The sequence below is a fragment of the Sturnus vulgaris genome, chromosome 2, assembly GCF_052056855.1.
Source record: "Sturnus vulgaris isolate bStuVul1 chromosome 2, bStuVul1.hap1, whole genome shotgun sequence".
Taxonomy (NCBI): Eukaryota; Metazoa; Chordata; class Aves; order Passeriformes; family Sturnidae; genus Sturnus; species Sturnus vulgaris.
The window spans coordinates 69,855,409-69,927,497 of record NC_142244.1 but is presented as its reverse complement, the minus strand read 5'-3'; the positions used below and the strand labels follow the sequence as shown (position 1 = coordinate 69,927,497).

Below are 72,089 nucleotides of genomic sequence, written 5' to 3'. Positions count from 1 at the left end.
GGAATTAAACAGATGCTTAAAATGACAAAGAAAAGAGCTTCTGAAACGGAATTTCTAAAGGAGTATTGGGAGTTAAGTTTAATTGATTTTTAAAAGAACTTAGTTCATTTTAAAAAAAAAGATTATACTACATAATGCTTAGGATTGCTTAGGCTTGGGTTCCCTTTGATAACCAAGCCTTGCAGTATCAGAAGCTCCCCCCGCTCTATGACTCCCTTCCCACATTGTGATTCTGCCATATCAATACTTCTGGGAGAGGGGAGGGAAGGAAGGGAAATAGTGATCACCAGCACAAGTTTCTATTTCTACCTGCCTCCAAAACTGAGTATCAATAAGTAGTAACAGTTTCTGGTTTGGGGGAAAATCTTGAAATATGCCTTTGCCAGCACGTCCCAGAACTCTAACTTTGGTGATTGACCCACAGCATTAGCATTTTCTAACATTGTTCAGTTATCTTGAATCCCAATCAAAATAATATAAAACCTCAAGTAGCTGACAAGGTTACAAAAGTTTCTGTACATCTGCTTTACAGCAGAACTATCAAATACCTGGCTCCAAATTTTTTATGCTTTTTACAGTGAGAACTATCCAGCTGACACAACTTTAGAAATTCTGGGTCAAAGTTCCAGCACACTAGATAGGTGATGAGTGCAAATTCTCTCTTGCACTCTATCTTTCTAGTGACATTTTTTTAGGGTCTTCAGCCAAAGCAAACTTTTCCTTTGGCATCACTGAAAATGTCATGTTCATGGTCTTTACCCCTTTAGTTCTGAAAAAAACCAAATGCCCTTTATAACAGCAAAGTACAGTTTTCTACCTGCTTGGGACGCCCCAGCTAAGTTGGAGATTGCCACGTTAAAAATGAATTATTAATGTGTACTAGGTTGAAAAGGTGTTGAAAAGGAAATTATATTCATGCTTTGGCCCCAAAACACACAGAACTCCATTTTTCACATAAATATCTTCACTGCCAAACTTTTCTTGAATATGCAACTGAATGAGATTTGAACACTGCTGTCTTGATCAAGATTGTACAGTGGAGACAACACCTTTTGAGCTAACAATGTATTTGGGGGGACTCCTGCCCCTGAGAGTTTTAATGAAAAATAGAGTGTTATACCCTTTTTGCATGTTTTTTAAGTTATATTAATATGTTAAAGATGTATTTGAATATTACAGTCTCTATCACATAGATATGAATGGATATATGTTATTTGTTTAAGGAAAACTGTAATAACTCTCAGGTCTGTAGACACAGAGAAAACAATTTCAATTTCACTGTAGAAACGTAAACCTCCTTCGGATTGAGTAATGGTTTAATGGTTACCTATTCAAAACTGTAAAGAACTGTAGCTCTATCAGCTACAAATGCTACTGAAAATATCAGCTTCCATAAAGCAGTAATTTCAGGGTACAAAAACCTAGAAAATTAAGGAGGGAGTTTGATTTTGTGCTATTTGATGTCTACCTTATGCTCTGAAAAATCCAACTGGAGTTACCTTGTGTATTCATCTGTCCATCAGGTACTTTCAAACTGTTTTGCCCCAGAGAAGCTTGGCTTCATTTGGCATTTGTTTTGCTTTCAAATTTGACTTATTTGATGGTTGATAAAGCACCAGGAATGCACTGATTTACAGTTTTTATAAGCCTTTTAGAATAAGTACAGCTACAGACTTTATAAATCATGGGCGTATGTATGGATTTCTTGTACACTGCTTGACAAACATCTGAATTCATTATACACCTTATTGCTGAGAGAAGAGTGTGGCTTCTCCTGCTTCCCAGGCCCTCTGCCACACTTCTCAATGGCCAGGACTGTACAAATTATGGCATAGCTACAGACAAATTCTGCCACTACCACCTGCTCCCACATATTTTGTGAAAAATAAGGATTCAAAATTTCACTATAGCACAGCCCTATCTTACCAGCAAAAGGTGTTTCTGGTATTGAAACTAGGGCAGATGAGGCAGACTCTTCCTGAGGGGCTGTCCCCTGCTCCAATTTTCTCAAGGACTCAGGGCAAGGTCTTGTAAAATCACTCTCTACACATGCTATCTGGAAGTCTTAAGTATGGTATATGCTAAGATAAGTGATATTAAATCACTGGGCAAGAAGTATCTCTGTAGTGTCTGGGGTTAGCATGATTACTTTACAATTCATAGTCCCCTTTGTGGTTTGTGTTCCTGGTGAATCAGACTTGGTATTTCCCTTAGCTATTTCTTCCTCCTCATGAAACACATTCTTCTGATCTCTTTGGGATCATTAATAATGTAGATTGATGCAGACAGCTATACTGCAAATGGAAAAGGCTTGATTAAGTTATCATGCCATGCTTCTGTTAAGCAAGGATTATCCTCTTGAGCTATTCTAGAGCATTTTGTAATAATATAATTTTAAACAGACATAGGAACAAGTGATAAAATTCACAGGAGGATCCAAAGCTTTTCTTTATGAAGGTTGTAGCATTCAGATCCAGGTTTTCTTCAGGGTCACATTACTGCAACCAAGGACACTCATGACACCAGAGTATGAGGGCTTCATTAGGAGTCTTTTTATATAACTGTGCCCTTGCCTGACAAGAATCCTTCCTCTGCTACTAGGGAGAAAAATGTAGGAGCATGGTGATGGAAGGGAAAAAAGAGCCAGCAGCAGTGCCCATAGCAATTTCCACGATTTAATTTGGAAAGATAAATGCTATTTTTGAACTATATATGAATTTTCATTATTAGACATTATTGACTGGGCATGGCACTTACTGCTATGGTTTAGTTGATATAGTAGTGTTTGGTGAAAAGTTTGACTCAATCTTGCAATTCTTTTTTAACTTTAATGATTCTGCGTTTTTATATTCCTTATGATTTTTTTTCTGTATGTACTCTGTTTTATTTGGGACACTTTTCAGGCTATTCTCATGCATTAATTCTAACCCCTCCCAGGCTGAACTTCTCAATCTAGTCTAAAACACTGTAAAGGTACTTAATGTAAGCATGTTTTCATAACAAAAACTCTTATTAGTATAAGAAAAATATATTCCTTCCATAAATAAAATTGTTGTGGAAGAAACCAATTGTAGAGTATTAACACAATAAAGGACATGATAAGCAGCATTTTTAATTAGTTCACTTAGTCATACTTGTATATGTTTGGTAACAGTTAATCACATTACATTACTATAAAACCATAACAGTGGTTGTAATGTCATTACAGATTTTTTAGATGGGAGCTTCATGTCTTCCAACTGCCTAATGCAAAATAATTTCTAATTAATAATTCCTTTGGAGTAATTATAACTTGCAATGTAAATGTGAAGAAATTAATGAATTAGGAAGAAAGCTTACATTTTGCATTTGGATCTGTATGCTAAAATGATTTACACTTTTTCTGCTTATTCTGGTAATGATTATAGTTTAATTATGAAAACTTCAAGAAATGTCCCCTTTCCACCTCGATGATTCTACTTTTCCTGCAGCTGTCATTGCATTTACTCTCAGAAATGGAATTTAAAAGAATAGCTACAAGAGGTTATGAAAGAAAGGCAGTTCGTTGTTTCACCTTTTGTAGTGGAGCCTACACTGAAGTGGCCTGGCCTTTGCAAGATAAACTATGAGTGGCCACTAATGGAAGCTCTCTTTGCCACTTCATACTATTTTGGTCTGGTGACCTGCACAGTCCAGTAATTCATTCATTGAACGTTTCCCAAAAGGACAGATTGAGGAGCTCATTGTCATCACTTCAAGGGTCCAGTTCTCAGCACTGGGATATGGAAGACAAGGTCTTTTCCAAATCCATCATCCTCAGATAACTCTGCCTCTCTCTGGCATTATTTTTAATGCCCACAGGTGCATCTTAAAAATACCTTCACTGGCATAGAATAACATGAGCCTGAATTCTTCTAATTTTTCTTTAAACACATGTAAACATTTGTTTCCAATCTTACTGAAATGCTATTGTAGGATGATGGCCATACCTATTCAGTGGCCTGGCTACAAATTGGATGTGTCTTAATTCAAGTACATTTGCATCTTAATTATAAACCTGAATATCAACTATTTAGTCAGTGGCAGAGATCTATCTCAGGGAACATACAGTCACTGCTTAAAAGTTGTACTCTTCAAACAAAACCAGAAAGAATAGTCAGGATGGGAATCCTGGTGTAGATCAACTTAAATTGTTTATGTGAAAGGCAGACAGAATGGTAGCTGCCACCATGCTGCTTTGGAGCCTGTTCTCAAACACAGCAAAATGCCATATTACCTCAATGCATGTTCTGCTAAATAATTATTTTTTTATGTTCTCTGACTTTTTAAAGTGTACGTGTGTCATATCTCCTACTTTGCAAAGTCTCTGGTTTATAGTGAGGATGGCAAAACTAATGAAAATGGCTGTTGGCAATATAATATCTCCTGTCATCTGGAAAGACAAAATACTGAATAAGATGCAAGATTTGGATGCCAGTTTTGCTGTGCTAGGTCCTAAAGTTAATATGCAACTGCTGAAAGGCAGAAATAGCTAATGATGTCAGCCAGGTGATGTGACCTGAATTAGACATACAAAAAAGCATCTGAACACATTATGGTCTTCAACACCAACTATGAAGTACATTATACTACAGAGGCCAGCAAACTAGTAACTCCATCACGTTAAAGAACTCAATCACTCCTATGTCACAATGACCACTCTCAGCTACCACATCAGCTGGTCCTTAGTGACATTTTTAGTTTCAGCCAAGATGCTGTCTGAGTGGTGCTCGGTGCAGGATGGCAGGAGATGTAGGGCAGGGCAAGGTGAAGCCAAGAGCACTCAGTGTGATTATATTTGTCATCTTGTTCCTGGGGCTGCAAACTGATTCAGCCCCTTAGGCTGCCTCAGAGTTGCTCTGTGTGGCACCTACATGCCCAAGTCTGCAAGGACTCTTTCAGCACACTGCTAGTTGCCAGAATCCCTGAATCTAAAGTGAGTTTAAAAATCACTAGTATTTTTTGTATAAGCTATATGCTGTATATTTGAGAATGCTAATGCATTTTATTTTCTAACTGCTGAAATATCCTATGTTGGCATCAATGGATTTTTAAAAAATTCTCTTGTGTTCATTTCACTGTTTTTAAAATTGCATTTCCTTTCAGCATGGCTATTGTCATATGTAAGTATGTTATTTCTGCTGAGACATCAGTTTTGATTAGAGTTGGCTTTCTAGCTGAAGGCTCTTGAAAAAGCTGTCTGGACTTCTATCGAGGCTGTGATCAGATGTTGTTCTGTCCTACTAGCTACCTTATAGCGTGTCTTTTTGTATTCATCAGAAGATTCTAAATCCCAAAAAACACAGTTTTCACATATATATCTCTTCTATAAATGCAGAAATAACATAAGCCTAAAGTGCATTCTCTTTGGTCATCCTATTATGTTTCCAAACCAAAATTAGAACAGAAAACAGCAGTAATATTGACAGAGTATTATTCAATTGCATTTTCTCCCCCATGACCCTTATCTATCTACCCTGACTCTGAGACAAGATGGACAATTAAACATTTTTTAATCCCTGGAGACTCCACATTCCCCCTCCTTTTTAAAAACCAGAGTAATGTTTCCTACTTTCTTGCAAGTGTCAGAGGTTTCTTCTCCAGTCCTTACTGTAGGACTGGAGATCTTCACTTGAGAACAGCAGGCAGAACCTGCAAAGTGTCCTATTTGGCAGAAGTTAGGAGATATGCTGTGATGGTTACAGACAGGTCCTAGCAGCTTCCACACCAAAAGTGAAGACTTCCTCAAGACAGCAGGTGGAAAATCTCACACAACCCCAACTTACAGCACCTCCCATCACCTCACGAAAGGATTTGGGAAGGATGAGTGTATTAGACAACAAAAGCAAGGGAAATTGAGGCTAGGAGGTGGGAAGAAGTATTTTGTTGAAATAGAGTAGTTTTCTTTTGACAGAAGTGAGACTTTTCACCAGTCTTACTGGGAACACAAAAAATTATTCCCTTCTCTTAGCACTATTCTTATTTTTGTTTGTTCCTCAGTAGGCATCCTTCAAAAAACTAAAAGAATCCCAAGGAATCCCTCAGAAATATTGGCAAAGCTGACACATTTTGGTTAAGCAATCAAGCTCATGGAACAGAAGACATCCACAAGGCACAAAAATCCTGTATATTTTGGGAAAAGTGTTATTTCATTGAAAAACTCGTGTGGATTTTCTTCTATACTGTGAAAACCTGATAAGTAATTTCAATGGAAAATTAAGTTTTCACAATTTATTATTTTTCAACTGGGAAATAGTTGATCAGTCTTGGAATCTCACTCCAGTTCTTTTCATGTAACATATTAATTAGAGACTTTTGCCAAAGGTAGCTCTATGGGAAACCCAAGAGAGTCCTGTAAGAAATAAAGAAAGAAGAACTAAGAGAGAAGCTAAGAAAGAAATCTAAGATAGATACCCCCTCTCCTCTCCAGATAGAAGGATGGAAAGCATAGAGGGAAGAGGAATCCACTTTCATAGATGGTCTAAGTCTGTGTTTACACTTGGAACAAGAGAAGAGACTGAGCAAAAGACTAAGATATTGGATCTCAATGGATACAGTATTTGATATCAATTTTGACAAAATAAAATCAGTCTTTCTTAAGCAAGTGAAATCACTTCAGATTCTGCCTGGGTTTCTTGTATGGGCTTCATTCTGTGTAGTTTAGGTAGGATACCTTTAAAGATAATGTTTTGAAAAAACTAAAAATTAATTTACCACATATTACACATGCAAGAATAGTTTCCCACTACAGTGGCTTAATTTCTATCATTTGACTCAGAACCCTGAACGTATAGGCACAGTACTAACAAAACACATTTAAACTCAAGTCTAGGTTCTCATAAAGACTTGCAGAAACATAGTTGTCAAGACAGACACAACTGACACTATCATCATTCTCTTATTATCTTAAAAACTTCTCATGCCTTATTTTTGTGGATTTCTCACAGGCGACTCCACAAAACACTGAATCCTTCTCTCTGCAAGTTTCCTTATGCATGACTGGCTAACCCCAAGCTGTCCCTTACAAGGCCACCTAACCCTGTCTGTCCATCACACAGCATCTTCTTACCTTGTCTGCCCCTTACACAACTCCATGTCCCGTTCTCCACACATCACAGCCAGCAGACTCCAACTCCTACTACCTGAGAGCCAGCTCACCCACTCTTTTATAACACCCATCTCACCGGGCAGGCAAGGCTTTTTCCACTCCTCAGTAATCAGTACAGCTGTAATTCATTGAGGAAGATTGCCTTCTGCACCATCACTACAAACCATCCTCCCACACAGAAAGACTTGTCTTTCAGGAAGGTGTCCAGATCTTGAAAATACTTGACATCCAGTAGTATGTGTCAATATGCACTGGAACATCTCGAAGCTGAGTGTTTTCCACTTCAAAATTTACCTCTGTAGGAGCTTTAGAAAATGTAGTTGCTGTTTAAGGGAACAAACAGGGAAATGTGGTTGTTACACTTCTGAGAACCTGGCTTATATGCTGTAACTTGTCCTTCTCTCTAACTCCAAGAGTTTTGGTAGTGGTGTAGTCTGAAAACTAAATAGAATGTCTAAGTAGGCATTTCTTGAGACTCTTAACAATATATTATACCTCAAATACATTATAATGCGGTGTGCCATATCCCATAATGTTTCACAGTCATTCAATAACTCCAAAATTAACTTCATGACTAAAGTACTGAAAACCCCTCTGTTCTCATTCTAATGTACATGATTTTCAGAAGCTAAAATACTGTCACAAGTGAAGTTTACATTGTAGTTTGGGGTCTTCTTACTGAAATCTGTCTGTTACAAATAAATCTGTAATTGGAATTGTTTTTTCTTCCCCCAGAAGATTTGGTAATAGATCCAGGTATTTTTAGAAGCAAAGCATACTCAAATATATTTTAGTCTCCTGTTCCAAAGCACAAGTACTCCTCACATGGTAATGCAGCTTCTGCAATGTCGACTTTCCTTTACTTGGCAGCTTCAATATATTGCCATGAAATATAAATTTATAAATAGTGTTTAAAAGCCTCTCTTCACCCTCTCTGATTTCTAGGGTTTTCTCTCTCATTTCTTCTTGAAAAGACGAATTTAAACTTAGATTTCAAGAGACCATTGGGACTAGATTTGTGCTGACCAGATAGAATTTTAAGTATTTTGATAAGAAAGGGAACTTTATGAAGTATATAAATGACAATTTAAAAGTAGCTGGTATCCAGTGCTGTGTTTTCCTAATGTCCTCAAGAGACAACATACAAATTTTAGTGAAGTAGAATGCATTTCAAAATTATGCTTAACTAAGCACAGAAGCTTATTGCAGTTGCATGCTATTAAAGTGAAAAAAACAACAAAACATTCAACAGTTCAGGCTGACAAGAAGTCAGTATTTTGTTCTACCTGAACTCTTTCAGAAGAAAGGCTCAAAGTTTTGAAAGGGTACACAGTAGCTCAGGTTGGCTTTCCAGCTGCTATAGAAGCTTAGTGGTTTAGAATATGAGTCCAAGTTCAGCAAGCATGGGGAGATGATGATGCCAACTTGGCCCATTAAAATTCTCTTTCAAAGGTTTTGGCATAATTTTAAAATGGTAATAAGCCTAATGATCTAATACAACAGCCTCCGATAAAAGTGCTGGAAGACTGTCTTAGGGATACAGGAAAATTTTACTTCAACATTTGCAATATTTACTGTTCTTCTGTAACACGTATTTCCAATGAAGTGGTGAGTAATATCACTTAATCTAAGTCAATTAGCCAAATGGTCTGTATTCCATAGTTTTAAAATTTATTTCCCATCAGGGATGCAATTTGCTTGTCATCATTATTTTTCATTCCGTACTTTTGATTTCTACAAAATTTTAATTTTCTATTACCTTAGGGAGTGAGCTGAAGTCTGCATTGGGGGAAACTTACACAGAAGCAATTTTGCTTTTAGCAAGACCTGGAAAATTAACCTTCCACGCAAAAAAAAAACCACGTGGAAAATATGAGTTCTGCATTTGCAGTCTTTATGAAAGAAATTTACTAAGCTGTTCCTCCAGATAGAGCCTATAAATGGAGCTAAAGAGAGGAAAGGAATACACTAAGGAACATAATGAGATCTCAAATTTTAATCCAGTTCAAGGACTGTAGCTAAATCTCTCATGCATCTGACTTCTGTGGGATTTAGGCTTAAATTAAGAATATTCTTAATTGCTTATGTTAACATTTTCTTTAATCAAAGCCTAAGGAACAGGGCAGAAAAGTAAGACAGTGTCAGGGTGAGCTGGCATCTGTGTGTTTGCTACATGAAGGGTGGATTATCAATTCAAAAGCTAGTTTGGAGAGTGAAGGGCCAAAATGAATGATGAAAGAGGAGCAGGCAAAGATCTGAGCAGAAACTCCTTATGGAAAAGCAAGACAAATGACAACAAGGACTGACAGTGGCAAGGGGACGTGGCTTCTGTCTGCACACCAGCTAGTCCAGGTGTTTAAGAAAAGACTGATCACAACACTTGATGCCATGGTGTAGTTGAAAAGGTGATGTTAGGTGGTGGGTTGGACTTTTGATGATCTCAAAGATCTTTTCCAACCCAATTGATTCGGTGACTGTCTTGCTGGAAGACCTCTTGAAAACTTACCGAGACTTATCATTTGCTTGGTGCTTTGTCAATTAATCCTAATCCTAATCCTAAACTCGTACTGCACACAGAACTGGCTGCAGGCAGGCATTTTGTATTGGCGCATTGTTGCACATGTTGTTTCAGCATGCTATTTCGCCAGTTACTATCTGTGAAACTCACTCCAGTATTAAAAGAAAAGCAGGAATAAGAGGTGGACCTGTGCCTTTACTCTGATACCTAATTTTATAATGTCTCTTCACTTCAGCAGGTATCTTATATTATTTAGAAAAGTCACATATTAATATAGTTTCTTAAATAACAAGTGTTTATTAGCAATTTACAGGCACAAAACATGACCTTTTCTAAAATGTAAAGAATTTGTTTAAATAAGCACTTGACACTGTATTTCCTGAACCTTGACAAATGGACATGGTTTGAACAAGAAATAGAAGAAAGGGGGGAAAAATCTTTTTCCTCCAATATTTGCTCTAAATAATATGTTTTTCACAGGAAATGAATGTAGAATGCTCTCACCAGGTCTCAGCTATGGTGATACAGGATCCAAACCTCCTTGGCAGAAGAGGGAACTAAAACTGGAGTGGGATTTGTCTTAGTCTAGCTTCTGTGTGTCTGTTTGCAGGCAGTGTCCACACAGCCTTTATGGTGAGTAGATATCAAGATCTTGACATGGCAGCCTACTCCTTGGCATCATTTGTGTATGAATTGAGTTTCTATAGGTATTTCCTCTGCTTTTCAGATGCCCCCTCATAAGAACAAGATTGTCTATAGGTCCTGTGTCATATCTGCTAGGCTTTAGGTGCCAGCTTCCTTATGTCATCTTAAACGGCATTAAGGTGCCTGTGTGTAGAAAACAAAATTGAAGTCCTACTCCATAGAGTCTACATATTCATAAAAATGTCTACTTCAAGACAGCAGAGATAACTTTTCACTACACTAACTATAATGGGAACTTAGCAATTATTTAATATATATATCTGCAATATAACTAGCTAAAGTCAGAGGAGCTGAATCCCAACCTGGGCATCTAGTGTATTACTGGGGGATTTCATCAGCTCTGACAACCACTTGAAGACAAGCCTTTAATACTCTATCATATGTTGAGGCTGACTGATAGTGCTCCTCAACTATACTTCCAGGATTCAGCTGTCACATGCAAAGGAAAGAAAAATGCTTTACTTCAAAGCTTTGTGAGTGGCCTATGGCTGTCTCTGCTCAGTTGTGACTGCAGTGCTTTTGGAATTCCAGGGAAAAATTTAAATTCTTGCAGAGATTGTTATAAAAAACTTGAGTATTTGCAAATTTTGTGTCACCAGACTTAAAACATAATTTTTCAATTAATTATTTGCACTCACTTGCCAAAATGATATTTGCATTAAGCTTCAAGTGAACATTGAACATTGTCTCTTGTGAATCTATAACTTATGTAGAGAAGATTTAGTGTCCCTGTTGCAGAGTGGTAAGAGCCCTCATTGTTCAGGAGGGCAGAACAGGCTGTTCAGGAGGGATGGGTAGAGCAGGCAAGGTGGAAAAGTTGCACTGTATGTATGGGAGAAGTTCAGCTTTACAGCCCTTACAGGTAATATTGATGTGGTTGAGAGCCCATGGGCAAGGGTTGGGGGATGGAAAACAAAGAAGATGTCATTGTGGGTGTCTGTTCTTAATTACCTAGCCAGGATGATAGCATGATGAGTTATTCTACAGGCAATTAAGAGAAGTCTCTGGATTGGTAGCTTTTGCCCTTATGGGAGACTTCAATTTTCCACACATCATCTGGGAATACCATGCTGTCACTGTTGGGATGAGTAAAGCTGGGAAATTCCTTAAGTTTCTTGAAGACAATTACTTTACAAAAAGATTCCATGAGCTAGGAAAGGTTCCCTCCTCGACTTGCTATTTGTGAATAAAGAAGGATTCGTGGGGGATGTGATAGTAGAAGGCTGTCTTGGCCACAGTGATAACAAAGAGTTTGAGTTTCAAATGTTTAGTGCAAAAAGAAAAAAAGGCCCACGTCTGCCTGCAGGCTGGGGAGCACATTTTATTCTATAGTGTAATAGGACTGCTGTGGGATCTTCAGAAGATTTTGAGGATTTGGATCATCAGAGTGATTTTGATTGTAATAGACAGACATTGTGCTGTCAGTTGGAGAGTGAACAGAAGCTGCATCTCTCCAAGATGTTTTGCTTTTCATTTTAAACAATATGTAAATACACAGTCTGTAGGAAGCCTAGATACTTTTCCCCAAAAGCTTGGAATCAATTTAATGTTAACAAGTTACTGTACTGACAAGTATTGGTTGAGATGATCGAAGATACATTGTGTAAATATTTTCAAAGACGGTCGTTGTATATGCTGGCTATCGTTGAATACTCCTGCTTCATTGGACATGAAAAATACTTTAGAGCACATATCACTTTTGAGCTGCAGATCAAGGGACTTGTGATCCAGATGGAAGAAGGGATGCTGCTCTACTTACATTCACTATCACTGGCAAGAATTATGCCAACTGCTTTATGTGACACTCTGCAAAAACACCTTTTCCCAAGCTGTCATCCAGTGGCAACTGCTTTATTCCAAACCCCGGTGTGTTGTAGGTACCAAGAGTATAACATTCATTAAAAAGGCTTCTGTCACTGCATTTTTAGTATTGCCCAGTAACACAGTATTTATTTGCAAGAATTTCCTGTAAGAATGTGGGTAGTAAAATGGAGTGCATTCACTTGAAGCAATTTTCTCCAGGTTGGAGAAAACTGGTAGCAAACACTAAAACAATTTCCATACTGCACTAAACACAAAAACATATGAGTGGGGGCATATACCACTATTGAAATGCTAGTCCTTTGTGTCTCTCCAACTGTATTAGAAAGAATGTGTCTGTTACTTATATCACGCAGGCAAGCTGTGTGTTTTTCCCTGTTTGACTGGACAAATATTCTGGAATGACGCCTATTAGGGGTATTAAGTATATTATGGTATCACTCTGTATCCTGGCAGTGCTCAAAAGCAGTTTGCTTTGAGCCCTATAAAAACCAAAACCAATAACACAATAAAAATCATAAAAGCTGAAGTTCTGAAGAGCCTCCAAGGTAAACTTACACAGGTTTTAGTGGAAGATAAGAATAAGTGAAATGGAGGCAGTGAACGGGCTGTAATACAGTTTACATAAATGTGACAGTTACATAGAAAAGCCTTGTATTACATTGGCAGGTTTTCTGTAAAATATGTATGTAAACCAGAGATAGATGTTTCATTATAGAATGAATATATGTAATATAAAAGATTGTTTATGTACAAGAGTGAGATTCTTCATATTAAACTGTTGGTTGCTATTTTCAATGTATCAGAATAACTGGAGGAAATTTGTGGTTTGCCTTTTAATAACCTGGAGCACAGCAGTGCAGCCTTCTATGGGGAAAGTTATGGAATATATAGTCGGGCCATCTGATACAAAATAAGGCAGCAGAGGACCACAAAGCATTGTTTTCTTATTAGAGGTGCTGTCAGGAGTTTGTTATAGACAACATTAAAGTTCTGAATGGAGACTTAGGTATCAGTGATACTCCATTGCTGCCTGAGTTACTTGATCAAAGGAAAGTAAGTCTTTCTTGTCTGTCTGTCTGTCTGTCTCTCTCTCTCTCTCTTTGAAAATAATTGTGTATGTACTAACAGAGGTAATACTCTATAAGGAAGGCTAAGCTTGTAGCTGATAAGTAATGCAACTAATTGTCCACATGGTTCCCAGCATGAGACAATCCAGTCCAGTTCCCTCCTGCATCACAGAATGGAGTTCATATCACCTGGCTTACACTACCAAAATATGAATTGTTCCCCTCTCAGCCTGTCATCCAGACCCTTTATGATCAGTAGGGAGAGACAGTCACACTTAGGGCAGTCCAGCTATCCTACACTGCTATTCTAGGATGAGATGAAACATCGTTTGAAGCCACTGGTCTGTCTTCAGTGTCTGAACAGAGAGAATATTTATGCCTCTGTATCCAAGCTAGATTTACAACCATTAAAGATAAGTGATACAAAATTATAATCTTAGTCATTCTATTACAGATCACACAAGTGAATAATACTTCACAAGAGTGTTTCTGTGAACTATTTTTATTACAACATTTTAAGCAAAGCCATCTGATATTAATTAAACAATCCCACCATTAGAACAACACAAATGCCTTTCATTTAGTGTATAAAGTCTTTCTCCTAGGATTGAATTTTTTAAAAGTGAAGCATTTATTTTTATTTTCAACTGGAATGGAGAAGAGCATAATCTAAAATGTCAGAAGAGTAAAATTAATATTTGGAGGGAGATATACTCTGCATTACACTCTTGGTATATATTTCTCAAGACATCCCGCTGCCAAGTATAGCGAAGCAGTGATGGATGTTGTGGGAGATTTGGAGTACATTTATTCTTTTATGCTTTTATGATATATATATAAATGATATTATATCACTTTGTTATATCACTTTGTGGTTCTTTACTGCATTTTCATCACTTTATGTCTAAGAAAGGGCAATATTAGTATAAAGAAATTAAGTGGGCAGGCTACTAACTGGGCCTCCCAGCTGAGCTGGGCTCTCAGCCTGCCTTGTCCCTCTAACCCGCTGCTCTTAGGAGGTCTGGAGGACACAACTCTTATTCATGGGAGCCACAGAGATCCCATGTGAGTACTTTGAAAAAACTGACTGCTTCTTCAGACAGTTGATTCCTGCTTTGACTAACCTTCTGGAGGAACAAAAGGCTTTAAGTGACTACAGAGACAGCCCAGTGCCCCTAAACTCAGTTTATCTCCTATTGATGTCTTTTCCTGGTCTTAAAAAATTGAGAACCAGACATGGTTAGGGGATAGGGGGTTTTTACCTGGGTATTTTAATAAGAATCCTTATTAAGAATTTAATTTTGTCAATTTTCTAAGACCAGGAAAAGGCTATGAGATATCACTATGAGATGACTTTATATGCTCTTGCATGATGCAAGGAAAATCCTTAACCAGAGGAAGCTGTGTTAGAGCAGATGTGTGCCACAAGACGAAACAAACTGAAGTAATTAAAGTTTAAATTCAGCATCTTATGGCCAGTGCTATGGAGTAATTCCATTTCTGGCAGTCAAATGCTTTAATCTGTGTTAGTGTTTGTCTTCAGAATAATGTATACAGTATGGACTGGGAAGCATGAATGTCAAAACTATGACTGACATAGACCAGTTTTAAATTACCAAGCATCTATTTTTATATTGAAGTGTCAAATGCACAAAAAATCAGAGTGAACCCCAAAGGAATGCAGGGAAAAGGCAAACATTTTTGTCTCAAACTGGGAATGTATTTGTTGATATAAGCATTTCTATTTTAAGCATTTCCTTCTACTAGTCAATGATGCAACCTGTTCAGAGGTAGCCAGTGAAAAGCAGGAGTGTGTAAAGGACAGAATGGCCTTTGCACTATTTGTCCCAAGCAATTTGCACATCTGCTGAGTAACTCAAAGGAGGCCGTTCACAGAGACTGTCATTTAGCCCTTTAGTATCCTGAGTACATTATCCCATGAGTCCTTCAGTCCATGAAAGAAAAGTGGAGAAGAACAAAAAGGATCAGAGGAAGGGCTCACTGAGGTCTTGCTGAAGATCAGGATCAATAAATCTTTAGTACAAGCCTCAAGAACCCTGTGGAAACTTCGAAGTGCAGAGGAGCCTTGCTTTATTTATGTTCACAAACAGCCTTTTGCCAGTGTGATTCAGTCAATACACCAATTACTAACATAAACCTGGGTGGCCCTCACTTAGCACTAGCTATTTTTGTGTTGCATTGAGTACCTTATGCCCTTATAAAATAGCAGGTCTTCCTCCACTCTTCCTGGAGTGGATCTGCCATTAGTTCGTTCCAAGGGGCTGTCCATGTGCTTCTGAGAACATGAACATGTTATGGGCAGTGTTACAAATCAAAGCTGGTCTTTAACTGGCACACTTAGTTATTATTTCACCAAAAGCAGCTGGTAGTTACTTGCTTTGCTCTCTACCTAGTGTTGTGGTAAGGTGTGAATCTTATTTCCTTGATTTTTGAGCATTTCAATATATTACATCAGTGGAGGGTTTGGATTTCCTCACAAAGGCTTATGCATTCTAATTAGCAAGTTGCAACTGATCACATTTCATGATTCCTATTTCCCTTTTCTTTCTCATTTTTTGTTTGTCGGAAAAGCAATGAAGTGGGAAGCAAGTTCAGAGGAATCAGAGAAAGAGGATACGGAGCAGAAATCATATTCTCCTTCAATCTCATCTAGGCAGAGAGTAAAATCAAGCTACTTGAAGAGTCCAAGTCCTTTCATGACTCAAGTATAATTAAAAACCAAAAAAACACCAACAACTCCTCCTTGTTCTTGCTTAACATTCCCAGCATTCAAATTCTGCTTCCCTTACTAGCTTGTGTGGTGGAAGCACATACTGGCAAGGGTGCCATTCATTACTGTAGCCTTCTGACAGTAGACACAGGGTACCCATGGTCTTCAGACTCTGAGTTTCTTCACAGGTCAGCAGCTGCAGGGAGGACTGGGATGTGGGAGGATCAGTGCAATGGCTGTAAAGTTCAGCAGTGCACAGCAAAGGAGGTGGAGTGGACAATGGAAAGAGGAGTAAAAACGAGTGCAGGAGAAGGATGCAGGGCACACATGCTGCTTCCTCAGTTTGACTGGAACACAGGCTAAATTCTTGGCTCTGGGAGATTCAGGAATACATCCAAATCTCACTCTGGTTTGTAAAAAAATCCCATTGCAGCCACTGGGAATGCTTTGAAAATGGGACTCAAGATTGTTCAGTGCTAAGAATGGTCAACCAAAATCACAACTATGATAGCTAAAATTGCCTCTGTTCATTTTAATTCTGCTTAATGTTCAACTAGGGAAGCTCAGGATTGCCACCTCAGGCTGCAGTCTGGTCCGTAGCTCCCACGTCATTAAAGCTTCACTGAAGTTGTAGTGTTAAACAGATGCTGCTCCTTTAATTTCTGGCCAGGTTTCTGAAGAGATTTTCCTTTTCTTACAAATTCCCACACAGAGACAAGGAAAGTATATTTTCTTGAGAGAGGTAGAAACATTTCTTCCATAAGAAAAAAAGAGATCTTACAGTCAGTGTAGCAGAAAGCAGATACATATAATGCATGCTCCTGTCACCTCAAGGATGGAGAGACCCATGGTTTGCTGAGTGCCACAGATATAATAATCCAAATATGATGCTCTTTTTTTTTTTGCCATTTGTTGAGATGCTTTGCTGTGGTAAGGTTTGTGAAGCTTTGACTCATATCCCCAACCATAAGCGCTGCACTTAGACCTTTCAAAAATGCAGTGGCAATACCTATGAGTATTATTGTATCCATTTAATGGGCACCAAAAGCATCACTTGTTGTTAATAGGACTTTATGAGTAGCACATTGACCTCAGTCCTTCTTGGTGGACCATTGAGCTTAATAGCACTTCTCAAGCTGACCTAATTTGAAGATGAGCCCCCAGGAGTACGACCTATCGGACTTAATTTTAGAAGTCTGCTAACTCAGTTTCAAAGCCCAAACTAGTCACCCTAAGCTTCCTAGCAGAGAAATAAGTCATTCCAGAGGACGACTTATCTGGCCTGTTTCAGGATTAAATGAATCACTGTCTAGAGTTGCCTGATTTTCTTTATTTTAGTATAAAGGGAGCTTGCAATGACAGGTTTTAGACATAAATGTTAGACTTCTAAATGCCTAAAAATAGAAACTGAAACTCTGTCTTGAATATCAGCATGATCATTTAAATATAGAAGCTTAGAGAAAATGGAAGTAATCAGGTAGGACAGCATAAATTCATTTTAATTAACAAATAGTGGAAACACTTTATGTTTAAAAACCGTTTAAGGCAAACTTGATCCCTTTTTTAAAAAAGGCAGATTTTCAGTGGCCTTTCCTTCTTAATGAGTCACCAATCTATGCTCCAACAGGGCCATTACCAAATCACTTTTTACCAGTCATTTTTTGCAGAAAGGTGATTAAGTTTCTTAAAAACTTTATATAATTTCTAGTGCTTACCTAAATTGTCCAGCCATAAATTTCTGCTCAGGGAATCTAAGTACTGATAGACATTCTGTACAACTGAGGTGGCAGAAACCTCCAGATATGAGTAATGATTTTGTGGGAGATGATATTAGAGGGAATAGATCTGTTACTATTTAAAATAATCTGTCACTCACTAAATTAAAATAGTTTGAGGTATCTCAATTGTTTCCTTCTAATACCCCATTTATATTTGGTGAGAAAGAGGTACAGCTAACAGTTAGCAACTTTTTGCCCACAAACAGCAAATGCTAATGAATCACACACGAGGGTTTAGGAAATTCTCCTTTATGCAAACACAGTTCCTAAAGTTTTAGTTGAGGTAGTAAGGATTTGTATTTTGCTGAAGAATGCCAGATTTTTTGTGCTATTCCCTCTTACCCCTTTTACTTCTTACTCTAAATAAGATCATTAAGAAACACAGAAAAACAGTAGCAAAAATTTTGTTATGGTGTTATAGGCAGTCTTATTATTCTTTTAGTGACTTACAGTACATTATCAAAGCACCTTTGGTGTTCTACAGTACAATTATAAAAAGAAGGAATAAAGGAATAAAATATTTTTAATGTCTTCTGTATGCGTAGCCATTTTCTAGCTCTTTAGGAGAGAACTAACTTATCAAAAAGCTGAGTAATTAATGCTTGTGCAGCATTTTGAAGAGTCAAAATACCTTACAAGATACAAGTTCTGTTAATAAGAGATTTGAAGACTTGCAATAATATGAGGATCCTCTGAGTTAAATACAGCACTGAAAATTACATGACCTGATAGAAAAAAACCAAAACCGGAATATGAAAACATTGGAATGTCCACAGGTGGTGCAGTTTTTTGCAATGCTTAGTGTTGCAGGCTGAGCTCACATTCTGCTTAAATTTTTCACAAGATGTAATTACAAACAGTTCAGCTTTTCCTCTAGACTCAGGGCAATCCATGATGGATAAACACAAATAATTTAATTTTTTTTTATCCCCTCACTCCCTAGAGAAATGTTCATCATTGGGCTGCTTGATTACCTCTTAACTTTTTTGCACTTACATGGCTCTGTATCTTGCCTGCATTGTTGAACCTCAGCTTATAAGGAGTTACAAACACACCAGCTTGACACAACCATTAAGTAAGCACACTTTCATGCTCTCAGGAAAGCAGAAATAGAGCTTAGTCATAGAATAAACCCTGCCAATGGATTACGTTTTCTATAAGACATCCAAGCCTGAAGAATGGGCTTGTTGCCCTTTCTCAGCACTGTTTTGGGGACATCTGTTTATGAATCTTCAGAACTCATCCTAGCCATCATGAAACAATTGATTGTCTTTGTCCAAAGGTGGTTAGAATTCCTTTTTGTAATAAACCAAACAGGATTTTAACAAAACTTCTTCAATTTACTTGTGAGTGAAAAGAATTTTAAAATTTTGTTTGTTTGTTTATTGAGATTCTTTCAGTGGAAATCCAGGCATATCTGCATTCCTAGAATAGTTGTTTACTGTGTGACGTAAAATAAGAAAAATAATTCCGTGGAAATTGAAGTATGAAGTATTCATCCACTACTCCCTTCCTTGACCAAAGTTTCCCATAGAATATAATAGATTATATCTTCCTAGTGATTGCATTTTATTTGATAGTTTTTACCATCAAACTTTGAGACTTCAAGAGAATAAATGGGAATAAAACACTCCATTGCATTTATAGGTCTTTCCTGCACACCTTCACTGGGCGTTTCTAGTTCCCCACGATATCACCTCTCCAATGCACAGCTGGATGAACTGCTCCGTGGGGGATGACTCATCAGTCCCAAAGATGACAGAAAAAGGAAGGAGAAACAGTTTTTCAAGACAAGCCACAGGGATGACAAATTTACTGCAGAGTTCCCAAGGGACATAACCATTCTCCAACATATCTTACAGCTTTTCTAAACTCTTTCCTATCTTACTAGTATGTTGAGAGTATCTGAAATGCATTTACATCTTTCCCACACAAAGAGCCTTCAGTGCCTACCAGCAGTCAGGTGGTTAACAATATATATTGCTTTGTGCTAGGTGTGCTGTAAATGAATCCATAAAAAAAGCTTCCTTAAGAAAGCTTCCTAAAGCAGCTGTGCTTCCCTTTGTCTAGGTCTGGCTATCCATAGAGCATATCTGCTTTTTCTCCCCTCCTTAGAGAGCAAAGGTGGTGGTAGGGTGACCATGGGGATGTGGCACATGTTGATGGTTTCCTTGAGCAGCTTTGTAACTCTGGTGACTGTGGGGTGCTCCTTCAGCCAAGTAGAGGAGGCAAAGGCCTGGTTGCATTGTCAGATTGTCAGATTTCTAAGCAATGGTGGTGATGACAGAGGGTATAAGTAGCTATTTTTGTCTTAGGACTGATTCAGCTGCAGTAGCTGTGCTGTGACACACTGACTCTGCATCCAGCCGTCCCACCCCTCTTCTCCTTTAGGCACTGAAGGGTTAGTTACAGTTGTCAGCCCTATCTCTCTCTTTTCCCCTTTCCTTTGCCACCTCCCTTTAAGTCTGTAGGCAGCTCAGCCGAGCTTCATCCTCCGTAGTGTCACCTGCCACACGCAGATAGCGACAGGAGCAGATACCACTGCAGGCAGTGACATCCCTCTGTGTCAGGCAGAATCTCCTAATCAGAGCACACAGCCCTGTGCAGTGCAGCCGTCTAATTGTTTACCTTCCAATTTTTTTTCTGCCCTAGGAAGACAGTGCTCCAAAGAACAGACCATCAATTGAAGCCCTCAAGACCTGGAAACTTGCCATTTATATCCAACCTGACTACTGGTCCAGGGACTGAGGCACAGCTGCTCAGAGAAGCAGGTTCTACACGTCTGAGCTCTTAATCTCCCTTCCCTTTGTTCTCTAGTTTGTGGTTATTCTCTGACATAGTCCTAAAGTGCAGCGCTTAGTCTGAAAGGCTGACATTAGGAACAGCAACAACAATACTTAGCAATAATCCATTTCTAGAATGTTTTCTGCCTACAGACTTAAAATGCCTTGAGAAAAACTTGTATTGTCAGTATCCTTATTGTAGAGGTCAGATCACTGCAGAAGAGATTAGATAATAGTTTCTCATCTCCTTTCTGTTCCTTTAAACTATTTTAAAAGCAAGAAAAGAGTATGTGTAACAGAGGAAGGAAGGGAGGAAGGAAGGAAGGGAGGAAGGAAGGAAGGGAGGAAGGGAGGAAGGAAAGAAGGGAGGAAGGAAGGAAGGAAGGAAGGAAGGAAGGAAGGAAGGAAGGAAGGAAGGAAGGAAGGAAGGAAGGAAGGAAGGAAGGAAGGAAGGAAGGAAGGAAGGAAGGAAGGAAGGAAGGAAGGAAGGAAGGAAGGAAGGAAGGAAGGAAGGAAGGAAGGAAGGAAGGAAGGAAGGAAGGAAGGAAGGAAGGAAGGAAGGAAGGAAGGAAGGAAGGAAGAAAGGAAGAAAGGAAGAAAGGAAGGAAGGAAGGAAGGAAATATGGATGAAGTTCAACCTTGTCTTTAGGATTTGAGTCACAGGCAGAAGAAATGGAATTATATTGAGCCAAGTAAATAAAGATTTAAGTTAAAGTAATGCAGTTAATGTTGATTCACATAGACTGATGGTGAGGAATTCTTGTCAAACTAACCCAATACATACTTTTTTTGTGATGCTAGAACTTTGTCTGCTGGAGGTAATTATATTTGCATTGGCTTCTCTGATGCATTTGATTTGATGGTATACAACCTTATAAAAATGAAAACAAGAGAAAATCAGCACAATGGATGCTAAATGGAGTAAATGCTGGTTAATTATCATTTAAATATGTGAGTGAGAAGTCATCACTAAGCAAGTGACATACACAGGATCCTGAGCGGATCTTTTCTCAGGCCTTAAAGTGTTTTTTATCAGTGCAACATTTTAACTCTTGTGAAATGAACATTACTTCCTACTAATTACACCTATAGCTGATCTCAAGATTAGGGAGCAGCTAATAATGACGGAGATGGATAGGAGAGATTGCGCTGTTTTAACTTACTGACAAATTAGGTGGAAGAAAAACATTCTGGTTTTGATATATGTGATTGTGATAACTCATATGTAAGAAAACAGAAAGCAGACCACAATTATCAGATGGCACAAGGGCAGTATGTAGCTGGCAGTTGGGAGATGGAGATGAAGACTAACTTGAATATTTAGGGCTGGACTGCCATGTGGCCTGAAAGAATAAAAGTGGGGAAAGGTACCTAAATAAGAATATAGTCTATGAGGTTCCTAGAAAACCTGAAAATTATCTGCATTTATTTTAAATTGCATAGATATATTTAAGAACTCATACATGCATATTCTCAAACATAGATGGATATGAGAAAATTAACGAAGTGAGGAAATGAGGAAAAAGACAGGTCAAACACACATTTCAAAACTTGTACATTCCATTTAAATTCTTAGTTAAACTCCAGAAATCATGAAGATTTCCCCCAGTCTCCCAGACATCTCTGACAATCTCTTGTTTTGAAGGTGTTGAGATGCTCTAGTTAATATCTCTTTGGTTCTTTTATCACTATTAGAATACTCAGACCAGTTCATCTGCAACCTCCCTAAAAAGACTGGTGAGAAATCAAAAGCAGACACAAGACAATAACACAAGGACTAAAAAAAACATCTGTTATAGTGAAAGACTCAAGGGCCTTAGTTGATTTAACTTATTGAAGGAAAGTTAAGTTTTTATTTGATCAGTGCCTATGTCACCAATGGAAATGTTGATCAACAAGGTCTGTTAACATAACTGTCTATAATACAGCAATGGAACATTTAGCTTATATCAATTCAAACTAGACAAGAAACAAAATTAGTTAATGGTGCAGGGCAAATGATGGAACACATTACCTAGGATTATGGGTAAAATTCCCAACTATGAGGATTTTTCAATCAGTAGGGGATGGCTTTCTAAAACATGTGTTCTCTGGTTGATCTGCAAGTCAGATCTGAAATGGCAGTTAGTTTAATTGAAATTCTATGAACTGAATATTAAAGGAATACCTTGTGTAATGACATTTGAATACCACAAAAGCTGCCTAGGCCTCTGTTGAACAAGCAGCTTCTAAACTTGAGTGAACATTAGTGAAAATCAGTGCCTTCAGGAGACCACCAGACCCACAAGAGGACAGGCAGAGCTGGAACCCTGGTATCCAGAAGCACAGTGTCTTTTCTTTGGTCCATTATATTTCAGCTGTGCTTTTACTGTCAGTGTTTCCTAACCTAAGGACCTAAGGCAATCCTATTTCAAATATCATTGCCAACTACTGCAGTGGGTATTGAAGCAACAAAAGGCAACTCCCATTTATGCCACATTTCTTCTTTTCTAATAAATGTTATGTCTCTTTATGGCACCTAGAATTTCAAACACCTGTCTCTCTCAGCTTTCCTAAGACTCTAGCAAACTATGTATAAAAATAATAACCTCATAAAGCAAACACAAGATGAAGAAGTAGTAAAGAATTACAAAAATGAACGTCATAAAAAGTTAAACTAATCCCCTGAGCAGAAGAGGACTTCATTTTTCAAAAGTATGTCTGACTACGCTAAAGAATTTGCAGTTTTAAATCCCTTCATGGCAGTCACTTTGCCAACAGACAATAAGGCTGCAATTTAAAACTGCATTAATCTTCTGCAAAAGACAGCAGAGAGCTTTCAGTGTGCTTTTAAAATCATCTTTTTTTCTTGTAGTACCAGCTACTCTGTAAGGGGGGGGAAACCTGCAATTAAAACTTTCAGTTATGAGGATGAGGCCAATAAATCTTTTTTTTTCTCCCTCCTACCCCATCACATCTTCCCTTTTACCCTTTATGTCCCTTTATATCTGAAGGCATATCTGCATACTTGTTCATCCTTCTCATTGCTTGAGCTGTGTAATGCATCTGAATGTCTTCCAGACCCAACATGGCTCTCCCTAGTCATGTCCCAATTCAAGACAAGGAATGCCTGTCCACGTAATAGATATTTCTCTCTTCAGTTTGTTTATGCCTTATTTTCTGTTTTCCTATGCCCTGAATAATCTGGTCTAGTGAAAGCTGTCCCTGCCCAAGGCATGGAGATTGGAACTAGATGATCTTTGAGGTCCCTTCCAACCTAAGCCATTCTCTGATTCTATGATTCTATCTTTTTAGATGACGAAGTCTCCGAAAAAAGGGCTTATGTTGCTTTTGCGTATGAGCAAAAAGCTCCTTGTATCTCTCCTCATATGTCCTATCAGAAACTTGGAAATGTCCTGCAATTACCTGATTATAACAGTTGAGAGCTGTTTAAAAAAGATGGGGGAAGAAAAAGAAGCAAAACGTAAAAAGCATAAACCAGAGGAAATATTCGAGATAGGAAAGAACATCTTTGACTGGGTGCTATTAAGGTTAAGGAGCCCATATGTTCCCTCCTGTGGTGTCCTACATGTGACTGAGGTGTAGGACTGTCACACATTTAAGGATTCAGAAGCTTATCTAGAAGGCTATATTCTCTGCTTGTCGTTATCACAGCTGCTGAGTGCCTTACAGGCTGTAATGTACCTATCCTCACTCAGAATAGCTCTGGGAGTGAGATAGGACTCCTGACTCCTGCCACTCTTTCCACCCCCACCCCAGAGCCAAAATCAGTCTCATAGAGTTAAAAAAACCAGTTTGAAGATGAAGAGAAGCTCATTTCACCTTTCAGTAATTACATTTTTGGTACCTTCTCCCTGTGACTTACTCTACTCTCCGTCATTTTCAACAGCCCCTTGATCTGAAACACAAGGAAGAGGCCATCTTGCCTGGGGTCAGGAAAAATCCTGCTTCACTAAGCTGAATATTAGGATTACATTAAAAAAACCCATGGCAATTAATCAAGATGTCCAATTCTCTTAAGCCTCCTGGAGGTGGTGTACTGGCAAGGCAGCATTAATAGATCCTTGAAAGTCTCTCTCAAGTATGATTTTTCATTTTGGGGGGGAAAAAAGCAAGAGCAACAAACCCAGAGTTTTTCTAATGTAATTATTATCTGACTATAGTGTTTTCTTCCATGCATCAGTGGTTTCCCCTTAGGTATGCACTGAGGACACATAAAGTAACAGTCAGATGGAAAACTGAAGAACAAAAGGAAAAAAAAAAGAAGCTTATCCCTGAAATTCAGAGAACTATTGCTTTGTGATGTGCCATAGTAGGAGAGACCAAAAGGCATGAACACTTGTTAAATATTCAGTATCACAATAAGGTTCTTGGAAAATAACCAGCTCAGATTCCTAGCTTTCAGAATATGAGTGCCCAGCCACTTCAGCATAGCAGTGTCTTTGCAGAAGTCTCACTCTGTTGTCACTAAAATATGCTAACTCATTATTTTGTTGTGAAAATTCAGACAATGATGGTGACTATTTCCTTTGGGTGTTTATAGTGAATTAGACAAGTAATGGCAACATATGGAGCCTTATAGATGGCAAAGAAAAGATGAAAAGACAATTCCTATTATTTGGTTTATCAAGCCATGAAGGAGATATGTCTGCGCCTGTTGCTTGGCAGGAAGGGAGGAATACATGCTGATTCTTCAGGAAAAAGAGACTTTTACATTTTTGTATGTTAGGGCACTTGCTCCCTTAAAGGTAATTCACTAAAGCAATTTTAATATTTTTTCCATGCATAAGGAGAAAACCAGAGGGTTTACAGATTTTCTTCTTTAGCATGATCTTTTACTACAATGCTCTTACTAGCAAGTTATTAGTAGATTGGAGGGTAGAGGAGCTCATTTATACAGCTTATACAGGCAGATCTGGACTTCCATCTGTGCTGATTGAAAAAGCAGAAATGTGGTGGTACAGTTATGTGCTTTGGTATGAATTCCCTTGACTGTATTCATGGATCAATGAGCCCTGCAGAGAAACAGAGCAAAGCACTGAGATGATCTGGGCCAGGCTATCAAACTAAATTTCATCCAGAGTTGAGTTGAAAGGTGATGTGATGCTATGTGGATGTGTCACTATCTAGGCAAGCATCTTCACTATGTACATAGTTTTCCATTAGAAACATCTATTTCCAGTGCAGTCCCACAAGCCTAGAAATATGAAAAATGGAACTGGAGTTAACAGTCCTCCTTTCAGTCAGATTGCTTAAATGCCTGGTAAGTATATTCAATTTAATAAAAATTTATTTGAAATATACTATAGGCGTTCAGAAACGAATAAACAATTTACACATTACCATTGTGTGAGAGGGAGAGAGAGGGGGAACTGTTGCACTTTTGGAAGAGAGCACAGTAGTATCTGAATAGGTGTCTAAAGTCAAAAGGAGGTAGGAAAGAAAAGAGGGCAATAGTGTAAGTAGTATAATAAATATTATTTTTTCAGATCTAATAAATGACTTCTGTGCTAAATGCACTTGCTAGACATAGTTAGACAAAGTATGTTTTGCAATTACATTTGGAAAATCAAAATAAAGCTGTGAAGTTTTGCTTGGTTTGCAAAGAAAACAGCAAATCCCTGAATAATTCCTCACCCCTTAGGTTAGCTTGACAGAGAAGGCTTAGGAACTAGAGCTGTATCTCAAGCTTGCAAAGTAGCCAGAGAGGAGAAACAAGTAGTGTCTGATAAGGCTTTTCATTAAAACTGTTTAACATGCTTGTTACATTGTCCTAGAAAACTGGTGAGAAAGGCTGAACACACAGCAGTGGCAGAGGAGCATCTGAACTTCTATGTATGCAATACTTGCCAAGAAAATCAAAAGTCTGAGAAATAAAGTACGTTTTAGTGCAATCTTATAAAGCAGTTGTATGTTACTTTTAATGGGTAGAAACATTCTGGAGAATAACTAAAATGCTTGCTTAACAGTCAACAATTTAGTGTTAGAAGACTATGGTTGTGATTTCTGAGGATGAAAAAGCATTTTGGTTTAAACAGGCAAGTTGGCTGCTGCAGGGAAATACTGCTTTTTCCTCACAACAGCCTCTGGGCAAGGCTTTAAATGACCCAGTAACAGGTTTTATATCTTTGTATTTGTATAGCTTCCATATAGTCTTACCTGAACAGCTGATTTGTCTTTTCAACTCTCTCTGAGGTGGTGAAATAATATTTGTTCAGATATATATGTGGAGATGAGACACAGATTCACCAGAGATCCAAAAAAAGAACTTCACTGTTACAGTCTCACAGACTATGCTGCCTACAATATTGGTACCTGGAAGGGTCAAATGCCTAATTTTACACTGGGAACCTGGGGAGAGCTACAGACATCAGATGGGATAACTAAAACATTCAGAATGCAACCATCAGATGAGAGGACATGAGACACTAACGCTGGCCCCTAGAAAAATGCTGAGCAGAAAGGAGTACTATAAAGCACATAACTACACAGGATTTAAAAAAATATTTCCTGTGGGGATATCACTTGTATTTTCTTAAAATGATGTAGTGCTGCTCTAATTCAAAATATTCAGATGTTGGATCTGAGTTTGTTTCATCTCACTGTGTAAATATCATGCTTACCATGCTTCAGACTCTGCAGAGAAGAACTTAAAATATAGTAGGATAGTGACAGTAAAGATGTAAAGACAGTAAAGAGAGTAATACATAGCTAAGACTTTGGAGAAAGCAGTTTGCCACAGAGAAGTTCCAAGTCTCCTTCAAAAAGTATTTATTTTATAAAAAATTACTTCATTAGGTGTGGGAAGTAAAATCTGGTTCTGCAGATTTGTCTGAAAACTTGGGCATTTCTGCACATAGGATGAAAGAGATACAAGCACCAGTCTTGTAGAAGTTCACAGAACTGCAGCACTGAATAAAAACATGGAAATCTTCATCCTAATGATGAAATCCAGATTAAGATAGGAACATAAACCATGCCTGTGAATATTGGGGCTAGCACTACAGTGATGACTAAATATTACAGTTTTTCAGCTTAATCCTGCATGTGCCTAGGCACATGTTTGGCCCTACACAGCATCTCAGCTACACGTCATCTTACTTACACTTATCATTCCACTCTGCTGAGTTGATGATTTTGGAATAAGTTTAGGAACAAGGCTATTAATATATGTGAGTATTAACAAGATTGGGCTGAGAACTGTTCAAGTAAAAACTCAATAGTACTCTAAACTGGACAGATGGATATGATATGCTTTTGGCAGACTTCTGCATTTCCTCCTCAAACAGGTCACAACTGCTTATAAAACAGAGGTTTATTGCAGTATTCATTTAAATGATTTATTTTTCCTGTGGTTAGAGTTTATAACTCATTTGCTTCATTTCCAGTCAGTATTTTCTTCCCTCTATTTATTCCCAAGCTGTTTATATATGTACATATATTCCTTTACATGAATAAATATAAATGTTCTATCCCAAATACTTATGTTTTCCCATGAACAGTTTATACTCTTTCTCTTCTATCAAAATCTTTAGATAAAAATTAGAAGGATATTAAATCTTAGCTGACTTGATTGCATTCTGTCATGAAGATTGCATTTTGTCATATTACACTATGTTGGATATTGTGAACAAAGAATCATGAGAGCAGGTAAAGGCAGAATGTGTGGTATTTACTATATACATACTTTATAAATCTCGGAAGAAATATTAGCAGAGTAGATAAAAACAGGTCAAAGATTTGATCTTCTCATTTTTCTTTTTTTATTATTTCATATAAAGGAGGATCATGGCATGGGGCTGTTCCTTGATTATAATTACCTTTTCCTCATTATAGATCTGGGGTGATCCCACATGACTTAGGGTGCCCTCTCTGCTGCTTCACACTATACCAATGTGGGAACTGATCCAGTAGTGCTGATAAAAATTTAGAAATTTTTTGGATGTCATCTTCTCTCTTGCTAATCACCAGAATAAATCCTATAGAATTTGCAGTAAATGATCTTGTTTTTGTTGAATTATGCAGCTGTATGTTATTATTCATTTCCAGACAACTCCACTGAATTACTACAGGAAATAATGGTTTCACTATTTTGACTTTGGTCGTACTCATCTGCAAATGTATGGAGATACCAACCAGAATTTGTCTCTGGTGATCAGCAGTAGCAGAACAATTCAAGGCCTTTAAGGAAAGATTTTAAGAACATGTTTTAGTAGATTTGGTTAGAGTAGAGAACTGTGAGCCAGGAATCTTTATTGCTGTCCTCAGTCTCAGCTGAAGTCAATAAAAGGCCTCCCATTAATCTTCCCGGGAAATGGATCTGGACCTACATGTCTTCCTGTGCACTTGGAAAAGCTGCTCCTTGCACAGTGATTCCTGCCTTTTGGGTGAGACAAAACGAAGGCATGTCAAGGTACTTTCTCCCACTTTGGAATCTGCAGTAAGTTAAGTGCCTGCAAGTTTCACTTCAATGCAAACACTTTTCTGTAAACCTAATGCATTGATGAAAACAGCCACGCAAGCAACTTAATGCCATTGATACTGAATGTCAGCTTTAAAAAATTACCTGTAAAAGTTCCTACCGTTTGCATCTGGTTCTGAATTAAAGAAAATGAGACTGACCCATGGAAGCAGCTGTAGTTTTTGGCAGTACTGTTTTTCATTAAAAAACAGTTCCACATCCCTTCCATATTTTACAGCACCGGATGACTCAGTTTCTTGCCTCTGCTCTTAAAGACACATTATATATTTATTATATTGTTATATATTATATATATAATGTATCTATTATATATATAATACATTATTTTATTTTATTATATATTATTATATATTATATACTATATATTATTATGTTTATTATATATATTTAAAATACCTATGTATAATCAAAAATATCAATTTTTTCCAATACATGAGAATTCAGAAATAATACATGCTCCTTCCTATTCAGAGACATCTGTGAGTATGGAGATGTGCTGGTGACCCCATTTCCTTTGCACTGGTGACCACAGACGATAACAGGATGCTGTGGAAAAATTTTAATTACCATATTCTACCTCTCCTGAAGAGAAGCAACATCAGCTTTCAAAACTGTCTGTATTGTGCACCAAAAGCAGAACAATAGATGAAGTACTAATCTCACAGTACTGCCATGTGAATAACCAATTTTTCAATTTTCTGGCAATTCTGAATTTAATTTTTGTTAACCTGTAAAGTAATTTGTCATACAGAGTACTCAGCTAGCAAAAAGCGAGAGAAAAAACAATTCCAGTACTGAATAATGCATTTCTTCAAAACAGTTGGTATTTCTTTGTTTAGCTTAAATAATGCTTTAAAGAAATATACATTTTTAGAAGTTAATTTTGGAAATTTTTGAAACAGAATGTTTGGGCTTTTTTTCAGGCTAGTTAAGATTTTTGACCAATTGGTTTATACCATGTTTGCCAATCAAAATGTAGAAAAATAATAAGACTTTACTGGGAAAAAATTCTTATACCATCCACAGGGTAATCAAGCAGTTTTAGTTACAGGACTGAATCTTCATCAGAGCTGATCACATAAGTGCCCCTCTCAAAACATCTGTGATTACAAAGCTCTTAACATATCCGAGGTCCTTTTCAATATTCCATATTTTTTCCATATAATATTCCCATAACTACAAGAATTGCTAACATCAGAATAGACCAGGTCTCCAGTGCAGGCTGTCTTTATACACCTGGGATCTTCTTATATGTTTGAAAAAATGAATGAAAAGAAGCAGGAATCAGTGTCAAGAGATCTTCCAGCTTTGCATGATTCACTAAGGGAACTAGATATTCCCACTGCAAATGGCTCAAAGGCTGTATATGGGGAATTGTGCTATTTCCAGCTTCGTGGCATTAAACAGAGAAAAGTAGCTTTGTGATTTGGCTTATTTGGTAATGTTTTCTTAATTATGGAAATAGATATGAATCTAAAACGAAAGGCTGTCTCTTTTAACTTCCCGGTTTTCTGCCTACACGTTCCTCTTTAGCCTTATGAAGAGTGGGATACATCTCACCTGATCTCACAAGAGTAAAAAAGAGGAACCTATTCAAAGCCAGTCTCCGTGGGCTTCCTTTATAATTAATAGAAAGACATAGGTGCTTTCACAGAAGGGTTCATTTCAGATGAATTGTTCTGATGCCTACATTAGGATGAGATGAATAGCCTTCTGATGGTGCCTGTATTTTTCCATTGGCTTAAAAGGGATCCTAGTGTGACTTAGATGACTGAGGTAAGTGAGATTAATCCTACCTTGAACTAAAAGGGACAACATGGTTTGGTTTCTATAAATGCACTTAGACTTAAACAAGACTAAGGAAATTTCTATTACAGATCAATAAATTCCAACACTACATATATTCTGAAGAATACATTTATAAACATGTGCTTAAAGTATTTCTTAGTAACTATTCTAGATGAGAAAATAAGAGAACAGAACCTTTCCTGCCCTGTCCTCAACAGGATGCTTTTGAACATCTACATTTACATTTTTCTTGACTGACTGAGCCAATTACTAGAATGCAGAAAAGCAGTGCTGAACTCCAAGGGGGGTAGGATCATCGAAAAAGAATGTCCCTAACTTCTATAAAAGGAAAAATGATGATTTTATTAATACACTTTTGTAGTCAGAAGAGGATGCCAGGGTGAACGAATTAATACCATTTTTTAAATCCTATGCATGTATCCTGACCTGGGAAGTACCTAACAATGGATGCAATTACCTTTTCTGTAATGGCATATCGTTAGTTTTCACTTAATTGTCACCTGAGTCACTTGACAAAGATTTATTTGATGTTTAATACCACAAGCCAAGCTCTGAAATACTTGTGAATTAGAAAGAACTGTACCTTTCCAGGGACAAGAACTGCTGGATATCAATGCCAAGGTTTAATCACACATAGATTTACAGTGTACTGCTATTTCTAAGAGATGGTGAAGTAGCTAAGTGTGTACTTCTGAGTAGAAATGGCAAACAAAGAATGAATCCCAGGGCTGACTTTTTTCAGAGACAGTGGGAGAGGGGAAACAGTGTATATGTGCTGCCAGAAGAGCTAAAATAAATGCAAACTGATAATTACACTGTATGCAGACTGACATTTTTTATAGTCACAGTGTATGTACTAGCAAAATACAAATACAATGTCGTTGATGCAGCCTCCCTCATTGTTCCAGCCTCTCCCAGCAGTTGGGGTCAGCAGTAAGGACATGGAGCACATGAAGCATGGCTGGCCACAGCAAGACCCAGATGCTAAGCTAGGGATGATATCTTTTCAGTAGCAGCATCTGGCTCGTTGGCAGGCTCTACAGGCGGATCTGCTGGCAGGCCTGGATTTGCCTCTGGGTCTGTCATCTGTCATGTTGTTATGCTGTTGATGGGCTGTCTCTGCTGCCTTGCCCTCCCAGGCTGCATTTGCCTTTCAACCACTTTTGCTGCTGAGGATTATGTGCTGTTCCAACATTTGGGGACAAGGGGATGGCAGTACAGCGCTGAGACGTGTAGTTCAGAGAGCGAGATCAGGACAGCACTCTCGGAGTCAGAAATACGCTCGGCACATGCTCATTAATGCATGTTTTAAAGAACAGCCTTGCAGGTTTGGAATTCACTAGCAGCCTATTTGTTATGCTTTGCTGCTGGTTAGTAATTCAGGGCTCTGGTGACTCATGCACCTTTGTTTTTAATTATGACACTTTCATTTCAGCATATACCTGATGATGACATATACAATTGTTGATTAGCAAAGCAGAAGCCTTAATGAGCAGGGGGTAGCTTAGAGAGCTGGCTGTAAAAATAATATGAAATGTATCATTGATTTCTCCATTCTCTGCTGCATGGTGCATAATAACTTGGAGAAAACCAGTTAAAATAAAATATTAATGGGCTAGCAGTACTGGGAAAACAGCTCACTGTTAACATGCTCAGTAGTGAGAGAAAATTACAGGTTTCATTGTGTATGCTGCACCATCTGCCTACACAGAGAGCTGAAGCCGTAGGCTCTCCCAGGGGAAATAGCTGCGGATAAGTTATTCAATTAGAACAGTATTATTGGCCAGCTACCTTGGAGAATTGGGTTGATGATGTTGTGATTATCCTGCTCCACATTCCTTCATGTCCCAGACAGGCTGCATCGCTTTGCAACTTCCTTAAGTGCTCACTCAACTGTACAGTAGGTGAGCAATTGAAACAGGGAATATCAGGGATGCCTGAAAGAAAATCAATTTTGAATGAACTTTCTCTGCCTATCCACAGCCTACATATTCTGAGTCATATTGTATTTTTGCGGACTTCAGTGTAGTAAGTGACCGAACTGCTAGCGGGAGGAAAGAGAATTTCATTGTGTGCATTTAACCCGTGGCTGGGCACCAGGTTTCATATGGTAGGTTACAAAATAGTACAATGCTCCTTCAAGTGTGACATTCTTATTAGCAATACAGAAGCTTTCAGAGAGCTCTGCCAGACATGTTTTAAGAAACTGCTCTGACCCTTCGTCAACAAAGTTACAAAATGTTTTTTTCTCTTTTTTGAATGTTGAGGTTTTTTATTCTTGTGCAAAACAGATCAGATCATGGCCTGATCTCTGTCTTGTAAATCCATTTTTTTGCTGACCTCCTGCTCAAATTAATGACATCTGAGAAGCATCATATTCTCAAAATAGAACTCACTCTCACTGTGCTACATGCATAGGAACATAAAGAGAGCAGCTTCTAATTTAATTTTTTTTTAAATAAGCAGTAGTACACCCAAAGTTCAGATTTTTTTTTTCAATTTATATTATAAATCTTCACCCTTTTTCATCACCCAGTCTTGTTTTAGCTGTTCCTGATCTACTTGCATCAACAATGGGATTTTGAGACAGACAAGACTTGTTTTATCATTTGTTGTGATGTCTTGTATCACACATGCTGTAGAAATTTTTAATATCATTAAATGAATTGGTTTCCCGTTTAACTAAGCAGCAAAGGTTTATGATCTTACCATTAAGACTAAAAAAATAATTCTTTTTAAGAATTATTTCTATGTTCAAAATTGTAGTCATATTTCTTTCCTAGTCTGTCATGCACTGATGTAATCTGGAAAATCTAGCAGGGAATGCTACAAGGGGAATTCTTGGGAGAGGCACATTTTTCAACTGTGCTTTAATCAGAGCTGAGCTCTCCTGGAAAGGTGACTTATGCCTGCTCTGAGTTCACATCACTATCAGCAATCTTTTCCTCGTTCTTCAAAGCTGTATGTCCTGTTAAACAAAGATGTACATCGTCCACAAGGCTCACAGGAGGGGGCATTTGTGAGGTGACAAATGAGGTCATTGGCTTTGCAGCTGAAGAGTCCCCAGACGAGTTCAGAAAGGTGCAATCTCTGAAAACAGCAGTGATGCTGCATGACCGATAACACCACGTTGGCTCATTTCCTTGCCATTTATTTTTCATTGAATATAATGGGTGCAGGTTGGCAGCAGGGAGATACCCTGCCTGATCACCTTGTCCTTGTTGCAGTGCTTTGCTCAGGGAGAGAGAAAACATAGTCAGCCATTCCAAATGCCCAGAGCAAGGCAGGCCTGGAAGGGAGAAAAGGGAGAACTCTCAAGCTGTGGGAGCTCTTGTGCTTTAGGAAAATTCGGATCAGGATAGTGACTTCTTTGAAAAGTGCCTCGAAGGGACAGGACAAAAACCAATGTCTAAGAATGAAGTAATAATATTTATTCATATCTGCTTGCACCAACCATTTTGAACCATTTTCTACAAATCCTCTTCATGCTGCACCTTACATGACTTATCTCCCAGCTCCCATCCTCCCTTTAGTCTGAACATCTGGTACCTCCAGAGGGCATCTGCTGACTAGGGTGACTTGCACCAGTACATCTGTGTGACTTGTAGGCAATGGGACAGTGGTTTTGAGCTCCATGCTTGCAGGGCACCAACACATAAAGCATGAATATGGATGAAGTGCTGCTGTGCCATGTGTGCTCACGCTGCTAATGATAAATATGATAATAACCGCAGTCCTACACTCAGAGAGAAAATTCAGTTCCCCCCATGTGCAGCCTCACTGATTGAGTCTGGAAAAGGCAGAATTCATCTATCAACACCTTGTAGGGCCATAAAATACATTGACTTTTTAACTTCTTCCACTTCATAGAACTACATTTTGCATGCAGACTACGACATGGAAATTATTATGGGACTCCTGGGATATGCAAACCAGTGACTGAGTGGAGTGCCATTTCCTTTTATACTACCAGTGGAGAAAATTGTGCCATCTAAACCCACATGCTCACCAGCTGATGAATGTGAGGCTACTAGCTTGGTCTTCATTCAGAGCTTTCCTGTCCTTTTTCACACCTGTGGTCTATTTAGCTATAGCATATGTGAGCTGCCTGAGCAGAGAAACCTGGAAGCACAGCCCTGGATCTGGCTAGAAGCTGTGGCTGGAGCAAAATGGGTGGCTGCACACTATACCTCTTCATGTAGTGCCTGTAGCTCATTGAAAGCTGTGGGATTGAATTTCAGTTTGCTGAATACTTGTTTAAGGTTCAAGTAATGAGTATGAAAATTTATTATCTTTAGTGTCTAAAGAAGAGTTTAGGGGTTCAGCAAGAGGTCATGATGAGGGCACAAAATTAAAGGAAACACAAACTACAAATCTTGGGTTCAGTGAAGAAAGAGGAAAAAGTTTGAATATAGAGATGTTTAATTTTTTTTCCTCTGGCTTTCCTCATCCAGGCATGAAAAGCTCTGAACTTCCCCATTACCCTGGCTACATGGACTTCCCAAAGAGGCCTGACCCTAGGAGGACTTACAGAAGGAAAACCATGCTCCTGGTACCATCACCCTGTGTAGCAGTGACGAATTGCTGGTTGTACCGATTGCAGAATTTTTCCATGGCACAGCCAGGCAAACCAACCCTATCTGCTTGCATGGTCCTGAACTTTCCAGTGCTGGAGGGAGCTGTGTCAAAGAGCTGGGGCAAGTCAGCTGTGTCTAAGGAAAAGGTAAGGCTTGAATGTCCTGAACAGATCTGTGGCTGATCTGTTTCCTCTTCTCAAGCAACTCTGATTGTAAAGCTCTGTCTGCCCCTTGTTGCACTTCTACCTTTGTTCAAACTGACAGCTAAAATGACCAAGCTCCCAAAACCTAAACTCTTAAGCCTCTATTTGAACGCATATTACATTTTAAATCAGTTTCTTTACTGTGGTCATTTCCAGAGCAGGAAAAATTCCAAACTAAACATGAAAGATTTTGGGGTGTTTTTGTAGATTCACTTCCTGAAAGATTGCTTTGCACATGAGGTTTAGATTTAAAAAATTATATAATTATTATATAATTATATCAACTAGTTTAAAAGAAGTAGTGTTTGACAAAGGACATATAATTACTCAGACCTCTGCAACCACTTATTTATGTTACAGTCAAAAAGACATCTTCAAAGTTACTGAAACAATTCTTTACAGGCTCTGGGAAGAAGCTAGATGTCCCTACTGGACAATATCTTCAGCAGCCTGTCATCTGGGATGTGTATTTATTATTCTAACAGAAGCAGGCAAGGGGTATGAAGTGCAAAACAAATGGTACCTCTCCAAATTATGTATTTTATTTAATTGTTTTAAAATCCTATTTTAAAATGTTCTGTTCTAAATTTTGTGCTTGGAGAGATTCCAGGGCTGTCTAATGTTAGCGGAGAAAAAGGAGAGTTTTTTGTACACATCTGCCTTTGAGAATTTTACAATAGTGGATATTTGTGTTGTTTCATTTTTGTACATGCTTCCCCCTCAGGGAGAATTCTGTATCTAGAAGCACATGTTAATTTAACCCTTGAGTAGAGCTGCAGCAAAAATGGTTTGTGTTTGCCCCTTTGGGAAACTAATGGTGATGGTGAAGAAACAAGCTGTCAAAGACTGAGAGTTTACTGTTGTTTCTGTCACCTGCTTATTTGAATTGTGAGCATTGATGCATATACAATTTACTAACAGAAGCAGGTCCTAAAATATAAGTTTAGAAATCCGCTTGCAATTGTGTGAGTGAGATAAGCAGGACGTTGGAGAGATGGGTACCAACACTGCCACAGAAATGTAAATTCGTCTTGTCACAAATGTCAGAAGTGTTCTGGTTTTTAAGATGCTCCATTTTTTAAATAGACTCTAAGACTGACACAAAAGGAAGAAAAAGGGAGCATGTCAGAAAACTGTTGAGAAATTGCTTAGATTTTCCAGGGAAAAGTACTGAATAGGTTAATTTAAAGGGAGAAAAAGGAAAAAGCAAGAATCAGAACACGAGGGGTTTTTAAAATTTGTAATGCAGACTCAGCATGGAAGCAAAAGGATAAGATTTGGCTGATGAAAAAACTAGTCTCTTGTCACTTCCTACCTGCCAAATGTCTTCCTAACAGTTGTGACAAACACAGCTAATTGTGTCAGCAATGGGAACCTACATTTAAAGAATAAACCTTGATCTTTAAATCCCAGCAAGATGAATAGGGAGAGAACTAATGGTAGATACACTTTTCATGGTTGTTTTTGATGTAACATGTTTGATGTGAGTGGTAGTTTGCAAAGCAGTCAGGAAGAAGGTATCTGCCAGCTTTGAGCCCAGTTCGTAGTTCTTCCTGATGTCCAGCTGACTCCACACAACCCAAGAATTGTGCCAGGTGATGCTCCCTCAGGATTAGGGACAGACTAATCCCTGAAAAAGAGATGCTTGTTCTCAGACAAGATATTAAAAGAAAGACTCTTCCGAAACCTATAAAACATTCCTACAACTCAGGCATCATTTGTGGTATTGAAGACCACTTCATTAGTGCTGGAGAGATAAATCGTGGGGTAGTTGTTATAATGCAGCCAGTTAACAGCTGGACTGGGGAATGTACACAAGGCACACACTTTCATTTGAAAGCCTAGGTTGTTCATTGAGCCTTTGTTTTAGATAAATGCCTTTCTACCCAAGCCTACCACATTCCTTGTAGTCAGAAAAGAACAATTTGAAAATCCAGCAAATATATGATGTTTGATGTCCAGCTTTGCTCTGGCTCTGTCTTCTGCTTCAAGCAGACATGCCCCAAATAGGTGGGCTGTGCAACATCATTCAATCAGAATGTTGGCAATATGGTAATGCAACCAGATCTGGCATGCACAGCTATCTCAAAAGCTCAAGGTACTGCCTCCAAAAATAATTCACATGCAACAGGAGGTAATTCCTTTGCATTCATTTCCAAGCCCATTTCAGCTAACATTTACGCCCAAACCCATTCTCTCTTCCTTTCTCAGCATGGCCAGGCTACCAACACTTACAGGTCTCTACATCCTTGGTAATTTATCAGTATCTTCCTGTGGAAAGATTTTCTACTAAATGATTCACATTCCCAAACAGCTTTCCATGTTATTTTCTTAGGTGATGACATGAGCCAGTGCTCAGAGAATCACCTATTCCTTAGGCTTCCAGTGTAGTTTTGAATATTCAAAAAAACAATCTTTCCAAAGGGAAATTATTAGTTACCAAAACCAACCAGCACCAGCTCTGAGTTTTGAGCTTTTTCTCAATCAGCCATTTTGTGGGCCACCAATGTAAAAAAAAATGTTTTGCAAAGAAAACTATTCACTTAGAGCAGAAAGCAGGGCTGTATCTGTGCATGATAAAAATGTTTCACACCTGAGCAGAAAAAAATGCATGACAGAAAATTAACTTCAGGGGTTTTTTGCACCGTAGGTTATTTATTCTCCTTGAAAGTGAGAAATTGTTATTTTCTTTATCAGACAAATGAGATGTTTCCCATTCCAAGTCACCTAAAAGGTTTATTCCTGCTGTTCCAAGAATTTAGTGTCAGCATGAGATATAGCATACCTACCTTAAACATTCAAGTAACATTGGATTCTAGTATACCAAAACAAGGAAAGTAGGGTGATACTCAGCATCTGGATCTAAGCTGTAGCAGTGACAAGAAATATATTTTCCTTTCCACAATAATCAGTTCATCTAAGCTAATTTATGAGATTATCGGACCTGCAATTGCTAGGATCATATTTTCTTTATCAGCTTTGCAGTTTTCTGTCATATAAGCTTTGTACTTTTCTTCATTAAACCTACGGTAGCAGTTTCTGTGGTGGTCACTTAAAATATAAAATGCAAGGGAGGATTAGGGAGCAGGAAAATATATGTGTTTATCAGTTCTTAAAGCTGGCAAGCAGAAGTCAAGTTTGCCCTTAGTTTGTGGATTTATTGTCTTGAGAGTGGAAGCTCACCTATGGTGCACAACCTGTGATTAATTACATACTAATAAAACACTTCCCAGAATATTTAGATGCTATTTCTGTGCTATTTGACAGCTGTTTTTTTAATTTTAGTTCCTACTGACTCACTTTAAGGGCTAAAGCAGAACTGTACACCTTAATAGGACCAGCATGGCATCCCCAGGGAGTCCCTGACCAGTCTTGGTCTTGGCTGATTTCTCTGGTCCTTTCTAAGCAAAGATGTTCACCCACTACTGCATGTAGGGCTTCTGCATGTGACTAAGGCCATATGTACAGAAAGAGAGAGAAAAATGAAGGCAGTTTGGGGAAATTGGTTCAAATGGTGCCTGCACATTGCAAATCTCTAAGGCCAAGAGTACCAATTGTGCAGGCTAAGGTCCCAGTTTCCAAAGAAACACACAGGTCATGATATTCATAAATTTAAAATCTTACATTTGACAGAAAATAAAATCAATCACTTGACCATCAAGTGACCAAGCATGCATATTTTCACAGAAGTTTCCTTAAAAATAGTTGCCAGTAAAACAGGATTTCTGCCACAAACAGAGTCAAATCCATCAAGTGTCCTTTGCTAATTTAGTAATCATTTGTTCCTTCAAATATAGGCTCTGTCCCCATCAGTTCCTCTGACAAAGGGGTCTCCCTGCATCTGGAAGATGATCCAATTATAGTTTAAAGAAACTTACAGAAAGTTAGAAGTTTCTGAGAGTGGGGAAGAAGTGAGGGTGGGTACATTCTCATATGAGTAAAGTGAGGACAATTATACTTGTCCTGAAGTTTTATAGGGACTGGAGCCAGGTGCTTGAGATCAGGTTTGGATCTGCTTTCTGTTTTACTTCTCCCCCTCTCTTTCACTACATACAGATCCCATATTTATATGAAAATAAACCCTTGCACCAGTTCTTTTTACTCTTACACACCTTAACCAAAAGAGTCCCTTAAATTAAAAGCCCTGTTTGAGGCAGTACTGGCAGACAGTGAAAGACTGCTGTCAGATGCCTTCTGCTGGAAAATAAAAGGGACACTGCAGGGAGCTTTTACCTTGGGAATCTCACCCAGGGCAAGATCACAAAGAGCTAACAGCTCTTCCTAGTTCTCTCCATGTACTGGGAATTGTCAACATAACCAGGGGACTTCATTATCATGCTACAACAATGCCTGAAAGGAGAACTGCATGATGATGCTTTCCCATGTTATCCCATGCCTGTCACAGGTGTTGAGATCCCTGAGATGTCATGGGAATGTCCAGCTGATGAGGAAGTATTCGAAGTCAACTAACTGCTGAAAAAGCCTATGTGCTCCTATTTATTGTGAATAGGTTCTGCCTGACTCCCTTTAGGCAAGGCTGGGCAAATCTTAACCCTTGAAGCTTCAGATCTTCAGACCTTTTGCTTCAGCCAGCAGGGCTGTGAGTCATTGGATTGCCCAGAAAGAAGCAGGGGGCTTTACACCACAAACCTCATGGCAGAAAAATTTTAAGGTCTGGGCAGCTGGCCAAAACCTGAGGTCCTGTAAAACTTGTTTCCATAAAAGAAAGAGATTGATCATGGAGTTAAGATTTCCTAGATGAAACTATAAATCTATAAGGGATATATACACAGTCCTGTTTCCTTGACTACAAGAGGAATCAAACAAGAAATTAATTCTTCAGTTCCAAACCTATTTTGGCCAAACACACAACTGAAAACTATTGTTTTTTGCTTTTCACTCTGCATTTCCTCTGTCAATCTACCATGATATCTGATGATTTCTTTCAGCTTTCTTAGTGATTTCTTTATTTCTTGAGGAAAGCTCTTCAAAAAATGCCCGTTATACTCCTGAGCAATTTTAGTGTAAATATAAAACAAAAGTCTGGTAATACTTCTGTTTGCTCTCTGCTCTCTTCTATTATTTTTATTTTTAATAATGTCATTTAAGGTGCAAAGTGTCACAGGTCTTAGTCAGTTCTTCTGTCCTATGCACCATTTTAAAGAATTTAATCCAGGACTTCCATATGATCCTGTTTCCATGCAGAGAGAATTATCACTGCTATGAACAGTAGGACGGATCAGCTTTGCTATTCAGCAGTACTGAACATCAAACTATTAAAAGAGGGTTTCTTAACATTAACATTCTTGCCAATATTAGTATTTCACAGCTCCCCACAACTTCTAACAATATCACCCACCGTGCTCCTCATACCATTGTGCATTTCCACTTCAGTTCACCAACTAGCTTGGACAAAATTTCACCTTAGCTTGCTTTCTTACCACACAGCTGGAAAAGCAAATGGCTTTGCTGATAAAGGTGGCCTGTTGTTTTGTACTTAACTGAAGTATTTACTGTTGGACACAGCTTAAAAAATTGCCACACCATTAAGGGGAAGTTTCTCATCTTCATGGTTTTTTGCATCTGTGCTGGCATGGCCATAACTTTTGGCCTTCATCATTTGAAGCAGAAACTTCATTCTAACAGAGTTTGAGATAATAACTTTAAAAAACTTTATTGAGACTGTTCCAGTATATTCTGCCCCAGGGATACACTGGCCAGGTTGAATGGGGCTTTGAGCAATGTGGTCTAGTGACAGATGCTCCTGCCCATCATGGGGTACAGCAGTAGAATTAGGTGATCTTTAAGTTTCCTTCCAACACAAACCATTGAATGATTCTATTGTTATTTATATTATAAATACAAATGCTGACACAATTTTAACTTTAGACATTCATATCTTATATAAGGTAAGATATCACTGAATTAAAAAACCCCATTAATTATCCATTAAGGTTGTATATTATTTCACAGTAGAAGCTTTTCTCCCTCAGCTGCCTTCTTTGACACATACTTTATAAGGCCTTTTTCCCTGACAGCTCATATTTAGGCACATGGAGACAGCCTGCTCCTGTACCTTTAAATTTCCTCCTAGAGGAATGCCCAGCTTTCCTGGATTTTTCTGCCCTTTGGGAGTGCTTCCAAAGAGGCTCTCAATCAGGCTCCAGAATAGAGATTAGAAAGAAGTCAGAGAAAGGAACAGAAAAAAAGGAATGGAAAAAGAAGGACATATAGAGGGAAGGAGATGGGTCACAGCACTGAAATTCTCTAAACAACAGTCCAAACAGCAAGGTTCCAGGTAGGTAACATGGAAACCTTGGTTATATGCATATTGCCACACTACACTTCCCCCATTATGACCTACATGTCCCATTGCTCAAGGAACCTCAGCACCAGGGAAAGAAAGAATTTTTAAATGGACAAAAGAGGTGTTCCTTTTCCCCTAAAGTTTATTTGTGATGTTAATACAAATTTTACTAAATACACCAAGTAATTCACAATGCAGAACACTTAAACTGCTAAATCAATAATAAAATGGGAAAGGAGGGACAGGAGCTGCATTCTTTTCCACTGAAAAATGTTAAAAAGCAAATGTATACCTGTTGGGGAGGTAGAAAAACCATCTTAAGAATGAAAAATGCTTCATATCTTCACTGATTTCTGCCCTTTATAATTTTTTCCAAGTCCTTGGCAGAGGATCAGGGAACCCAGAGAAGCCTCTTGCTGATCTCACACAACTATTTCATGTTGAAAGTGCTGATCTAACAACCCTCAGGTGCACGGTTGGGAAAATTGTGATTATTCTTCTGAGGACTTGCCGTGGGGCAGCTGACCATGGATTCCTAATGTGTACCAGATGGGACCATGGCTCTTACTTTCTACAGAGAAGTATTTAGATGCACTCTGAGAATAACTGTGATGGTCTGCAGATTAGTGGAAACATGAATTTTGTGTGAATTAAAACTATTTGCCACTGCCAGGGAAAACACAAATGGAAATGCCATAAGCTTCTGGTACCACACCTAACAGTTTTTTTAGTGATAAAACGTGAATTTAACCTTTTTAGAGTTTTTATTCTTCAGTATATTGCTTATGTAAAGCCCCAGAATAGAACACTGAGTGCTAAAGGATTCATCTCAGCTGCCCTCGTATTCTGTCTGCAACCAAGATGCTAAATTTCAATTCTCTCATCTCGCTTTACAGTCAGTGGAGAGAAGAGGCATCTATTTGATGCTTCTCTGAAGTACTCTGAGGTGGCTTCTATATGTGTCTAATCCTCTCCATTGCCTATGAGGGGAGTCCAGGACAGATAGGCAGATGCAAATGCCTAAATGCAGAGAAATGCCTTACTCTGCATGCTCTGCTGTTACAGGTGGAGATGAAGAATGAATATGATGGCCATTCCTCTGCCTCCTCTGTTGAGCATGTGGATGGGTTTTGCAGTAGTGGAGCTGGCCTCCAGATGAGAATTATGAATTTTGTGAAATCAAGGCTCTACCAATTAGCAATAATCATTCCTGATCAAAAGCTGTGGAGGTAGGCACCAAACCAAGGTACCACTTAAGCATGTACTTGACTTTAAACATGCAATTAATAGTACTGACAAGTTAAGCACTTGTTTAAGTGCTCCGCTGGATCTAAGCCCTCTTCTTTTAACCAATATTCACCTTCCTCTTGCCAGCAGGGCTCTGACAGGGATGAATTACGCAGTTGGGATGCTCTACAAAAGAAAAGCATGTCTTCTGTGACATGCACAAAGATCCCATTTGGGTTTTAATGAGGAACCATGTTTTTAAAATAATAGGAAGGAAAGAAAGATCAGGGAAAATGTCCCTTTCAACTTTGTTCTGAAAAGCCATGAATCGATATTTTTATTAAAACAAGCTGTGTTTCCTTCATTCTTTCCCCCTTAACTTGTAAAATTGAAAGTAGTTTTACAAGGAAAATCTACAATTCTATTTGGCATGCAGAATGCTAGAGAAAAGTCCTAAATTGGCAACAGAAGGAAATATTTTTACTTGTCAACTTCACTGATTGAATAATAGAATTTAGAGCAAGAAGTCACAGAAATTGTTCCAATAATGAAATCATCTGACAAAAATGTTTTGCCTCTAGGAAAACTGATTTCTGATGATGCAACCCATCCAAATATTTTTAATATATTTTTGAAATTTTTTCTGGCTATTAATAATGTTTCTTCCTCTTCTTTATATTTAGAGTTGTACACATTACATTTGGTCTAAGATTGCACCATGCAGTGTTCAAATTGATGCTTAACATGCACAAATTCAGAAAATTTATATTTAATGTTCCTAGATTAACTGAATCTCCTATTGGAGATATATCTCCAAAATCTGAACTCAGTTTTTAAATTATTTACCTCAATCTATTGAAAGTTAAAAGATCAGTCAGCTGCTGAAGATGTTCTTGGCTTAATCTAAAATACCAATGACGTCAAAATGCTCCCATTGCAATTCCAATATTTCTGCAATGCCCAGATAGGAAAGGACCCAGACAATAACTGGAATGCTCTTATCTCACCCAAAAATCTACCTGAGCTTAAAATTGGTCCTATCTTTTATAAAGCAACAAAAACTCTGGAAACAAAATAGTTGTACAATAAGACTGAAGATTAACACAGGCAATTCTAAACAGGGAAGGACATCAAGGTGGCTGTGTGCAATTTCCAAAATTAAAGAGATGGTGTTGAAAACACAACAAAATAGTAATTTTTCTTGTCATGTGAGAGTTCAGTTTCAACACAATTGCTGACTAAAGCCGTGTCACAGCATAATATAACATCCTTTTCATGTGAGAAACAAAGTTACCACTAATATGAGAATTTTGAGAGAATTTCCTGACTTGTTTAACAAAAAACCCTCATCCACTGTAGTGCAAATGAATGTTTCACAGACAGGAGAAGTATGGAGCTTTAAAATTGCCAGCAGAATGCACATAAAGGAATTAATTGCCTGCCCTGCTAACCTTAGGCAGCTGCAGCTTTAGCAGAAACAGCTTTCTGCATGGGTCTGGAGTCCCTGGGTGTAGGGGCGTGTAGGGTTTTTTCCATGGCTGTACGGAATTCTGGCAACTTTGTAGAGAGTCCAGACGTCCACCTGGGTTTGAGATACCAAACAACTCTGTTCTTAGAGGTAAATGTGTTCATTCATTTTTAGAGAGGACATTGTCCAACTCCTACCTCTCAGATTTATCTCCCTTTAGACCATTCATCCATTTTAGTGAGATTTTATACAAATACACTGAAATTAGCATATTGAAACTCCTCCTATTGACCACTTCTGCTATGCAGTTGTTACTGCTTTTATTGACACTTTCCTCCTGAGGAACTTGTGAAACAAGATTCAGATGTTAATGTCAAATAGTTTTCTTACTTTTCTTTACAGACTAACACTGTTTCTAAGGACTCTTCATCTGTAAATACTTCGAGAGTGCTGCTTGACTTGTAATTTCTTAGTTAATTAATATCTGGATGCAATCCTGTGCTCTAGGATAACCCTGCTTGAGCAGGAACGTTGGATCAGATGAGCCATTCTATGATTTTTCTCATTGAAATTCGTGTTGTTCTCAGGATGAGCTCATCATATTAAAACACCACCTCTACTTCAGTGGCTCAAAATGTAACAACATTATTCAGCCGACACCCAATCTTTCTCAAAGTAATTGGGAAAACTGGGGACTATTTGTTTTCTCTGCTTTCCTACTGCTCCCAACACCATTTAAATATCAATTTGCATGCTTTATAAAATAATAAGTAAATGTCTTCTAAATAAAAAATTATTCAGCTTAATACTTTAATACTTAATATTGAAGGATTCATCATTTTCAAGTTCAAAAAGAGGTAGCTGTCAGAATCCACTCTTACATAAATTGCAGGTTTAAAATACAGATTTTAAAGGTGTTAATTATGGATCACATTTTGAAAAACTGCTACTTGGGGTTTTTTAGGTGCTTCCCTTTTTGGGAAGCTACCAGACTTGGTTTGGACCCTACCAAGTATTGTAGTGCCCATTTTTTTAAGAGGAATTTGTTGCCCAGCTCCAATACCTGCTCTGACTGTCAGGTAAGGTATCCAAAGAGGAAGGCTTTGAAGTGTCCAGGAAGTAGGACTCTTGGTCTGCTAAGAGAAGTCTTTAAGTTGCAGAGATCTACCACAGCACTGGCACTACAAAGATGTTTATTCCCTACAAGTCACTGGATTTTGAAACAGGATGGTGGAAGAATAAATTGAGTACTTAAAGCATTTTGTAGATACTTTTGGAAAAAAAAGATACTTGAATGATGTGCATTTTTGCCAAAAGTTACATTCATTGTTACTTAAAACTTATGGGTGGTGATTTCACCTTTTTTGCTGATGAAAATTTTTTTGGGGAAAAAATATCTTTATCCATCCACACCAGTAGTTACGTACACAGTCCATTCACACAAATTCACACCAGAGGGGTATTTACCACTGGCTCACCTGCTAAGGTGATCATAAAGTACACAAAATGAGAAATCAACAAGAAATCAATTGATTTTTTCCTGTTTTCTCTTAGGTATAAATAAAAATATCTTTTGAAATCTAGTAATCTTCATTATTTGATCTACAGAGTTTGCTATCCCCATTGTTCTTTTCAAGCACTTAAAATGTATCTATTGTTTGTGATTTGATTTTGAAAGGTTTACTTGCAGGTGTCAGAGGGGATACTTGCCTATGTGTTAGCTGTTCTGAGCAAAATTTGGGCATTATTTTTTGAAATGCATGCTGTGAAATACATGGAAACAAAACCCAGGCACATTAATATACAATTATGTTGCAATTGTGAAACCTTAACACCATGTTAATATTGCTTTCTTGCATCTAGTGTGTGTGATACATTTGAGAAAACATATGGCATATAATCCTTTCCACATGGTTTAGAAATGAAAAGGTGTCCTCTGTGAGCCTATGTCACCAAGGAAGGGAATGTTTTCTCATTTCTCTGGGTGCTGGAACCCCATGATGAGCAGATTTGCATAACAATTAACCTCTAAAAATAATTTATAACCTCTCAGATGAGAAATCAGCTTCAGGGTAGTTAAAAGGGGACACATTCTTTATTAACATGGCTGTTTACATAAAGGAGACATCAAAGCAGTGTAGGCAGTCGCTCATACTTCCTATGCACTATAGAAAGTGCACAGTGGTGCTTTGCTTCCATTATTTCCTGCGGAACTGTTAGGGAAGAGAGAGAGGGAGGGTTCCTTTATTAACAGAGACTCATCTAGCCTAATAAAGTATTTAAAAGATTAAACACTCCATTGTTTTTGTGCTCATACAGAAGTGCAAGAATGCCCTTATTTCTTGCAGCTGTCCTGCCAGGCTGACAGTGGAGATGTTCTGTTTTCACTTACTGTTTCCCTGGCTCTGGGGGTGGACAAGGAAAATGCAAGGGCAGGAAGCAGCTATGACTAAGACAACTTGTAATTTAGAAGTGCTTGTGGTTTCACACAGCCAGGGCTAGTCCTAGGATAACACATTACATCAAAGGTTAAATCCCCTCTTCCACAGAAGGAAACCAATTTATTTTGACCATTTGCTCTGTCTTGTACTCTACTCTAGGGCTTTCTCTCAAACATTTCTCTTTGGCACTCAGAAGTCAACGTTCAGTGTCCTTGAAGCCTAAAGCTGTTCAGCTTTATTGGAATGTGTGCTCACTCACTTGTTTTGGTAGATATCAATAGACTCTGCTTTGCAAAGCCTGCCCCAAACCACTCACACACTAATGAAACTATTCTATCTAGAAATACTCCCACTACTCTTTCTCTCTGCTGTGACCATCCATCTCCATTCCTCAGCTTGGTATGAGAAGACTTAGCTCTGTTTCCAGTGGCTATCCTTGTCTTGGTATTATAATACAGATATGTTCATCCACCTCAGTATTTCAGCTGCTGTAGAACAAGAAAACACACAGGTATTTTCCATCTCATGTTTCCTTTTTGTCTTGTAAGTCAACCTTGTAAATTAGACTGTTGTATTTTATTTAGGTGAATTACATAGTCCCAATACTGCTCATTCCTTTCAAGTGATGCAAAAAGTCCTTTTCATTGCATTCTAAATCAGCAGTCTATTTTCTGCTGATTTTGAATGCTTTCTTGAAATTCATACTAGACTTATGATTTAGCTGAAGAAGAAGGAAATCCCCCTCTCCGTTCTCTCATTGTTTTAATCATCACCATAAATCTATTTATTTTGTTATGAAGGTTTATTACCAAAAGATAATGCACCAACAGAAGCCTTTATCAGGCCACCTTTCTTCTGTCAAGGAGACAGAAACAAACCTTTTTTGACCATTATTTCCTTCTTCAATTTTTTATTACCTACTGTAGTAATTTAGCTGAACAGTGCTAAATTTATCAGTCTTACTGTTTGGGTGAGATTTATCTGGGTAACAAAGGCCTTGGGAAAGGCCATTTCTGCTCTGTGCCAGAACTACACATACAAACAGACTGCTCAGGGAAATGGTGGAGGCATATCCTTGGAAGTCTTCAAGAAACATGTGGATGTGGCACAAGGGCATGGTTTAATGCTGAACATGCTGATGGAGCTGGGATGATTTGTTGAATTTGATGATTTTAAAGGTCTTTTCCAACCTTAACAATTCTATGATTCTATGAAAACAAATCACCACAGACTCACGTGAATGGGTTTTGCATCTCCCTCTGCTTACACACCCTGGATGCTGCTGGATTTCAGAGATACCTGCCCCAAACCCTAGGCCAGAGTAAGCTAATTGCTCAGGTTTTATGTGGGAGATGGGAGTTGTTATTTTCAGAGAATATATGGCAATATAAATGAACTTGAAGCATTTGAAATACCCTTAGAGACCCTGACAAATAGTTTCTCATCTCTGAGACAACTGTGTAAAGGTGGCAGCCTGAGAACAAGACACTGGGAGGGGAGGCTTCTTCTGACCATGTAGCCAGATCTCCTAAATGACCCAGCACTACCAAGAGTAAACCTTCCATTCAAAGTCACAGAGTGCAGCTCTGGCTTTGAATCATCCAGAGCTCATAGAATTTGTGTTTGGATCAAATGATTTTTGTCAGAAGTGCCATTTTGGCTTACACTGTTTTAAACTTGGAAAAGACTGAGAGAAATGTACACTCGATATTAATTAGGCCAGTTTCAAACTGTTAATTCGTGCTTCCTATTAGGCATATACTATTATGTTGTTCTCTGTCTCAGTGACACAATCTTTTTTTGCTACTGATTGAATCCTGATTGATACTGGCTCTGAAATCTCAGCTCCACTGCAGCAATGAGGAGTTGCGCCAATGTTTCAATTTTTGCCAAGATATTATCCACTGAGTGTTGTTCTTCTTACTTATCTTTACAGTGACCCAGCTGAATGTCTTCTTATTTAATCAGAATTCATCAACAACTGTGTAGCACTTAGAGTATTAGATTTCTGGTTTCTTTCTACAAAACATTATTCTTTCTAATTGCACAAGTAAATTTTTCAATATGAAAAGAATTGAAAAATCGAAATGAGCAAACTGAAATTTTAAATAGTTAATGATACAGTTGTGATGAAGGGACATCTGACTTGGAGACCAGAATACGAGACTGCAGAGTACCTTGTTCACTCTCTATTTTTCAGATTCACAACACACTCTAATACTGTAGATAACCAAAGACAATAAAAATAATTACATCTCATACTTCAAATCTTAAACCATTTGTCAGCAGAAATAAAAAATATCCAATCACCATCACTACTCAGTTTGGAGGCTTTGACTCTGTAGCACTGAGGCTTGGATCTGGATCAAGGCAGAAGTATTGGACCAGAGCTAAAATGCTCCTAAGCGCCTGGAAAGTGTCTTGGTCAGTGTGGCCTAAGACTCGTCACTGGTTTTGGATAAGGAGGAGACCTTGTACAAACTAAAACTCAACTGGGTTTGCTTTATGAAGTTTGGGTGAGCCTCAAAATATTTCAGTCAGAAAGAGATTGTCACAATCACCCATCTCCATTAACCTCTCTTCCTAAGATATGTATGAGACAAGTGTTAAGCTTTCCTTTCATTCCTTTCACCAATTTTTCTGAAGCAATGACAACCAAATTTTAAAAACATAATCTCTGCCCCACCTTCTGAGAGTCCGTTTAAAATGTGAAAATGTTTTTCATTTTGAAGGGATTGAGCAATGCTAGGTATTAATTGGAAGATTCATAAAGTTTAGGCTGATCACAAAAGGGCACTCACTCTCCAGTCCTTTTAATCTTTTTTCTTAATGTGTGTAATTAATTTAAAAGATGAATTCTATCCTTCCTAACAGCCTCGCTTATTTGAGAAAATTGTTGCTTCTTCAACCCTATGTTCCGCTTTTTCTCCCCTCTCCCCACTTCCTTGCTGCCCATTAGGTCTTACTGGACTCTAAGTGCAAGAAAGGAAGGAGAGAAAAACGATTAATTAAAAGAGAGAAAGATAATGAAAATTAATTCAAAGCTGGTAACACGATTAGACCTCTCATCACACTATCTATTAAAATCTAGATTAGGACATCAGCTCTGTAATTTTTAATCACAGAATACTGGGGTGGCAGATAACTTCAGATTTGGCTGCTGTTCTGCAAATAACAGACTGCTGTTTTGCTTAATCCAGGATGCATGAAATACATAAAAAGAAACAAGCTAAGGACAAGTTGTAGAGTTTCCTTGTGGGAAGAAATCACTTCTTTAGAGAATGCTTTATAAAATCTAACAAAAAAAAAAGGACTTGTGACATCCTGGTGGTGTCTTAGCATTGAAAAATTGACTGTCAGTCTCTACTTGAAACATTGTATGGATTTATGCTTAATGAATATGACCAACACTTTAAATATTTATTTAGATCATCCTGGCCACAGGATTAGACTTGCCAGCTATCAACTAATATGAGAAAAGAGGGATTGGAAAGTTTTAAAGTTTTACTTATGCTCTTGCTAACTGGAATACAAGTTTAGATTCTGAGGAACCATGATTTTAGCATCTTTCTTACCAGCAAGAACATCCATCAAGTGCAGAACAATTGTGAACTCAATCTTGTTCTACAAGCAAGGTAACAGTGCTCTACCTTGTGACACAGTAAAATGCATCTGAATTCGATCTCTAATTTTTAGGTCAGAAGAGGCTGTAAGCAGTGCCAAGGTTAATACCTCTCTGTGTACTATTTGCTATTGCAATACCACTGTCAAAAGAAATTTCAATTCTAAGCCAGTTATACTGTATTGCATTACACACATAGAGGCCTAGAAAGTGTTATAATGAGGTTTCTATCTTGGCTTCTATTGCTATACAGATTGTGATTTTTAATAGCTATCTGGAATTGATTTTATTAAGAACATTTCTATGCTATTCCTCAAGAGTGTTGTTAGAGAGGTTTCAGGTCAGCCTCCCTGGAAGAGAAACCATAAACTTTGCTCAAGCACTCAAAATGAAATGTTTGTGTTAACTCAGCTAATAAACAGCTGAGGTGAGAGTCTTTAAACCACTCTTCCTTTTTAGCGTGGGCAGAAGGAAGAATAATGACACACACTTGAAGAAATGTAGCACAGGAGACTTGAAATCATGTACTTTTAGTGCTGATGATCTCGCTTGGGTCACTGGGCAGCCATTTCACTGGCTGGATGCTGACAGTCCAGGGCCTCTTGAAGTGACAGGCAGGTTGTAACTAAACAGAGACTCAAAAGCCTGAGACCTTTGTAGGAAATCCTCCCTAGGCAGTGATGACTGGAAGAGTATATTGGAAGGCATTTAATCTGTCCCGTGTATGAGTGCAGCTTTCTCTGCAGCAGGAAAGGTGAGAATGCTCAGGTGAGAGCAGACACCTGAGCCTGAGCCAGACTTACTGCCCTGTTACAGTCCCTGCTCAGGTGTCCTTGCTGCAGCCAGAGAATCCATAGCCAGAGAAAACAGGCTGCTCCCATCTTTGCCTTGCTGGCATGCACACACTCAGAGCACGTGTCTTTCCAGCCACACCACTCTGAGATCATTCCCAGGCCTCCTCCATCCTCCCACAGACCTGGGTGTGAGCAGCTGCACCAGGAGCCCTTTGGAAACTGCTACGGAGAGGCAGCGTCCTCCCCTAGGTGCTTCCCTGTAAACCCTAGAAAAAACAGCAAGATCTGGCCCTGGGTAGCACTGGCTGCCTTGTGTGCTGGATCAGACTGGAAAGTAAGGAAAGAGCAGCTGGCTGAGCTGTGGGTTTGTAAGCAGCAATAGTTCCCTCCTGCCTCGCACGCTTCCACAGGGTTTTCGAAAGGAGGCGCGTTTAGTGCCAGCTCACACAGCAGCGCTGGTGTCACACACAGCTGAAGCACTGAGCCAATGCTAAAATCACATGCTGCTACTCAATCTTTATAGGGAGATCGGGGCATGCAAAGCAGGCAAAATGGACTTTAACTTGGGTTTGGATTGTTGGCTTATTACTCTACAGTTATGTAGATCTCCCAGACTCTTCCCAAGTAACAGTCCCAATGTCTACCCAAAGTACACACTATTTACTGTTACTTAGCAGGAGAGATTTGTTATCTGCTATTGTTAAGAAGAAATCTCAGTTTTTCTGTGGCTTTTTTGCAAGGGACTTAAAATTTTTGAGAGATTTTCAGAGCTTTACTCCTCATACCCATACACAAAAAGAAGAGCAAGAGCGAGTTAATTCTTCTGAACTCGGCCAATCAGATATTGAAAAGAAAGTTTTCAAGCACGTGGCTGCAGCAGGGACAAGCTTTTCTGAGCACGAAGCTCAGCCAAACCAGACTGTCCCTGCAAAAGCTGTCCTGCCAGTGCTGCTGTCGTGGAACAAACAGTGCTGTGTTTCACTTCAGGGATATGTTCAAGAAAATCACACATTTTACTACTGAAAACATTGCATTTTTTGGAACATCCATAAAAATCATAAAGATTAATGAGATTGCATTACATTTCACAAAGCTCTAGTCTATGGGAATGTCTGGACTTCTAAGTGGGATTTGTCTTATTAACCTCCTTTATCTATGGGATAGCATACAAATCATGGGATAGCATACAAATCATCACATTCACCTGAAGTAGAGGTTTTCGTGTTATTCCATGGAGCAATATGGGAAATGAAAATCCCTTAACAGCAAATGTACTGCCCTTAGTATTCAGGGATTCCTAATCCTCTACTGCTTGAAGATAAAATGCTATTGGGGGATAAAGTGGGAGCTGGATACCTACAAGAGTGCAGAAGACATTTTTCTGTTTACCGCATTAAACTGATAAACCATGTTTCCCACTGGGAATGGTGATGTAAGGAAATTCTGATTGCCTTAGGTCCTCAGGTTGCTGTAGCTCCCTAACAGCAAAGGCATAATAGGGTCTCTACACTAAAAAATCGACAGCATCCACCAAATTCTTATCAGGCAAAACCCCCTGACTTCAGAATCGTCAAGCCCATTCACACTACGAATCATTTTGATCTCTTATAGTGTAATGAGTAGCATTTCATATGAGGAAACTACCTAGGTTTTGGTTTGGGTGCAAGTACCTGCTGTGACCATGGTAAAATCAGAATTTAAGTCCTACAGCTTCAGAAGCAATGGAATCTATACTGAGTGTGGGAAGGAAGCAAGTCTGAACTATTAGCACACTGGAGGAATGCTTTCTCAAATGTGGGATCCCTAAAGCACTGTATAAGCAAAGCAGCCATGAATACAGCACAAGGAGATTTTAAGCCGATTTTAACTAATTTTCTTTTGGAACCTGCACTTAGAAAGGATTTTTTTAATTGTTTCATTGATTAATTGATTGATTGATTATACCACAAGAAAATAAAATATCTAATATAACAACTCAATCCTAAATTGTTGCAGCAGCCCTGTAATAGGGAAGTAGGCTTAAAACAGTGGCATAGCAGTAGCTGGATTCTGTATGTACCATTTAATTGCATGAAGCATCTTTATTTTTCAGCCTCTTTTGAAAGATTTTGACCTCTCTGTTTCCTGCCTGTATTATACTGTCTTCCAGAGCACAGTTTAAAATTTAATGCATTAATAAATGCCATCAAGAAAAATATCCAGATAATTCACATTAGGTGCCATGAATAATTATAAAATCAATCATCAAAATGATCTTCCCTAAAATTATGCATTTTTCCTTTTCATTGCATCATTAATTTTGAGGTCTAATCCTGTATACTCTGGCTTTCCAACATTCCTGCTGATGTCAAGCAAGCCCTCATTAAACTCAGATGTTCTTCCCTGCTGGTTCAAAACCCAGCTTCAGAGCCTATTTCCACAGTTCCTCAGACTTTCTTTCTGTTTCTTAAGGTCTGAGGAAACCTAGTGCACCACATCTAATAAAAAAAATATTAAAAAACAAAATCTCGCAGACATTTCATGTACCGAAAACTCAGCTGTGTTGATTTTGGAAAATGCCTCTTCACAAGTAGTTCTGGAATGACAGGGAGTGGATGTGGGGCTTTTTTCCCTAGTATTGCCTTCTGCTATTAGTAGAGGTACATGGTGAAATTACAGCCTTTTGTTCAGAAGCAAACTCTTATAAATAGGTGAATATTTTTCAGGCCTTTCTTCACCACGTTATTGAAGACAAATATGTCTCTGTTAAAGGATCTTCCCATTCAGCAAGGATCAACAGAGCACGTATCATGTGAGAATTTGAATTCCTAATAACCTCCTTATTTAAAATGACTAGTCTGGGTCCTTTTCCTCAGGGTGAAAGGGAGGGGAACAGTTAATGAAACTCTTTCATTTTCTGCGTGCACTTTCCTTCTCTGACAGAATGGAAAGCGGGTGTCATTCCAGGTTTCTCCTGGCAGTAAATAGACCTATAGGACCCACTGTGCACTAGATTAAAGAATCTTCCTCAGTTTGTGCTGATTGACTATTTTTCCTGCCCCTTAGTTGCTTCCAGCACAGCATCAAACCATACACTGCTTTTAAGTTGAAAGAAGAGGTACTGGTAATTCAAACAAATGCCATATAGGTTCATTTTTTTAGGCAGATGGGTGTTTCATTTATTTTTGTCAACAATAACTTCCTAAGAATTCTTCTTAATTACTATTTAGGCAGATCAGAAGGTTCTAATCCTATAACGATTTAGTGCCTATGGTATCCTCACCCATCCTGTCTCTGAAGCAGTGTTACCCTTCCTTAAAATTAACTCATTTCATGTTTTGTTTACCACTCCAGAGGGAAGCTTTTCGGACTTGCTTTATGTTCCAGATTACTTCATCTAACTTGAGAGCTGCACTGGAGCCTTCACATATGAGCATCCATGCCAGAAAACCAGAGGAGTATCTCAAAGAAATCAAGAAAAATAGGATACAACTCCTTATACTGTCATATTGAATGTTTATGTGACTTTATGTGACATTTGCATTATCATAGAAATTCTCGCTCCTATCAATAAAAATTATTCTGACCAACAGTGGTGAATTAAAATGCAAGCCTATGCAAGAATAACAGTGTTGCTTTTTGTACAGAAAGAGTCCAACAAAAAATCCATTCTTCATTTGCTTATGGGTGGGACTTGTAAATAATGTCAGTATAGTCATTGATTTAAGAGAGAAGTATTTCTCCCTATTAATATAAAACTGTCATTTTCCAGCTTTTGATATATGATGGTTGGTATATTCCAGCAAGAAAGACTGAGGCTATATTTCTTTAGTGGTTTTCTAGATATGATTTCAATGACTGAACTGAGGACTCAATTACTGAATCCCTATTTCCGGCACATATGCAAGTGGCTTTTACTTCCACCTGTAAGTCTCAAGAATAAGGCTGTTCAATAAAATTCATATCTTCTGAAATGCAGGAAATACATATTTTTATTACGTTGTCATCATATAGTTTTTTATAAAAAATTAAATATAAAATAAATATCTTTATTGTTTAGGTATTATAAATATTTTTAAAAATAGTTTCTAGCTTATTCTGCATCACTGAAGTATTAATTCTTCAATAGTGATGTTGATTTTACCAGCTTACTACACCACACTAAGTGTTTAGTTCCTGCTGGCTCTGTCTGACCTGCAGCTGGACAGATTCACTGCTCTTATCTGCCCTTCCATCTGTCTGGACATTTACAAATGTTAATCACAACAGTCCCGTGCTCTGCATCCTCTGTGAATAAATGGAGGAATATATCTGGCAGAGCTGACTGCTACACTCACACATATATTCTGTGAAAATTTCCACCATAAAATACACTTTCATGATTTTTTTAGCACTTCTAGGGCACCATGCAGGTAATCAGACATCTTCATGACTATCCAATGTTAGATCCTTTATGGATATATTCTCTGCATTAGCTCTCTTTTCTAATTTTCTTCAGCTACTCCTCTTATAATTACAATAAAATGTATGTTTTCCTTCGTTATTTCTCTTTAGCAATACCTGGATTTATTTTATTAAGCAGTTCTCTTGATATCTTTAAAGGTATTCTGCAAAACCCAAGGTCGTCCTCCCCACATGCATATCATCAACACAATATATTGTCTAGAAGTTATATTTTCCCATGATCCTTTTACAACTGAAGCATATTTTCTCCTATATTTAGAGGATAATAAAAATGGTAATTTAAAATCATTCTGTATTGAAGATGATCTTCTTTTCAGTGTTTCCTGTCCATATTATCTGCATCCTTCTGCTCAATTGTAAAAGAATGGGTTTCAAAGAGGCACCAGGCAACAGCCCTGGTAGAAAATGTCAAGACAACATCAAGCTGATGTTTTTACAACTATAACTCAATTCCCTCAATTTTGTGACAAGCTAATAACGCTGATATACCCTTAAATTTTTGAGTAGCAGGCAGTCATTTCCATGCTATGGAATATTTGTTTCTCCCTCCCAATAATAAAAATGAGAGCCTCCTCTTTATTCCCTGTGTCTAGTATTTTTGAGAATGAAGAATTCCTATCTTCCCATTTTGGCCCACGTCCCCCTCACAGAATAGGCCGGGAAATTAATATTGTGCAAGGCTTGTGATTCCTGTCTTTCTCTATTGGCAGTGCTTTCTTTTCAGTTGTCACTTGTGTCAGAGTCTGATCCCACAGTGCTGTCCCAGTGGGGGACAGGCTGATACCATCTGAAAGCAGCTCTGGTAATACATCGGGGGAAAATCAGATCCAGGCTGCCTTTGAAGCACCGAGGACACCAGTTGTCTGAACCAAGCTGAGAGCAAGATTACATCTGCAGCAGTCCAAAGGTGCATATTGACAAAAAGGTAATGAACATACACCAGTTGCCTCACTGAAGCATCTCGGGGGAAACAGAGGCTTCCAGCTTCCATTAGAGTGTAATGAGCTGTGGGAAGGCTCACAGCACTGACCTCGGCTAGACCTGCCATGGGAGAGGTGTCTGTGCCTTGCCTGATGGCAACTAGATTGTTAGCTGCTGCATTAAAAACCTCTGGAAGTAGGGAAAACACTCCAAAACTCTGCTGGAAGATAGTTTCTGGCCCTGTAAAAGCCGGGCTTCTGCAGAGCACCACCACTGCGTGTGGCTGCATTTTTTTTGTAACACATTCACAGTCCTTTCTCCTTAGTAAGAATGGTCTTTGCTGCCTCTGAACTTCGGTTGGGTATCATACAGCTGACATAGCTACTAGTTTATATCCTATACCTGGCATCTGTATCACATCTACTTCCCCTGATCTGATCTGATCTGATCTGGAGGAAGAATAGCATGGTAGAGAAATTATATTCATATTTAAAGTGACTTCCTGTGTTGTGCTTCCAGGCTGCATTAGAAACAGAGGTAAAAGCAGCCTAAGCAACTACTTGTTCTGATAGATTATTTATGTTTATCTTCTGCTTTTGTTGCAGATATCCTTTGTGTGTGTGTGTATGCTCAAGTGTACACAGCTGTATACATACTAGTATGTGCCAATCTGATATTTTAGACTAGTTTAAGGGGACCAGGATATGTTTCTAAAGCAGTGCCCCCAACTGCTCTCCTCAGGGAGCTGAGCTGCAGTTTCTTTCTTTCTGTGAGCTATAATGTGCACTGCTTCATAACCATACTTGAATTTCATTACTACCTCTTACTGAAGGTATTTCTATCATGTAGAGATACCTTTAGTTCAAGAGATATTCAGGGGTAGTTCTTAAGCCTCAAATTCACATGAGACAAGCTCTTAGCAGATTCTCTTCTTGTGTAATTCATATAGCACAGGAGATATAACAGCCAGCTGTGCGCTGCTGCATTTTTGAGTAGATGCTTAACCCTATGAAAAATCACATCCTTCTCTTTTTTCCTACTTCATCAAGTTTTTCTTTCTGGCATTCCTTAAGGCCTATTTTTCTAAAACAAAGAAAGAAACAAATGGATCGACAATAATTCTCCCCGTGTTATAACCCACCACACCCAGCTCCTTTTTTTTGCAAAATAAGAACTTGAAGAGACTGTTCCATTCGTCATTACCAAACCCACCAAATAAATATTTTAAGGCATTTCAGCTATTTTCATTAGCAAACCGTGAATTCTGAACATATTTTTACCAAGATTTCCTCCTGGGATGACAGTCTGAACTCATTTTCTCTTTCTCCTTCCCTTAACTCCCCATGTTACCTCCCCTAGGGAGGCTGAATGCTGCTGATTGTGCAAATTCAAGCCCATCAGCACTTGTCATCTCTCATGGAATTTACCCTTTGACATTCAGCTTCTATATCCCACTTGCAGGCAGAAGTTTTATCTTTGCAAAGCACAGAAGTTGTTTCTTTGGAAAAAGCAAGAAATATATTTTTAATAGGAATTTTTTTTTCTGTTCTCATAAACTGAATGGCCAATGACATAATTTTGTTCAGTTTTCCTTGCCACATAATGCAAAATTTCAATCCAAACTTTCAAGACCATGCCTTTTAACTCCAAAATACAGGCAGTCATCTCTACTTCCTTGTTTAGTCAGTATTGTGACAATATTATCTCACAAGACTAGCCAGGCTCCTGCTTTTCATAACAGTCTTGTACACATGCACTTAAAAAATTTACCAAAAGAATAGGATAGAAACTTCTAAGGGCTTTTCATTCTTGTCCTATCTGACATGAGAAACCCTTAGGTAGGGGCAAGTCTGTCCTCATTTACACCTGTTAAGCCTCATTGAAATCAGTAGGGTTGAGCTCATGTAGCTGCTTACAGTTTGGCTCATAATCTGTCTCCTGTTAACTCACAACACCACTTCCCGCAGGTGGAACAAGATGAGCTCTGCTGTCTGCAGTGCTCCATTTATAGAAATAGTAACATGCCCATTACTTCTCTGCAGATCATAATGGTGGCTTGTTTTGCCTGACAAGGAACATGTATCTCAAGGTACAAAAGTTAGCAGAAATCTCCTTCCTCCCTGTAAACAAGTTTGTTTAGCAATACCATCTACTAATGGATGTGAGTAAATGAATTTTGGACCTCATTTGCAATTTTTATTTCAGTCAGCAAACAGCAGGGCGCACTTATGCTATAAATCTGTGTTAAGAGGTTAGCTTTGTTACACTTTATTTTCTGCATCAGATCTGTATTGCCTTCTAACTGCAGTTTCACTTTAGAGCTTATTATTTTTTGGAGTTAATTCTTCAAGGGTATATTTGGGTTGTATTGTTAATACAACAGATTTATTCGTGAACATGTAACAGCATCTTTTAGCATTCTTTTAGCATATCTTTTAGCATTCACTCATAGCTAGGCACTTCCTGAACTGTTGCACAATCTGGATAAAACTTTGTTTCAGATCCCAATAGAAAAAGCCAATTATCTCCTTGACAAGAAAAATGTTAAATTCTTAGCATTTCTCTTTTTCATTGCTGCGTTAGAGAGCAGAACTATGAAGAGAAAAGCAAAGCCTTAAGGTGAGGGTTTTTTGTTCTTCTGATGCCAGTCTGGATATGACAGCATTAGGATGATGTGCCACTGGAGTCTTAAAAACCCTAACTGTTGGTGACTCTAGAGGCTAGTGGAGAGGTTCAAAGTACGCCCAGCTTTGGACAGCCATCAGCTTTGTTACCCTTCTTATTTATATTAGCACTGATGAGGATTGCTTAGCTCAGCTAATTTAAACAGTGCAGTATTGTTGCCTGATGCTTAGATCTTTGTAGCCTGGTTTTCTAGTAAAATAAGGCTTCTACATTCCATACAGAGAGAGAGAGAGAGGTTCCATAGGCTCCTGTAGTCTTGAACCACAGGTTCCTGACTCCTGAACCTGTGAGATACCACTGTCCATAAAACTGTGTGGTGGTTATGGTGAGCTGGGCAGGAGTGAGCTCAGGCCTCGATCCCTCAGCCCCAGCTGGGTCTCATGAGGCACAGAGCCATGGCAAACCGGATCTCATCAGTCTATCCATCACTAACCTAAGTGGGATTTGGTGCACACCCCATGGACTGGATAATCAAACCTTTCCAGAGCTATCTCTTCAGTCTTTGTCCCATTACCGGTGGCTGTCTGGCACAAGTACACACTGGCAGCAAGGGAGTTCAGTGTGGATGAGCCGTAGGAATGCCATGTTTCCTCTAGGAATGGGGAGAGGTGGTTTCCTCATTTTCCTGGTTTTTAATTCAGTCACAGTCACTATCCAAACTGCCTTGAAGTTTTTCTTGGAAAATCGCAACCGTAATTTGCCATGCTGTGCACAGCTTTTTGATCACTGTGTTCTTGAGCACAACTTGGATGATAGATTGCAAAGACACTAAGCATTTTTTATGCTTACAACTCAAAGTGGTGCTAATAAATAACCATAAAATAGTAATCTTGCATCTATAATTTTTCATGGCAGATCCTTATGAAGCCATTATGTAATTAACTTATTTTTCGGGCATGTGAAAGTCCAGGTAAGGAAATTGGATGATGAAATATGAGACCCGCTAAAATTGTAACCAACCAAATCTTTTAGAGATTAGTGCATGAGTTTTTTACTCCTAAAGTTTCCATTTGTTCTACCGTTATAGATGAGTTTTCCAAATATGAAAATGAGTTAAAAAACATGATATTGAACATCAAGCACTCCAGTAGCTTTCTGGCAGAATATATTAGCAAGCAGAAAAGCACATATAATAATATAATAAAATAAAGAATATTAATATCATGAACAATAAATTATTTTTAATAATCATTAAAAACTATACTTTTCTTCATTTACTGTTTCTCTATGAATGTAGTGGAAAATTTTGCATCAGTACTATCAGACATCAAAATCAAGATTTACTGAGTTTAATTTTACCTATATAAATCCCAGGCACCCAGGTGCTGTCTGCATCTCACAGCAAATGTAAAAAGGAGATAAATCAGTGGCATTCTAGTGCCATCTCTCTCTTTCTCCTGACTTTTGAAGGAATATGGGCATTTGGATTACAGCATCCAAATGCAGATGCCAGTGGGCATGAGGAGCTAGGACATGCAGAGATATTCTTGGGGTTTTTTAATATGCATTGAAATATAGATGTCTAGATACATATCAATAATCTTAAGTTTGGCCCACGTATTACCTGGAGCTTTTTCGTTGTTTTTTTTTTTAGTTGGTTGGTTTTTTCCCCTTAAAATTAGAATTACCACCAGTCTTAGAATAGAATTGTTTTGTTATGGTCTCTGCAGAACATACATGTTTACTTAGAGGCATAAATTTTACTGGGAAAGAATGTACAAGGCAATAAAACACTGTGCATGTTTAAAAGTTCATGCTAACTTTTAATAACATTTCCTTCACTGATTTTTATTTTGCCATAAAGAGCTTTGAAGATCCTGCAGTTTCCAGTAGGATTACTTTGATTAAAATAATCTGAACAGATATTTTTCTTAATTTGACCCTAAACTATCTAAATAGATGAAGAAAAATATGCTCAGTTTTAGAGAGGTAGAAGTAGGAACAAATTGCATTGGCAGAGCACAGTTGTCATGCTCTTCCACAGGATAAGATCATGCTGCAATACCAATGCTTGTTTAGGGGTTTCAGCAGTAGGCAAGTAAAATTACTTGTTGGATGGGGTCTGACAACCTGGTCTAGTGAAATGTGTCTCTGTCCACAACAGAGGGGTTGGAACTAAATGATCTTTAAGGTCCCTTCCAACCCAAACCATTATATGACTCTATGATGTTATTCTGTGATCTGTCTTTAGTGTTATCTGCCATGAGGTGAAGCCTCTCCAACCCTGTTCTATGCAGGCAGAGAGAAAGTGCTGCAGGAACAGTTGAGGGACCACAAATCAGTTTGGAAATCTCAAGAGCTGGACTGATATGAATTGCTCATCTTCTGTTTCCATCATGTCTAAACACTGATTTGTTACAGAATTTTAAAAAATATATTTTCGTGACCATTTATAATTATTTGCCACTATGTTCACTCATGAAACTTACTGAAATCAGCTAAGGGCAGTACAGGACCTTTAGATATGTCCTGTCTTGAAATCTCTGTCAGTTGCAAATGATGTCTTCATCACTATTTGGAGGATCCTTGCTGTTCTCAGAATTAGGAATTACCTTGCTGGCATCCCCAGTGCTTTACCTGGCCCTTCCATTTCTTTTCCCAGATGTTAAAGATGTCGTTACCATCTGTGCCACTTTTCTGCTTGCATTGCACTAGCCTCTTCTTATGTCAGTGGCAATATTTCTCCATTATTCACGTAGCATTGAGGTTAGAATTCTTTTCTTTTTTCATTCACTCTTTTGTAGTATGCAATTCACCTTCTAGTGCCATCTTTGCTTATACCTTGCTATTGATGCATGACCTAGCTGGCTACAAGAGTCATTTTTCTGCTGATACTTTAATTCAAATCTACCCATGGGTGGTGGATAATTTTAATTGCTACCAGCAGGAATCTGGGCGTATTCCGATTCAGACACCTCTGTCAAGAAATGAGTGGTCATTTGTGACATACTGGAAAATAGAAGTAGCTAAGGGCATTGTCTGAGTTGAACTGAGCTGACAGATTTTTACAGTTATGTCTGGAGTCCAACACTCTATGTTTAGAAAAAGAATGCATAGAATATTATGCGTGAGAAAGGGAAAAGTAAGGAAAGTCACTTTATAGACTAAAATACAGCACATGACCTCCAAATCTCATTTGCAAAGGGATACAAAACCCACATTTTGTCTATGCTTTAGAGATGTATGGTATTTTTAACCCCAAGTAACACCTTTGTTGCATTTGCACATTATTATTACACTGCATAAACATTACTGTATTTGTAGGCTTGTAGTAAGTGGCTTGGGATATGAACTTCATTGTCTTTCACAAGAATATTTAGCTTTCTTAAAATGCCTATTTCTAACATAAATTAATGTATTCTATCAGTCTTTTGGAGTACTGGCAACAATGGACCATTCCAGTTTAGAGGTTATTAGGGTGAATAAAGATTATGCAATCTAGCCATAGCTAGATCATTATACATGTTTCTCATTGGTGTATACACCCCAGTTAATACCAGTAAGCGCTTTCACTTCTGAAGAACTCATCACCAAATCTCAGGTCTCAAGAATGGTGAGGTAAACTAATCAATGGAGGATCTGATGGTTTGCCTAAGGTCAGGCAGTAAAGTACCGTCAAGGGCAGGATATTAGATAAACCTCGTGGTGTGACATCACTTGACAAACCAGCAGCTCAAACGCATGTGCTGTAAGCTTCTTCAAAATACTGCTTGCAAAACAGGCACACAGCTGTGTGACTTTATGTTGCTGTTCTTACAGGGAAGTATTAAAGAAAGAGGAGATCTACAGAAGATCTGTCCCAGAAAGACCAACGTGCTATGAATAGGCTTATCGTCTCACACATGCAGAAATCAGCAGTGGATTATGCCTTGAGGAGTTACTAAAAAGCCACTCTGGCAAGTGTATACTACATAAATGAGCCCAGGATAGCTCTATGCACTTGCTGGTAAATTAATGTCCCATTAATCTCTGATGTAGTGGTAGTGGTTTAGTGAAATAGTATAACTGCATCAATACAGTGCAGTATCAAAAAAAAAAAAAAAATAGGTCTACTTTTCATCAGGGCTTCTTAGCTTGAAAAAATGCCACATGGGCCTCAGTGCTAAGAATTTGCCACTTTCACATTTCCACCACAAAGCCACAGCTTTTCCTGGGCCATCAAGGCAGGCTTAGCAGCTGAGTTTCATCAATATGTTGCACAAGCCAGATATTCTGCCTCTGAAGCATCCTGTTTGAATATATATGTGTTGTTATATCCTCAGCCTGGCTCCTCTGACAATTTTGGATGCTGACAGTTTCAAAAAATCTTCCCTCCAACCAGTGGCAATGTAAAGCCATAATAAAAACAAATTCAAACCCTGATTGTACTGCAACCCGCAGTGATATTGCAGAAGGATGATATTTTCTACACTTAATAAAAACATCCTTTCAATAAGCTTTTGTACATCTTAAATGGATAACAACCAGAAGTATACAGAGTGTGATTTGTGTCAAAATCCTCACAGGCTGATATTTCTTCTTGTCAGAATGGCAAGAACATTGACATAGAGAAATCTTTTAGAACCAAGTGTGGCACTGTTTGCTCAGCTAAAAACATGCTTTCATCTCTCATAAGCACTCAATGTAAAAATATTCTATTGACATATCAAAGTTTATATGGGCTGCCAAAGGAAAATAAGGCTAGGAAGCTAGGGTATTTGTCAGAGACAGGTAGAACAAGATCAAGATACTCTGCCAGCAGCTGACAAGACAAAAGATTGTAGGTCAGCACTAATAGTATGTGATTTAGCTCTAAGAAGCCACTTGTCATATAGCTGCAGCCTGAACACTGTCTCTTAACTGCTCATTCTTTGCAACAGGCTCACTTTAGCCTTGGTGATTCCAGCGGATGCCCATGCATCAGGTCTGGTAACTGAACTACTGACAAAGCCTCTAACCTCTACCCAGTAAATCATCCAGTTAGCTGAAACACAATCAGGTTGCTGTTAACAGGGTTTCATTTTCCATTTTGTTATTTACTGGTACAGCTGGAGGGGATTTTTCATGCCATTACGCTGCAATCTTCTCTAAAGTTAGCCGAGTTGATTTGGCAAAGAAGGGCATTGCCATTGCTTGCCCTGCTAGACCCTTACAAGGACATACAACAGCCTCCCTGCTTAGCTGACCTAATACAACAATGCCGGGTCTAGTTCCCCAGGGAAACATTTGTCAGCAGCTATTTCCACATACTCATACTGTGAAATCCTAAATACAAACAAGGAGAGGTTTCTTATGCTGCCTGCTCAATTACTATTTACTTTTTTGTTCTCAGCATGTCCCATCATTCATGAAGCAGGCAAGTATTTGTAGAAAATTTCTCAAGAGATATGAATGGATTAATGAATTTTTTTCCTGGCTTCTTTCCAGTATTCTGCCTTGTTTTAATCAAAATGGGTGGAACACATATTGCACTTGCTTGCACTGCACTAAATCACTTTAATAAACTCACTGCAAAATTCAGTCAAATGTTGCAAAACTTAGTACTGACAATCTGTCAACACTCTAAGGCATTTTGCTCAACAGGATGTGTTACTAAGTAGTCTGCCCTTTCAGTTTAATTTCTGAATTCCTGAAGAAAAAAAAATCCCCTTGCTGTTCTCCTGAGAATCCTCACATATGTCAGTCTTACAAAAACTAAGTTGCAGTGTTATCAAGTATGAGTTTTCCAGGTTTCCTCACGGATTGGTATAGTTGCAGATCCTTTCTGCTTCTTTACAGTATCACTTTTTTCTTAGAACAGAGGTCTACCATCCACCCAAAAAAAGGAGAAGGTATCTTCTGAAATAAAAATATGTGAAATGGGAAAAGTGTTTCAGAGAAGGGCAGTCCTTACACTCAAATACTAAATATAAAACCTGGTTATCAGCTAAAAGGTCTTTACCTGAAGCTGTGTGGATGCAATGGGACAAATTTGTGTGAACACACGCACACAGTCACTGTGATTGAGTTCCCTCTGTCACACTGACATCATCTTTGTGCTGATTTTCAATGTCAATTTATTCTAACAAATTAATTCCCATCCATATTTTTAAAATGCTCTAAGTTTTTCCCATAAGTGCTCAATGTAAGCTTAGTTTTAACTACAGCTCAGTAAACTGGGAAAAGAACTGCTGGATATGGATGTGAGCCTCGGGGAGCAGCAATCATACAGCACTACTCTCATCTTGTTGTACACAACTGATCAGTGCCATTCTGGTCATGTCTGCTGGGCTGCATGCAGAAAGTGTATATTATCATTTAGGTAATACATAATTACAATCTTTCCACAAATATTAGGTGAGAAGAAAAAGATGCCAGATTTGCCACGTAAACTACAAGGTGTGAAATGTTAAATCAGTGTAACTTAATGCATACTTACCTTATATAAATTATTTCTGTCATTTAAGCTACAAGTGGGTCCTGGTACCCTGGCAGACTCCCACAAAAGGAGTCTGGATGAGGCTATACATAGGGATGTACCTTGTGTAGGGCAAGATGTTTTCTGTCATGCTCAATATCAGCATGGTGACTAATAAGGTGCTAGAATAAAGCATTAAAAGAAAACCTTGTCCTAAGTTATCATAGCTCTTTCAGAAATCTACTGGTCTACTGAAATTAATGTTATTGATCATTTGTCCAAATCAGGAATATTCACTTCCTCATACCCTTTTCTAAGCACAACAGCCCACCCTGCAAATTACTTCAAATAATATTTTTCCTAGAAGGCTACTCAGAGCAAACACCCCAGAACTCTGTGTTTCTCTTTCATATAGACTTGCACAGTTCAGCAGCTCTTATAAATTAAAGGATCTAATCATGCTCATTACAACTACTTGAGGACCTAAAAAAGGGCCATCAGCTAGAACTCCAGTGACACCTGTAGCTGTAAAAGGCAAGAGTCCACTCTATACCCATTTCTGTCCTGCAGCCCTGTTTGCAGAAAATCACCCGACTATGTAAGAGATGCATACCTGAGGGAGGCCACTGGCCTGTCAAATGAAATGGCTGTGGAAAATGCAACGTTTGCAGAAAACAAAGCAAGATCCATTTATTTCTCTTTTAGAGTCAGTGGGAGTCTCACATCTAAAATCCCCAGCAGTGTGGAAAATGTGACTTGCATAGAGACAGTTGCCATATGGTTACTTCTGAATTTACCTGCCCTTACAGTACGCTTGTAGCTGCCCTCTCAGCTGTGCATTTGAACATCTCTCCCATGGGTGTAAGAGCAAGGGCTGAGGCCATCCTAGGTGTCACATTCAGGTGTGGCTGGTGTGGCTGGTAGCCATCCTGGTACTGCATTTGCACAGCTGGAGCTGCTTTGGTTGTGTCTTTGACATTCACTCTTATGTCTTTGGGTCTATTTCTTTATAATTTCCCCTGTGTCAGATCCCCACAATCCTACCAGGATGGATGCCATTCCCCAGCCCTGAGTATGGTACTGCTGACTGGCTCCTCCACACTGAACCCCCCTACCTGTGCCTGACCCCCAAGCTCCAGGGTGCTCAAGGAAACTTGGTCTCCAATTTCTTGCAACTGGAGCTGGTTCTTGCTGCTTCTTAAACGTATAGGCACTAAGCATGCTCCTATCCACAATTTCCTAGAGGTGCTCCTGCTATTGCACCAAGAGTGCTCTTTTGGGTCTCTGTCTCCCAGGGTCTTTCTCCTGAGTCTCAGGACTTCTCTTCAAACTGAAAAACTCTTTAGGTCAGCTATTTTGTCTAACTTTACCTCTCATTAAATGTAAATCCAAGCTTCAGATTTCCCTGTGAAAGCATAACCACCTAATTTTTCTGTGCCTCAGAGCTGACACTGTGTCTTTCCAGGTTTATATTTCACCTAACTCACATATGGCTTCATTTTGCTGTGTCTGGGAATTTGCCGCTCCCAAGCCACCACACCCTGCAAAAAAGCTTTTCAAGAAATCTTTTTGTAGGCTTCAGCTTGCCTGATCTGTTTTTCTTCAGTTACTGAAGTTTTACAATTGATTTTTAACCCAAAATTTGTCAAGGAACAATTAATTCATACCCTTTAAGAAAGTTCATTATATTTTTTTTGCATTGATTTGTAATATCAATCAAAACACTGGATTATAAAAAGAGAATCATCACAGAGGGAAAACTGTGAGAATCATTCGAGGCACTTGGGCCTTTCTTAAGAACCAGCTTCTGAATTTTTGTGGTATTAAGATCTTAGAAAGCTCAGAGCAAGAAAAGTGCCCTCTTTAATTCTGATGGGGCATGTGAAGCATTTGGCTACAGACTAACCACGACTTTCATAAGCAGTTTAAAAGACAGCTTAGGCAATGAATCCATGTTTTGGGTGCTCACATAATTTTCTGCCTCATTATCAGTGTCTGTCCTCTGCTAAAGACAATGCTGTTCAGATGGTTTTGTTTATGTGTAACAAATTATGTTATATTAAACAAAAAGATGATTTATGCAATGACAAAGATTTTAAAAAACAATCAGAAGAGAGTTGTTCATCTGAGTTGAATTTTCTCATGTTTTGGGTTTTTTCATTGTGTTTTCCAGCAGCATATAGCATAACTCAGATACAAGACCCTGAGCTCCATTTTGGACCTGCCTTTCAGGCTCTGTTAGACATAAAAGGAACTAATTACAGTAGAGGACATTGCAGGGACCAGAAAGGGAATCGATACATGTATTCCCCCTAGAATGTTCAGCCATTAAACCAATGCAGGAATTTTCTGAGAACTAATAAAGGCTTTCTAGTTTAACCCAATTCTTCTAATTTTCCTGAGTTTTATCCTTGCTTGCTAGCACAAAGCTTTTTTCATCATCATGTTCAAAACTCTTAATATGAAAGACACAATTAAGCTTCCATTTTGTTTTATTCAAGGTATTGTTTCTATGTCAGGTAGATCTTGGTTTTTTTCCAAACAGAAAGGGTCTTATTTTATTAGTGGTCTGAAGAGCATTCACAACTTATTAATTATAGTAAGAAGCACAAGGCCACTCAAACTACTTTTAAATACAAATATATCAATATAGAGCTTCAGCTTGAGTAGCCTCACTGTTGCTACCAATTAATTTCTCCAATTAAACTTGGAGTTCCTGGTAACTTGCTGTGTTCTGGAAATATACAGACCTCAGACAAAGAGTTAGTTACAAAATCAGCAATTCTAGAGTAATAATTCTTTATCAGATTTTGTCTTTTTATATATATAAAACAGACCACATTTGAGTCAGTGAATCAAACATAACCAGTTTCTGCCCAACTATTTGGATGCTTAATCTGTGAGTTTCTATCATGGTAAACATGCCAAATAAAGCCCCTTGAAATATTTAATTCAGATCCAGACATATCTGTTGTGGCTGCTGGCCCAATTGTGTTAACATTAGGTTTAGCCATGATTAGACACTGATTTACGCATTCTAATGTCTTTCTTTTACAGTAACATCATGAACCAAGTGACTTGGGAGGAGTTTTTAGAGGGAAAACTGCACTGGGAATATCAATTATTACCGAAAATATAATGAGGATGTCTAGCAAGAATGTCCTCTCTCAGCTCTGAGGCTACAACAGGCTCATTAAAAGTAAAAAATAACGTAGCATTTAATGATGTTTTGAAAGGCTTACATTTAATCTTTAGTAGAACACACTCATGGAAATAGTAATGTATTTCTGTCAGACAGTCTGCTGAGCACTGCCTGCACACAGCAGCTTCCCTAGTTTGGGTAGGAAACCTTTTATAATATTGCTCTATTTTTGAAGAGTTGTGTTCACGGAAAATTTATGTCTCCAGCATTTTGTATTCCTGGTACACTCATTTTTCCATCTTTTTTGTTTATCCCAGCATTATTCTATCAAATCAAATTATGATTAAGGCAATATATTTTTAAATAAATACCCCTTGTTTTGTACTACTGTTTTATTTCTACACAGCTCTGTAGAGACCTGGTGGCCTGGTAGTTCAAGCAACTTGCTCCATGTTGAGAAAGTGTAAGCCTGAGCTCGGGGCTGAATGCTGGTGGGGGCTTGCAGTCAACTGAGATGAAGGGAAGTTATCTGGACATTGGGGCTGGAAAGCTATAGGTGGCCAAGCACAGTGCTAGGCATAAAAAATTAGGTATATATATTAGGCACATTGAAAAACTCAATCGAAATAGGATTGCCTATGAGAAAGAGACAGAAAAATTTTAAGGAAAAAAAAAATTTTACACAGTTTTAAATTATATATTTGTAAAATACACATTCAAATAATATGTCAAATATTAGTTTAATATCGAAACAATAATGTTAAATTAAAACTAGAACAATTTATTTTAATCGGAAAGGCATCCAGAAAGGTGCTGAAAATAAAAATGAATTTTTTTAAAAAGAAAGGGGGAAGAAAACAAACAAAAAAACCCAGCAAAGATGAAAATATTTTATTTTAAAATGTAAAACCTTTGCGGGTAGAAAATTGAGAGTCTTTGAATTAGGCTTAAAGAGCAGCAAAGATTTTTGTTATGGCTATTATTATTATTATTATTATTATTATTATTTAGCTAAGAATAGACTGAGATACAGGAATGGGAAGGAGTAAAGTCATTACTCATTAATGTTCTTACCTTGTACACTGTATTTTGTTCGGTTCAACCTACACCTGGGAGTACATGGCAGAAACCCAGGAGCCCACAATTGAGTGATGAGGGAGATGAGGGTGACCACTGATCAACTCTATAGACTAAGAAACCACTTTCAAGAAAAACTCCAGAGATTGGGACTGTCTCTTCAGGGGAAAGACAAATATCCAGGAAAAAGACAACCTTAGAGAAGGTGGCAAATATAAGTGACAGAGACTATGCTTACAGTAGTCAGCAGAGCACAGTACAATACTCATAATAAACTACAAAATGATAAAGGGAAAGCCAACTGAATCAAGAGAGCAACACTTAGTGGACATGCTTGAAGCTAAATATTGTTTTCCCGCTGTGAGGAGCCAATTAGCACAACATGTATTTGAGTCTGAAGCACAGAGTGTGCTCTTATGGCTAATTAAAACATTCTGAGCTCTAAGTTCAAAATTTTAGGTATCAGTCTGTCATGCATATATTGAAGTGGCAAGAGAAAGCTATTTAGCCTCTGGGCAGGTAGTTAAATAGCTGTTTGATGATTTTTGTTAGAAAATTTGTTAGTAGAATTCAGTACTCACAGGTGGGACAGTGCACCCTGAGTTTGCTGGGTTACTGGCCTGGTCTGGCACTGTGGTTTCCATAGCCCTCAGCCCCACAGGGGCACAGCAGTTGCTGGAGTATCTGCACCAATGCCAGGAGCTTGGGCAGCTTCCACCATTTATGAACTGCTGAAAATATGATGAACAGCTAAATTCAAAATACAAGAAATTAGGTCCCCTTAATCCAACTTATTTTATGGGCCATAATGAATAATTGAAAACATGAAAGAAATTTTTGGAATCAACACAATTGACAACATTTGCCTACGCAAAATGTGAACAGCAGCCTGTTAATCTTGAGATTCTATTCAAAAGTGAAACCCTGTGCACTTGCTCAATTAAAAACAAATATTGCATTTCCATCAGCAATTCCTTGCTTCATCCTTTGTACATAGTTGCTTAAATATTCTTCATCTACCTTTTACCCCGGGTAGTCAATAAAGTATATTCTGCTTATGGAGTGACTTTTTTCCACAATACAGTCAGAAAATTATTAACAAATGTTGTGATTACACATGCACACATGATGAATATTTGTATTTAACACTGTCCACTGCCCTAAGCAAATTATTTCAGTGGACCCAGTTCTCATCTACTTTACATTGGATAGTCTCACAAAAAGCCACAACATAAGTATGAAAGGAGATGAGAATAAAACACTTCTGTATGCAGAGATAGGGAAATACACCTTATGTTGCAGAAATACATGTGTCTAGGAAAAATAAGCAGTATCAAACATGCAGAGAAAGTTTTTTATTTGTGAACTGAGAATTTAATAACAAACAGTATATTTTTGTCATAACTCAAGTTTTATTGCAACTCTTTTGAACTCCAGACAGCTGTAATTTCCTTTTGTCTATCAGCCAAAAGAAGTTTTACCCCAGTTTAGTATTTTGCAAGGAATGAAAGAAAGAATGACTCAGATAATTGTATTTGAAGCTGCTGGGTAAGGCTATTTTCACTCCCTAGAGGTAATGTTTTTATGCCAAGCTTGAAGTTTTGAAATGCAAAATAAAAAGTGTGCTAAATACTGATTTTATTAGCCCTTTAAGCATTTTGCTTTGAAATAATGGGAGGAAAGATCATAATATTTTTATATGTGTAATAAATCAATCCTAGAAAGAGAGATGCAATGCAATGCTGTTATTTAATATTAGTAGTTGTCTTGGCCTTCTTGGAATTTGTCTCCATGGGAATAGTTTGTCTTGCTGCCATCCCATGTACTGTCAGATCACAGAAGTTCATTTTACTCCCATCAACACAGTTTTAGAAAAGTCAGCGGGCTGCAGAGACAGAACAAAAGAACTGAGAGTCTCTTTCGGAGATCTGCATATCAGGAACACATTCCCACCCTATAATAAATGTTGTATATGCCATGAAC

The 72,089-nt window shown here is 38.3% G+C and overlaps 1 long non-coding RNA gene across 1 annotated transcript; it reads left to right on the top strand.

Annotated features, from left to right (window-relative positions):
- Positions 1–30,633: 30,633 nt before the first annotated feature.
- Positions 30,634–54,226, top strand: LOC148224838 (uncharacterized). The gene is made up of 3 exons (XR_015801970.1): positions 30,634–30,790; positions 35,278–35,546; positions 54,168–54,226. It is a non-coding gene; the product is annotated as an uncharacterized LOC148224838 (long non-coding RNA).
- The last annotated feature ends 17,863 nt before the right edge of the window (positions 54,227–72,089 follow it).